This window comes from Aegilops tauschii, chromosome 3 (genome assembly GCF_002575655.3).
Source record: "Aegilops tauschii subsp. strangulata cultivar AL8/78 chromosome 3, Aet v6.0, whole genome shotgun sequence".
In the NCBI taxonomy this organism is placed as follows: Eukaryota; Viridiplantae; Streptophyta; class Magnoliopsida; order Poales; family Poaceae; genus Aegilops; species Aegilops tauschii.
Genome location: NC_053037.3, coordinates 594354333 through 594425183, shown reverse-complemented (window position 1 = coordinate 594425183; position 70851 = coordinate 594354333). Strand labels below are relative to the sequence as shown.

The window sequence follows — 70851 nt, the reverse complement described above, 5'->3', positions numbered from 1 at the left end:
TTTTAGTTCATTTGTTGAACATAATACACCAACACAGACGTGCTCAACTGAATCATATTCGTTTGGTGTTATCTCTCCCTGCAAATGAAGCTTGATGAGCGACAAGCATTAGAACTGGAGCCAAACGTCAACCGAATAATATTATGTCAGTACAATCAAGATAGTAAAGCTAGTGCAATTTTTAATAGCAAATGCTCGCTGAGCGGTTGATCATTTTAGTACTTAATATTCAGTTTTGCTGGTCATGTAATAAAAATAATCATCTCATATTATGTATCCATGACATGCATGTATGTGGCTCAAAGACGACCCAGAAATGGAATACCATGCTGGGTGCGTATAGCCAGATAAGCTTAATGTTAACTTTAATTTTATGCTGCATAATTCGTATGAAACATTAGTTCGATCCAGTTTGACATATACATATTTAGTTGTGCGTCAAGGGGATGGCTTAATTTTCACATATAAGCAAATAGTGACACGCTTGAAAGAGTTGTCATCAACATTCTGCCGATTTGGAAATGAATGAGAGACATGAGGTTGTTACTATAAAAGTGGTGCTTTATATCCACTGGTAGAAAAAAGGCCTTTAGTCCCGGTTCGCAAAGGCCTTTAGTCCCGGCTGTGCAACCGGGACTAAATATGCGCGACTAAAGACCCCCCCCCCCCCCTTAGTCGTGCCTCTTACGAACCGCGACTAAAGGCTTTAGTCCCGGTTCTCGTGGCTAACCGGGACTAAAGGCCCGTCCACGTGGGCGCCAGGGGTCCGTCGGGTTTCCAAGTCTGCACTTGTTGTTTTCCTGACAATAGTAGGATGTCAATTCTATTAACCCTCAGGAATTTAGCTTGAGCACGAAGTGACACATTTCACTGTTTCGAGTAGATGATTTTTCATATAAAAAACTTTTTCATCCGAGTTCGTATGCAAAAGTTATGCCCATTTTAAGAAATTCCAGAGAGATTTTGCAAATAAAGTCGAAATTCATATTTGTTAATTTTCCCAACAACTAGACCACATATCACATGGGAAACTTATTTTATTTTATTTTTTTGACATTTCCATCATTTTCTTTTGTTTTTTCTAAAACTGAAAAGGCGATCCGGGGGGGGGGGGGGGGGGGGGGTTAGAGTTTGAAAATGAGGCCTTTAGTACCGGTTCGTGCCATGAACCGGTACTAATGCCTCAAATCCCATTAGTCGCGGTTGGCCAGACCAACCGGGACTAAAGGTCTAACCTTTAGTCCCGGTTGGTCTGGCCAACCGCGACTAAAGGCCTTCGGGCCAGCCTGAGGACCTTTAGTCCCGGTTGGCCAGGCCAACCGGGACTAAAGCCCCTCCCGTCCGCCAGCTGTCGACCGAGCGCGCTGGGCCCAGATAGTTGGTCGCGGGTCTCCTCCCGAACCGCGACTAAAGACCCCTTGGTCGTGGTTCGATTATTTTGGGGACTAATGGGGGCGTATGGAAGCCTCTTTTTCTACTAGTGATCTATCTATTTCCAGGGGGTCATTCATGAAATGTACACTTAAGTGGGAGCAATCCCCTCCACTATAATTTGTGCCATTCATCTCCCATCCAATGGCTCAGATTTCATTTTTCTATTCTTTCACATGAAGCTCAAATTCTATACTAGTTGCTCCCACATGATACAACGTTACATGATACGTACACATATACGGGGAACTATACAGTCTAACACCTTCCTCAATCTTAGCCACTTTCTAAGAGTCTAGAAGGGTAAGATTGCGCCGACACGCCCCGAACTGTGGTAGAGGCAATGGCTTGGTGAAGATGTCTGCAAGTTGATCCTTGGAAGAGATGAACTTGATCTTTAGTTGCTTCCGAGAGACCCGTTCCCGTACAAAATGATAGTCAACTTCAATGTGTTTTGTTCGGGCATGGAATGCCGGATTTGCAGATAGGTATGTAGCACCTGAAAGAACATGCGGTGCCCCCATGTTTGGTTTTGGTAATTGATGACAATCTCTATGGACTAATGGTTGCCTTGAGTTATATTTGAAGGATTTGTCCATAGGCATTTCTTGAAGTTCATGTGTTGGTTTCAAGGAGTTTATGTGGTGATCAAGGTGTTATTAAGGAATTATCCAAAGATTGGTCATGTGAGAGTTGAGCTTATTGCAAGCATGTCTTGGAGAAGAAGATTGTGTGATCATTCATGTATATCTTCAAGACATCATCCAAAAGAAGAGAGTTGAAAAGATTCAAGGTTGATCAAGACTAAGTCAAGAGTGAATCAACTTGATCAACTCACAAAGCGTAGAAGATGTACCGAGAGGGATCAAGCGATCCCATGGTGTGGTAAGCATTGTCAATTACGCTTTGTGTACTAAACCATGATCTTCGTGAGAGTTCTTTGTGGGGTTAGGTTGCGGTGTGCAAGTTCAAGTGAAGCATCATGAAAGAGATCAAATGCTTGAAGCTTGCCGTCCATTGTGGTGACAATGGACTTGTGAAGATGTTGCGGTGTGCAAGTTCAAGTGAAGCATCATGAAGAGATCAAATGCTTGAAGCTTGCCATCCATTGTGGTGACAATGGACTTGTGAAGATGTGCGGAAGAGTGGCTCACCCATAGTGGAGTATGGGGGAGCAATCAACTAGTCTTCATCGAGCCAACGCAATCAAGAAAGGTGGTCCATCTTGAGGGAGTCAAGATCGTCATCATCTAGCTCAAGTGGACCATGTGCAAGGCAAAGGTTTGCTCTTGATAGGTTTTCTATTTTACCGGTCTCATGATGGTAGTTGGGAGACCGGGTTATAGGATCGATTGCCGTACTATCAAGGGGGGCTCTCGATGAGTAGCTTGATCGTATCGTTCATAGAGAGCTCAAACCATTGCATTCTTGCATCATCTTTATTGGTTCTTGTTTGGTTCTTCTCTTTGTGAGTTTTGGAGCTTATGGTCATCTTGATGACAAGCTCTAGTTCATCGAAAACGGAGTTCACTCACATCTTCTATGATGTTTTCGATGTTGGAGGTTATGCCGGTTCTTCTCGGTTGGAGGTTTCACTCCTCTATTTGTTGGCATACCTCCCCTACCTCTTCTTACTATAACCAGTCGCTGTTTTGATGCTACTCGTCTTCCTCTATCCAACAAGCTTGAGTTTGCTCAAATCGGAGCTCATATGAAGAAGTTTTGGCAGTTCTGTTTTTCTCCCTGCGGTAGTACCGCGGGCCGGAGCGGTAGTACCGCTTGGGTGCTACAAGCGGTAGTACTGCTCTAGAGCGGTAGTACCGCTGGTAGCCCCCAGCTGTAGTACCGCTGCGGTCTCGTGCTAGTACCGCCTCGATTCGAGGGGTCTTTTTCCGTGTCGGGTTTTACGGTACTAGCCGCGGTAGTGGAGGCGGTAGTACCGCTCGTGTGCGGTAGTACCGCCCTGACCACCGCGGTAGTACCACTCTGGGCCCAGCGGCAGTACCACGAGGGGGAGCGGTAGTACCGCTGGCCAAGCGGTAGTACCGCTCTCTGCGGGGCTGAAGTGGAGGGTAACGGTTGGATTGTTCCCCCCACTATATAAGGGGGTCTTCTTCCGCATTCTACCTTATTCTTTGAGCTCGTGTTCTTCCCCATTGTTGACCTTCTTCGAGCTTGCTAACTCTCAATCCCTCCATGGATTCTTGCTAGTTTTTGAGGGAAAAGAGAGAGGAGATCTAGATCCACATTTCCACCAATCACTTTCTCCTCTATGTGAGGGGAACCCATTGGATCTAGATCTTGGAGTTCTTGGTGTTCTCCTTCTTGTTCTTCCTCTCATTTTCCTCCCTAGCATTAGTTGCTTCGGTGGGATTTGAGAGAGAAGGACTTGGGCACTCCGTGTGCCCTTGCCATTGCATTTGGTGCATCGGTTTGAGTTCTCCATGTGATACGTGGAAGTTACAAGTTGAGAAGCTTATTACTCTTGGGTGCTTGGTGCCCTTGAGCTTGTTCCTCTTGGGTGCTTGGGCGCCCTAGACGATTGGTGGCGTTCGGAGCTCAATCATTGTGGTGTAAAGCTCCGGGCAAGCGTCGGGGTCTCTAATTAGGTTGTGGAGATCGCCCCGAGCAATTTGACGGGTACCGGTGACCGCCCCCAAGGGTTGCCAAAGTGTACGGGTTCGGCGACCGCCCCCAAGGGTTGCCATTTGTACGGGTTCGGTGACCGCCCTCAAGGGTCCCTTAGTGGAATCACGGCATCTTGCATTGTGCGAGGGCGTGAGGAGATTACGGTGGCCCTAGTGGCTTCTTGGGGAGCATTGTGCCTCCACACTGCTCCAAACGGAGATTAGCATCCGCAAGGGTGTGAACTTCGGGATACATCGTCGTCTCCGCGTGCCTCGGTTATCTCTTACCCGAGCCCTTTACTTATGCACTTTACTTTGTGATAGTCATATTGTTTCTTGTCATATATCTTGCTATCACTTAGTTGTTTACCTTGCTTAGCATAAGTTGTTGGTGCACATAGGTGAGCCTAGTTGTTTTAGGTTTTGTGCTTGTCAAATTAACCGTTAGGTTTATTCCGCATTTGTTCAAGTCTAAACCGTAATTATTTTAAAGCGCCTATTCACCCCCCCCCCCTCTAGGCGACATCCACGATCTTTCAGCACCGATGTTATCACACCAAAGAATAGGAGACTGTGACTGAGGTATACCCAATTCCTGAAGCAAAGACTGTATCCAGATAATCTCTGCAGTTGCATTAGCCACATCCTTATACTCAGCTTCAGTACTGCTACGCGAAACAGTAGCTTGTTTCCGAGTACTTCAGGCAATCAAGGTAGAACCAAAGAACACATCATAGCCCCCCGTGGATCGCCTGTCATCGGGACTACCTGCCCAGTCCGCAACAGAGTACGCCGAGATAACCCCAGAGGTAGTTGGTCGAATGTGCAGACCATAGGACAATGTGAAACGAATATAGCGCAATATGCGCTTAACAGCAGACCAATGAGTGTCACGAGGTGCCTGTAGATACTGACATACTCTGTTGACGGCAAAGGAAATATCTGGGCGTGTGATCGTCAAGTACTGAAGTCCACCAACAATGCTCCTATACTGTGTCGCATCAGCAGATGTCAGAAGCTCACCATCCACAGCAGTGGTCTTGTCAGTGGGAGACATAGGTGTAGTCGTCGGTTTGCACTTAAGCATCCCAACCCGCTGCAACAAATCCAAGGAGTACTTCTTCTGCATCATAACAAGACCATCAGAACAAGAAGCAACTTCCACGCCAAGGAAGTAGTGAAGCTTCCCAAGGTCTTTGACAACAAAGTCAGCACCAAGAGACTGAACAAGAGTAGTAGCAGCCGACTGAGAAGAACTGACAAGGATAATATCATCCACATAGACCAACAGATAGATAGTAACTTCAAGACTCTGTAGAAGAAATAATGAGGAGTCAGCAGTCGATGATGCAAAACCATGAGCACGAAGAGCTGTCGCAAGACGGGCATGCCAAGCACGAGGAGCCTGCTTCAGACCATAGAGTGCTTTGGTGAGACGATACAGATAATCAGGACGATCAGGATCAGAGAAAGCAGTTGGTTGCCTCATGTAAACCTCCTCCTCCAAGACACCATGAAGGAAAGCATTCTGTACATCAAGCTGACAAAGAAACCAACCCCGAGTGACTGCAAGAGAGAGAAGAAGCCTGATGGTAGTAGGCTTAACCACCGGACTGAAGGTGTCTTCATAGTCAAGACCATAGCGCTGCCGAAAACCTCTGGCAACCAAACATGCCTTGTAGCGCTCAATGGACCCATCAGAATGTTTCTTCACTTCGAAAACCCATTTAGAGTCAATGACGTTAACACGGGGCGGTGGCGGAACAAGAGTCCATGTCTTGTTACCAAGAAGAGCATGATACTCCTGCTCCATAGCCTCTCTCCAATGAGGTATACTCAGAGCAGCTTGATACGTACGAGGCTCAGAGGCCGGATCCACACGAGCAGCAGCCAGACATGCAGCCAACCAAGCAACCGTCCCATCATGACGCTGCTTGGGCTGAAAAATGCCACTGCAACTCCGCATATGTGGTCGTTGAGGAGCCGCAGGAGCCACAAGAGCCGAGGAGCGCTCAGTCGACGGTGGCGACGATGGCGATGAAGGAGACGCCTCAGCCAGCGGGGGAGACGCCCCAGCCAGGACCGACGACAACGAGCCCGGGCCAGTGGCGCCACCGACCCAGGTGAGTCGAGCCCAGGCGAAACTGGCGTCGCAGGCCGAACAGGCGAGGCCGGCGTGGGAGGCCAACGTAACGGCGAGGCCGGTGTGGCGGGCCGTAGCGGCGAGGTCGGCCCAGAGGCCAGGGGCGCCAAGGCGGGTGACCCCGAGGCCAGAGGCGCCAGGCAGGCGGCCCAGAGGCCAGGGGCGCCGAAGCGAGCGGGGTCGCTGGGCGGTCGGGCTCACGTGCATGGGCGCGAGAGTCGAGGCCAATGCAGATCGACGTGAGCCGCTAGAGAGGCTGACGAAGGAGGCGTCGGCGCCTCTAAAATTTTCAAACGAGCTCCACGTCCAGTGCTTGCACCATGGTTAGGCAACAATATAGGAGAGTATGCAACATCATCAAATTGGTCTGAGGCAATGGAGGATGAATGCATGGATGGTGGGTCAGCAGTAGACACAGGAAATTTGGCGAAGGGAAAAACATGCTCATCAAACACAACATCCCGAGATATATAGACTCGATTAGTGGGAACATGAAGACATTTGTAACCTTTATGAAGGGAGCTATAACCAAGAAAGACACACTTTTTGGATCGAAACTCCAGCTTGCGTTTGTTATATGGACGAAGGTGCGGCCAGCAAGCACACCCAAAAACCTTGAGAAGGGTGTAATCAGGTTGTTCATTGAGGAGACATTCAATGGGAGTCTTCATGTTCAAAACACGAGTGGGAGTACGGTTTATAAGAAAACATGTAGTGGTGAAAGCATCACTCCAAAACCGAAAAGGAACCGATGCATGGGCCAAAAGAGTAAGACCAGTTTCGACAATATGACGATGCTTATGCTCCACAGAACCATTCTGCTGATGTGTATGTGGACATGCTAAACGGTGAGCGATCCCAAGCGACTGAAAGAAGGAGTTGAGGTTGCGATACTCCCCCCCCCCCCCAGTCCGACTGAACATGAACAATTTTATGCTTGAGAAGGCATTCAACATGTTTTTGAAACTGAACAAAGATATCGAACATATCAGATTTACGCTTAATAAGATAAAGCCAAGTAAAGCGACTGTAAGCATCAATGATACTGATATAATAATTATGACCACTAACAGAAGTCTGAGGAGGTCCCCATACATCTGAAAACACAAGTTCAAGAGGATGTTTCACTTCACGACTAGACTCTGAAAAAGGAAGTTGATGACTCTTCCCTTGCTAACAAGCATCACACACTGCTACATCTTTATTACTAGACATGCTAGGAAGTTCATGACGACGCAAAACATGACGAACGATAGGTGTGGCTGGATGACCGAGACGAGCATGCCACTATGACGAAGAGACCCGAACTCCACTGAAAACACGAGCAACGCCAGGATGCTCAAAACAATAGAGGCCCTGGCACAGACGCCCGCTAAGAAGAATGTCCCTCGTGCCCCGATCCTTAATAAAAAGATCAAAAGGATGAATTCACAAAGCACATTATTATCACGTGTGAGTTTAGGAACAGAAAGAAGATTACGTGTCATAGATGGAACTCTAAGAACATTGCGAAGCTGAAGACTCCTATTTGCATGCCTAGTGAGAAGAGATGCTTGACTAATATGAGATATATGCATACCTGCTCCATTGGCGGTGTGGATCTTGCCGGAGCCATGATAGGGTTCGCGAGTATGGAGCTTCCCCATCTCACTCGTCAGATGCTCCGTTGCACCAGAGTCCATATACCAGTGCGGGTCAATAGAGTAGGATTGAGTGTGCCCTTGTTGCCCTTGCTGCTTTGTTGACGCCGGGCGGTCGGCCATGGCAACCTGACGCGCGAAGTTGCGCGTGTCCTTGCCATCATTGCCGAGACCAAGGAAGCTCTTCTGGAAGCGTTTGTGACACTTAGAGGCCCAGTGCCCCTCAATGCCACAAAGTTGACACACACGCTTACCACCAGCCCCCGGTAAAGTTGCGGACGAAGGGGGGCCGAGGCGGGCGGCAGTGGCAGCCCCGCGGGAGATTTGGACGACGAGGGGTGGCGGCCACCCTTGGTGGCGGCGTTGGCCGAGAGGGACCCGTGACTGCTCTTGGAGCGGCGCGACTCGACCCGCTGCTCAGTGAGGAGAAGGCGGGAGAAGACCTCATGCGCCATCATGGGGGTCGAGTTGCCCCGCTCGTTAATGATCTCGACCAAGGCATCATACTCCTCGTCAAGGCCATTGACAATGAAGGAGTTGAACTCGGAGTCGGTGAGCGGTTGTCCGATGGAGGCCAACGTGTCGGCAAGGCCCTTGACCTTGTTGTAGAACTCAGTGGCCGTGGAGTCAAGCTTTTCACACTCCCCAAGTTGACGACGGAGCGCAGAGACACGGGCCTGCGACTGCTCCGCAAACGAGCGCTCGAGGATGGTCCATGCCTCTTGAGACATCTTGGCGAAGACAACGAGTCCGGCAACAGCCGGAGTGAGCGACCCCTGGATGGAGGAGAGGTTCGCCTGATCCTGCCCTGTCCAAACACGGTGCGCCGGATTCTAGACCGGGCCGTGCACGCTATCTACCAGCGAGGGGGGACAGGGGAGGGAGCCGTCGACGTAGCCAAGAAGGTAGTGGCTCCCAAGGAGCGGAAGGACCTGCGCACGCCAAAAGATGTAGTTGTCCAACGACAGCTTGATGGTGATGAGGTTGCCGAAGTGAAACGGCGGCGGCGGCAGGGAGCCCGTGGAGTAGGTTGCCCGAGGCGTATACGCCATAGGGGCAGACAACGCGGCTGCAGCCGCGGGAACAGGCGCCGCGGAAGCAGGGCCCGTTGTAGAGAGGCCGGACATCATGGCCGACGCGGACGCCGACGGCGCAAAGGGCTGGATAGCAGCGTCACTCAACGGGGTGACCGCACCCAACGGGGCGACCGATGCGTCGCCGATGGAGGCGGGCGACGAGGCACCCGATGTGGCGCCGGATGTGTGAACCACCAGCGCCTGGCCCGACGACGAGGGGACCGAGAGCTGGTTGGAGAAAAAAGAGCCTACGCTCCTCGTCCCGATCGGGATCGACTGAGCCGCGGCGGAGTCGAGTGGGCGGGAGAGGAGGGCCGCGAGGGAGGCCGGCAGGTAGCTGGCCGTAGAGGAGCCGGAGGCGGCGGCGCACGACATGGCGGCGGCGCGATCGGCAAGGTAGGGTTTTAGGCGGAAGCGATTTGACCTAGGATGATACCATGTGAGACAATAGGTTTTGCGGGAACCGGCACAACCCTTTAGGAATAGCCTATCTCACACACACACACATCATCACCCAGGTTGCAGAATAAGTTATTCTTCGTCCGAGGTAATCTTATGATCGCTTCATAAATAAATTACATTTGAAATACAAATAGTTACATTCATATTGATTCACTACGTAAAATTTGGTATAAGAAAACAAAAAAATAGGTTATAAGACCAGAAATATCGCATTTTATGTATGTTTTTACGTTCGTAACTTTACGTAACATAAAATATTTTTTACGGCAAGTATGTATTTTCTTACGCTCTTTTTTTACGTATGAAATAAGACAAAATTTACGAAACGTAAAAATACGGTGCATTGATGTCAAAATAGAGAGGGGGTGAAGAATAACTATTCCTCATCCAGGGTGACGAATAGCGCGACCCTATATATATATATATATATATATATATATATATATATATATATATATATATATATATATATATATAATTAGTTGATACATGATACAACATTACGTGATACATACACATGTACGGGGAACTATATAGTCTAACACGGCTCATGTGCTTTGGGCTGATCGATGCAGCTGGCAGAATAGTGTGTGGAGTACTGCTGTTCTACAGTGACAGTCTGACAGAGATGCAGATATTCCGTCTTTGCTGCTCAATGACCGCATCAGAGTGCGCAGAGCGCCCATGTTTGACCTCTTGTTTACTAAAGAGCGTGTGCTAGGATTACTGACAGTGATTTTGCTGGCAGCTTGTTTCGAAAAAAAAAGGTTTCGAAATGTTTTTGCTGGCAGCTTCGCAGAAAGCGGGAACGAAAGCGATACCAAGGTTGAGAAATTTTGGCTGCTAAACTGTTTGCAGGGGTTATTAACTAGAGAGGTAGGTAAGACGTCGGCAGAGACGGTGGCGTTGCTCATAATTCAGAAAGGGCATGTTTGGTTGCCTGTATGAGGCTTAATCAGACCCGTACGGGAAGGAAATGAGATGTTTGGTTGGCTGCATATACTGTTGGGCCTGCATAGCACGGAACTTAAAGCATCTCTGGACGTGGCTCGCTGGAAACGCTCAGATCGGCACTTTCTTGCGAGCCAGGCTGAGGCGAGCGCAAGCGAGCGGGCCTTTACTTCGTGCTTGACGCATATATACCCCATGTATAGAAAACACTCTATGAGGGAGAATTGATACATGCATCAGAGCTGTAGGCATGTCCCTTTGAGTTTGTTTATAAATGAGAGTAATGAATACGGTTACACGGTCATCAGAGGACAGAGGGTAGGAATGCAACTATGCAAGTGGCACTGGCACACCGCAAATCCCACAAAAATGTAAATTTGTACTAAATGCATCAATTTATATCGAATCTTGGTTTAGCTGGTCTAATTTATGCACATTCGTTTGTCTGTGTGAGACGTCCTAGAAAATAGTACTACAAGTTAGAGGCCAGGAGGCCAGGACTATACCAGCGCTTCATCATGGTAAAGCAGACACTTTTGTGCAGTCATGGAAATGACGAATATGCAGGAGAAACTGGCGGTGTCGGGGTTGTGCTGGGGCGCATTGGCCGGAAAATGTTGCATCTTTAAAATTGGCGCCTCCCTGGAGCTAAGCTAGCAGAATTTGCATCTTTGAGTGGGTGCAACGTTGGAGCAGCATATATATATATCCACCCCACCCGTCTTGCTCCCTGCACTTCACATAATATAATCTTCTTCTTTTCTCTAATTTAAGATCCTTTCCACTGCCTGTGGGCGCGACAAGCTCATCAATCAAATATTTAGGACATATACACTTTTTAAGCTTCACAGTGGATGAGTTAGCGGCAGTTCCCAAAAGCATGATGGTGGTGGTGCAGTAGGCGATGCTTTTTAAGGATAGAGCAGTCGTGTATATAGTTTTAGTTTGGTTTGATGCCCCGATCGCTTTGCTCCAAATACGACAGGGGAGCGGAGCAGAGGAAGCTACTGCGAAGCTCTCCCGAGGCTTTAATTTGCTTGCTTGATGCCAATTGCCAAGCAACAAAAAGAGCACGCACGCTCGCCTCGGATCCCATTTTCTTGGGCTGTTGCTGTTGGTAAAGAAGCACGTCTGCGTCTGCGTCTGCGTCTGCATCTGCATGTGCAATTGTGCATGCGCGGGAAGAAGATTCAGCTAAAGACGGCACGGCGCCACTTGCCGCTGCCTCAACTGCAAAGGGAAAGTGCATGTACATGTGCATCTCTACTCCTAATAGACGAGTTGGTGAATCGTTTTCGCTGTTTGTTTTCGCTGGTTTTTTTTCGTCTCTTCTCCCACCACCCCCTCCCACCCTGGTCCGCGGTTTATTTTCGCTGATTTTTTTCGTCTCTCCTCCCACCACCCCCGCCCACTCTGGTTCATCGGTTTATTTTTCTCTCAACTCTTAATTTCAACCAGAACTTTCCTAACGTATAACAAATCACGGATCTAACTTCCTTAAATTATACAAATCAATCGATTCCTTTTATTGGTTCAATTTGTCTTAAGAAACAAATAACAGATTTTCAGGAAACAAATAATACATTTTAATCTAACTTCCTTAAATTATGCAAATCAATCGATTCCTTTTATTGGTTCAATTTGTCTTAGTAAACAAATAACATATTTTCGGGAAACAAATAATACATTTTAATCTAACTTTCCTAACATATCTAAATCAACCGATTTCTCTTATTAGTGAAATTTGTTTTAGGAAACAAATAACAGACACGTCACAACTTTCCTCCCAATAAATAGTTTCTTAACATTTGCAAACTTTTCTAATCAGACACGTCACAAACGGGCAGGTACTGATATCACGTTACCAAACAATAAAACCCCATTTACATAGAAATCAGTTCAAAAATCCTAACTTTCCTAAATTTTTACCTTTGCTTGATAACAACCAATATTTTCTATGTTTTCCACCTATTGAAGGAAATCACCCCTCCATCGATATTACCATTTTTTTTTGAACTGAGATCTCCGGGTTATGATTTTTTTTGCGATTCTTTCCAATTGTGACATCTCCTTCCACTCCGGCTCCTTCTCGCATAAACACCTCCACCACAATCAGGTGACACCGCCCCAGACCTCCTGCCTCTCCACACATTCTCCGCCACCTCCTTCTCGTACTCCATTAACAATCCCTCTGCCACATTTGTCCACGGCGGTGTCGAGGGCATGGCGCAGCAGCGTGTTGGAAATATGCCCTAGAGGCAATAATAAATGGTTATTATTATATTTCCTTGTTCATGATAATTGTCTATTGTTCATGCTATAATTGTGTTATCCGGAAATCGTAATACATGTGTGAATACATAGACCACAACGTGTCCCTAGTAAGCCTCTAGTTGACTAGCTCGTTGATCAACAGATAGTCATGGTTTCCTGACTATGGACATTGGATGTCATTGATAACGGGATCACATCATTAGGAGAATGATGTGATGGACAAGACCCAATCCTAAGCATAGCACAAAAGATCGTGTAGTTCGTTTGCTAGAGCTTTTCCAATGTCAAGTATCATTTCCTTAGACCATGAGATCGTGCAACTCCCGGATACCGTAGGAGTGCTTTGGGTGTACCAAACGTCACAACGTAACTGGGTGACTATAAAGGTACACTACGGGTATCTCCGAAAGTGTCTGTTGAGTTGGCACGGATCGAGACTGGGATTTGTCACTCCGTATGACGGAGAGGTATCTCTGGGCCCACTCGGTAATGCATCATCATAATGAGCTCAATGTGACTAAGGAGTTAGCCACGGGATCATGCATTACGGTACGAGTAAAGTGACTTGCCGGTAACGAGATTGAACAAGGTATTGGGATACCGACGATCGAATCTCGGGCAAGTAACGTACCGATTGACAAAGGGAATTGTATACGGGATTGATTGAATCCTCGACATCGTGGTTCATCCGATGAGATCATCGTGGAACATGTGGGAGCCAACATGGGTATCCAGATCCCGCTGTTGGTTATTGACCGGAGAGGCGTCTCGGTCATGTATGCATGTCTCCCGAACCCGTAGGGTCTACACACTTAAGGTTCGGTGACGCTAGGGTTGTAGAGATATTAGTATGCGGAAACCCGAAAGTTGTTCGGAGTCCCGGATGAGATCCCGGACGTCACAAGGAGTTCCAGAATGGTCCGGAGGTGAAGAATTATATATAGGAAGTCCAGTTTCGGCTACCGGGAAAGTTTCGAGGGTTATCGGTATTGGACCGGGACCACCGGAAGGGTCCCGGGGGTCCACCGGGTGGGGCCACCTATCCCGGAGGGCCCCATGAAGGAAATATGCCCTAGAGGCAATAATAAAGTTATTATTTATTTCCTTATATCATGATAAATGTTTATTATTCATGCCAGAATTGTATTAACCGGAAACATAATACATGTGTGAATACATAGACAAACAGAGTGTCACTAGTATGCCTCTACTTGACTAGCTCGTTAATCAAAGATGGTTATGTTTCCTAGCCATAGACATAAGTTGTCATTTGATTAACGAGATCACCTCATTAGGAGAATGACGTGATTGACTTGACCCATTCAGTTAGCTTAGCACCCGATCGTTTAGTATGTTGCTATTGCTTTCTTCATGACTTATACATGTTCCTCTAACTATGAGATTATGCAACTCCCGTTTACCGGAGGAACACTTTGTGTGCTACCAAACGTCACAACGTAAATGGGTGATTATAAAGGTGCTCTATAGGTGTCTCCAAAGGTACTTGTTGGGTTGGCGTATTTCGAGATTAGGATTTGTCACTCCGATTGTCGGAGAGGTATCTCTGGGCCCACTCGGTAATGCACATCACTATAAGCCTTGCAAGCATTGCGACTAATAAGTTAGTTGCGGGATGATGTGTTACGGAACGAGTAAAGAGACTTGCCGGTAACGAGATTGAACTAGGTATCGAGATACCGACGATCGAATCTCGGGCAAGTAACATACTGATGACAAAGGGAACAACGTATGTTGTTATGCGGTCTGACCGATAAAGATCTTCGTAGAATATGTGGGAGCCAATATGGGCATCCAGGTCCCGCTATTGGTTATTGACCGGAGACGTGTCTCGGTCATGTCTACATAGTTCTCGAACCCGTAGGGTCCGCACGCTTAAAGTTACGATGACAGTTTTATTATGACTTTATGTATGTTGATGTACCGAAGGAGTTCGGAGTCCCGGATTAGATCGGGGACATGACGAGGAGTCTCGAAATGGTCGAGACGTAAAGATCGATATATTGGACGACTATATTCGGACTTCGGAAAGGTTCCGAGTGATTCAGGTATTTTTCGGAGTACTGGAGAGTTACGGGAATACGTATTGCGCCTTATTGGGCCATACGGGAAAGAAGAAAAAGGGCCTCAAGGGTGGCCGCACCCCTCCCCTTGGTCTGGTCCGAATTGGACTAGGGAAGGGGGGCGCCCCCTTCCTTCCTTCTCTTTTTCCCTTCCTCTTTTCCTATTCCATATGGGAGGTGGAATCCTACTAGGACTAGGGAGTCCTAGTAGGACTCCACACTTGGTGCGCCCCCTCCTAGGGCCGGCCTCCTCCTCCCTTGCTCCTTTATATACGGGGGCAGGGGGCCACCCCAGAGACACAACAATTGATCCTTGAGATCTCTTAGCCGTGTGCGGTGCCCCCTCCACCATATTACACCTCGATAAACACCGTTGCGGAGCTTAGGCGAAGCCCTGCGTCGGTGGAACATCATCATCGTCACCACGCCGTCGTGCTGACGAAACGCTCCCTCAACACTCGGCTGGATCGGAGTTCGAGGGACGTCATCGAGCTGAACGTGTGTAGAACTCGGAGGTGCCGTGCGTTCGGTACTTGATCGGTCGGATCGTGAAGACGTACGACTACATCAACCGCGTTGTGATAACGCTTACGCTGTCGGTCTACGAGGGTACGTGGACAACACTCTCCCCTCTCGTTGCTATGCATCACCATGATCTTGCATGTGCGTAGGAAATATTTTGAAATTACTACGTTCCCCAACACCCCATGGGCTGAAGTGGGAGGGGAACCAGCCCCTAGTGGGCTGGTGCGCCCCCCATGGGCCTCCCCCTGCGCCTAGGGTTGGGAACCCTGGGGGTGGGGGCGCCCCACCTAACTTGGGGGGGAAGTTACCCCCCCCTTGGCCGCCCCCCCCCCATAGATGGGATCCCAGGGCCGGCGCCCCCCCAGGGGGCCTATATAACGGGGGGGAGGGAGGGCTGCTGTACCCTAGCCCCTGGCGCCTCCCTCTCCCTCCCGTGACACCTCTCTCTCCCGCTTGCGCTTGGCGAAGCCCTGCCGGGATCCCCGCTACTTCCACCACCACGCCGTCGTGCTGCTGGATCTCCATCAACCTCTCCTTCCCCCTTGCTGGATCAAGAAGGAGGAGACGTCGCTGCTCCGTACGTGTGTTGAACGCGGAGGTGCCGTCCGTTCGGCACTCGGTCATCGGTGATTTGGATCACGACGAGTACGACTCCATCAACCCCGTTCACTTGAACGCTTCCGCTCGCGATCTACAAGGGTATGTAGATGCACTCCTTTCCCTCGTTGCTAGTAAACTCCATAGATGGATCTTGGTGATGCGTAGAAAATTTTAAAATTCTACAACGATCCCCATCAGTGGCATCATGAGCCAGGCCTATGCGTAGTTACTATGCACGAGTAGAACACAAAGCAGTTGTGGGCGTAGATGTTGTCAATTTTTCTTGCCACTACTAGTCTTATCTTGTTTCGGCGGTATTGTGGGATGAAGCGGCCCGGACCGACCTTACACGTACGCTTACGTGAGACAGGTTCCACCGACTGACATGCACTAGTTGCATAAGGTGGCTAGCGGGTGTCTGTCTCTCCCACTTTAGTCGAAACGGATTCGATGAAAAGGGTCCTTATGAAGGGTAAATAGAAATTGGCATATCACGTTGTGGTTTTATGTAGGTAAGAAACGTACTTGCTAGAAACCTATAGAAGTCACGTAAAAACTTGCAACAACAATTAGAGGACGTCTAACTTATTTTTGCAGCATGTGCCTTGTGATGTGATATGGCCAGAAGATATGATGAATGATATATGTGATGTATGAGATTGATCATATTCTTGTAATAGGAATCACGACTTGCATGTCGATGAGTACGACAACCGGCAGGAGCCATAGGAGTTGTCTTTATTTTTTGTATGACCTGCGTGCCATCTAATAACGCCATGTAAATTACTTTACTTTATTGCTAAACGCGTTAGCCATAGAAGTAGAAGTAATCGTTGGCGTGACAACTTCATGAAGACACAATGATGGAGATCATGATGATGGAGATCATGGTGTCATGCCGGTGACGAAGATGATCATGGCGCCCCGAAGATGGAGATCAAAGGAGCAGAATGATATTGGCCATATCATGTCACTATTTGATTGCATGTGATGTTTATCATGTTTTGCATCTTATTTGCTTAGAACGACGGTAGTAAGTAAGATGATCCCTTATAATAATTTCAAGAAAGTGTTCCCCCTAACTGTGCATCGTTGCGAAGGTTCGTTGTTTCGAAGCACCATGTGATGATCGGGTGTGATAGATTCTAACGTTCGCATACAACGGGTGTTGACGAGCCTAGCATGTACAGACATGGCCTCGGAACACGGAAGACCGAAAGGTCGAGCATGAGTCGTATAAAAGATACGATCAACATGGAGATGTTCACCAATCTTGACTAGTCCGTCTCACGTGATGATCGGACACGGCCTAGTTAACTCGGATCATGTTTCACTTAGATGACTAGAGGGATGTCTATCTGAGTGGGAGTTCATTGAATAATTTGATTAGATGAACTTAATTATCATGAACTTAGTCTAAAATCTTTACAATATGTCTTGTAGATCAAATGGCCCACGTTGCCCTCAACTTCAACGCGTTCCTAGAGAAAACCAAGCTGAAAGATGATGGCAGCAACTATACGGACTGGGTCCGGAACCTGAGGATCATCCTCATAGCTGCCAAGAAAGATTATGTCCTAGAAGCACCGCTAGGTGAAGCACCCATCCCAGAGAACCAAGACGTTATGAACGCCTGGCAATCACGTGCTGATGATTACTCCCTTGTTCAGTTCGGCATGCTTTACAGCTTAGAACCGGGGCTCCAAAAGCGTTTTGAGCAACACGGAGCATATGAGATGTTCGAAGAGCTGAAAATGGTTTTCCAAGCTCATGCCCGGGTCGAGAGATATGAAGTCTCCGACAAGTTCTTTAGTTGTAAGATGGAGGAAAACAGTTCTGTCAGTGAGCACATACTCAAAATGTCTGGGTTGCACAACCGCTTGACTCAGCTAGGAGTTAATCTCCCGGATGACGCGGTCATTGACAGAATCCTTCAGTCGCTTCCACCAAGCTACAAGAGCTTTGTGATGAACTTCAATATGCAGGGGATGGAAAAGACCATCCCTGAGGTATATTCAATGCTGAAATCAGCGGAGGTGGAGATCAAAAAGGAACATCAAGTGTTGATGGTGAATAAAACCACTAAGTTCAAGAAAGGCAAGGGCAAGAAGAACTTCAAGAAGGACGGCAAGGGAGTTGCCGCGCCCGGTAAACCAGTTGCTGGGAAGAAGCCAAGGAATGAACCCAAGCCTGAGACTGAGTGCTTTTATTGCAAGGGAAGTGGTCACTGGAAGCGGAACTGCCCCAAATACTTAGCGGACAAGAAGGCCGGCAACACCAAAGGTATATGTGATATACATGTAATTGATGTGTACCTTACCAGTACTCGTAGTAGCTCCTGGGTATTTGATACCGGTGCGGTTGCTCATATTCGTAACTCAAAACAGGAGCTGCGGAATAAGCGGAGACTGGCGAAGGACGAGGTGACGATGCGCGTCGGGAATGGTTCCAAGGTCGATGTGATCGCCGTCGGCACGCTACCTCTGCATTTACCTACGGGATTAGTTTTAAACCTCAATAATTGTTATTTAGTGCCAGCTTTGAGCATGAACATTGTATCTGGATCTCGTTTAATTCGAGATGGCTACTCATTTAAATCCGAGAATAATGGTTGTTCTATGAGAGATATGTTTTATGGTCATGCCCCGCTGGTCAATGGTTTATTCTTGATGAATCTCGAACGTGATGTTACACATATTCATAGTGTGAATACCAAAAGATGTAAAGTTGACAACGATAGTCCCACATACTTGTGGCACTGCCGCCTTGGTCACATTGGTGTCAAACGCATGAAGAAGCTCCATGCAGATGGACTTTTGGAGTCTCTTGATTACGAATCATTTGACACGTGCGAACCATGCCTCATGGGTAAGATGACCAAGACTCCGTTCTCCGGAACAATAGAGCGAGCAACCAACTTATTGGAAATCATACATACTGATGTGTGCGGTCCAATGAGTGTTGAGGCTCGCGGTGGCTATCGTTATGTTCTCACTCTCACTGATGATTTAAGTAGATATGGGTATGTCTACCTAATGAAACACAAGTCTGAAACCTTTGAAAAGTTCAAGGAATTTCAGAGTGAGGTTGAGAATCAACGTGACAGGAAAATAAAGTTCCTGCGATCAGATCATGGAGGAGAATATTTAAGTCACGAATTTGGCACACACTTAAGGAAATGTGGAATCGTTTCACAGCTCACGCCGCCTGGAACACCTCAGCGAAATGGTGTGTCCGAACGTCATAATCGCACTCTATTGGGTATGGTGCGATGTATGATGTCTCTTACCGATCTACCGCTCTCATTTTGGGGCTATGCTTTAGAGACTGCCGCATTCACTTTAAATAGGGCTCCGTCGAAATCCGTTGAGACGACACCGTATGAATTATGGTTTGCGAAGAAACCTAAGCTGTCATTTCTAAAAGTTTGGGGATGCGATGCTTATGTCAAGAAACTTCAACCTGAAAAGCTCGAACCCAAGTCGGAAAAATGCGTCTTCATAGGATACCCTAAGGAAACCATTGGGTATACCTTCTACCTCAGATCTGAAGGCAAGATCTTTGTTGCCAAGAACGGGTCCTTTCTGGAGAAAGAGTTTCTCTCGAAAGAATTAAGTGGGAGGAAAGTGGAACTTGATGAGGTGATAGTCACCCCTTCAGAACCGGAAAGTAGCGCAGCGCGGGAAGATGTTCCTGTGGTGCCTACACCGGCTGGGGAGGAAGTTAATGATGATGATCATGAAGCTACGGATCAAGTTACTGCTGAACTTCGAAGGTCCACAAGGACACGTTCCCCACCAGAGTGGTACGGCAACCCTGTCCTGGAAATCATGTTGTTAGACAACGGTGAACCTTCGAACTATGAAGAAGCGATGGCGGGCCCGGATTCCGATAAATGGCTAGAAGCCATGAAATCCGAGATAGGATCCATGTATGAAAACGAAGTATGGACTTTGACTGACTTGCCCGATGATCGGCGAGCCATAGAAGATAAATGGATCTTTAAGAAGAAGACAGACGCGGATGGTAATGTGACCATCTATAAGGCTCGACTTGTCGCTAAGGGTTATCGACAAGTTCAAGGGGTTGACTACGATGAGACTTTCTCACCCGTAGCGAAGCTGAAGTCCGTCCGAATCATGTTAGCAATTGCCGCATTCTATGATTATGAGATATGGCAAATGGACGTCAAAACGGCATTCCTTAACGGCTTTCTTAAGGAAGAATTGTATATGATGTAGCCGGAAGGTTTTGTCGATCCTAAGAATGCTAACAAGGTATGCAAGCTCCAGCGCTCCATCTATGGGCTGGTGCAAGCATCTCGGAGTTGGAACATTCGATTTGATGAGATGATCAAAGCGTTTGGGTTTACACAGACTTATGGAGAAGCCTGTGTTTACAAGAAACCGAGTGGGAGCTCTGTAGCATTTCTCTTATTATATGTGGATGACATACTATTGATGGGAAATGATATAGAATTCTTGGAAAGTATAAAGGCCTATTTGAATAAGTGTTTTTCAATGAAGGACCTTGGAGAAGCTGCTTATATATTAGGCATCAAGATCTATAGAGATAGATCAAGACGACTCATTGGTCTTTCACAAACGTACCTTGACAAGATATTGAAGAAGTTCAATATGGATCAGTCCAAGAAGGGGTTCTTGCCTGTATTGCAAGGTGTGCAATTGAGCACGGCTCAATGCCCGACCACGGCAGAAGATAGAGAAAAGATGAGTGTCATCCCCTATGCCTCGGCCATAGGGTCCATTATGTATGCCATGTTGTGTACCAGACCTGATGTAAACCTTGCCGTAAGTTTGGTAGGAAGGTACCAAAGTAATCCCGGCATGGAACACTGGACAGCGGTCAAGAATATCCTAAAGTACCTGAAGAGGACTAAGGATATGTTTCTCGTTTATGGAGGTGACGAAGAGCTCGTCGTAAAGGGTTACGTCGACGCTAGCTTCGACACAGATCTGGATGACTCGAAGTCACAAACCGGATACGTGTATATTTTGAATGGAGGGGCAGTAAGCTGGTGCAGTTGCAAGCAAAGCGTCGTGGCGGGATCTACATGTGAAGCGGAGTACATGGCAGCCTCAGAGGCAGCGCAAGAAGCAATCTGGATGAAGGAGTTCATTACCGACCTAGGGGTGATTCCCAATGCGTCGGGCCCGATGACTCTCTTCTGTGACAACACTGGAGCTACTGCCCTTGCCAAGGAGCCCAGGTTTCACAGGAAGACCAGGCATATCAAGCGTCGCTTCAACTCCATTCGTGAAAGTGTTCAAAATGGAGACATAGATATTTGTAAAGTACATACGGACCTGAATGTAGCAGATCCGTTGACTAAACCTCTCCCTAGAGCAAAACATGATCAACACCAGAACTCTATGGGTGTTCGATTCATCACAATGTAACTAGATTATTGACTGTAGTGCAAGTGGGAGACTGTTGGAAATATGCCCTAGAGGCAATAATAAATGGTTATTATTATATTTCCTTGTTCATGATAATTGTCTATTGTTCATGCTATAATTGTGTTATCCGGAAATCGTAATACATGTGTGAATACATAGACCACAACGTGTCCCTAGTAAGCCTCTAGTTGACTAGCTCGTTGATCAACAGATAGTCATGGTTTCCTGACTATGGACATTGGATGTCATTGATAACGGGATCACATCATTAGGAGAATGATGTGATGGACAAGACCCAATCCTAAGCATAGCACAAAAGATCGTGTAGTTCGTTTGCTAGAGCTTTTCCAATGTCAAGTATCATTTCCTTAGACCATGAGATCGTGCAACTCCCGGATACCGTAGGAGTGCTTTGGGTGTACCAAACGTCACAACGTAACTGGGTGACTATAAAGGTACACTACGGGTATCTCCGAAAGTGCCTGTTGAGTTGGCACGGATCGAGACTGGGATTTGTCACTCCGTATGACGGAGAGGTATCTCTGGGCCCACTCGGTAATGCATCATCATAATGAGCTCAATGTGACTAAGGAGTTAGCCACGGGATCATGCATTACGGTACGAGTAAAGTGACTTGCCGGTAACGAGATTGAACAAGGTATTGGGATACCGACGATCGAATCTCGGGCAAGTAACGTACCGATTGACAAAGGGAATTGTATACGGGATTGATTGAATCCTCGACATCGTGGTTCATCCGATGAGATCATCGTGGAACATGTGGGAGCCAACATGGGTATCCAGATCCCGCTGTTGGTTATTGACCGGAGAGGCGTCTCGGTCATGTATGCATGTCTCCCGAACCCGTAGGGTCTACACACTTAAGGTTCGGTGACGCTAGGGTTGTAGAGATATTAGTATGCGGAAACCCGAAAGTTGTTCGGAGTCCCGGATGAGATCCCAGACGTCACAAGGAGTTCCGGAATGGTCCGGAGGTGAAGAATTATATATAGGAAGTCCAGTTTCGGCTACCGGGAAAGTTTCGAGGGTTATCGGTATTGTACCGGGACCACCGGAAGGGTCCCGGGGGTCCACCGGGTGGGGCCACCTATCCCGGAGGGCCCCATGGGCTGAAGTGGGAGGGGAACTAGCCCCTAGTGGGCTGGTGCGCCCCCCATGGGCCTCCCCCTGCGCCTAGGGTTGGGAACCCTGGGGGTGGGGGGCGGCCCACCTGACTTGGGGGGGAAGTTTCCCCCCCCCCTTGGCCGGCGCCCCCCCCCATAGATGGGATCCCAGGGCCGGCGCCCCCCCAGGGGGCCTATATAAAGGGGGGAGGGAGGGCTGCTGTACCCTAGCCCCTGGCGCCTCCCTCTCCCTCCTGTGACACCTCTCTCTCCCGCTTGCGCTTGGCGAAGCCCTGCCGGGATCCCCGCTACTTCCACCACCACGCCGTCGTGCTGCTGGATCTCCATCAACCTCTCCTTCCCCCTTGCTGGATCAATAAGGAGGAGACGTCGCTGCTCCGTACGTGTGTTGAACGCGGAGGTGCCGTCCGTTCGGCACTCGGTCATCGGTGATTTGGATCACGACGAGTACGACTCCATCAACCCCGTTCACTTGAACGCTTCCGCTCGCGATCTACAAGGGTATGTAGATGCACTCCTTTTCCTCGTTGCTAGTAAACTCCATAGATGGATCTTGGTGATGCGTAGAAAATTTTAAAATTCTGCAACGATCCCCAACACGGCGTACCAGCGGTAGAGCAGCGCATAGCAGCAGGAAGCAAAACGCAGCAGGCAAGGCGAGCGGCCGACGGTGGAGGGCAGAGATGCGGCCGGCGTGGCTGAGGGGGCGGCCGGCAGAAGATGGCCACGACTGGAGGCGGCGCGAGGCAGGGGCGCGACAGCGGGGCGAGCGAAGGGATAGGCGATAGCAGACGGGGCGAGCGCAGCCAGCGAGATTGTGGCGCGCGGCCAGGGTTTGTGTCACGCGGGGCACAGTGGTGCGGTGGCTGCGGCGAGCGCGACGGCAGCGGCGGGCGCGACCGACGCGGTGTAGCACGGGCGTGGGCATGGAGAGGGAGTGGCCCCGCGAGCGCGGAAGAAGAGCGGCGGGCTCGGGCATGGGCGTGCATAGGAGCGGGCATGTGCCGCGGGGTCAATCCGAGGAGCTCGGTGGCTACTCCTGCAATGGCCATGGCGGACGGCGGTTCTCGGCCACGGCGAAATACCTAACGAGAGCAAACGAGAGGGGAAACAGGGGAAAGGCAAGAGGAGATCATGGCGGTGTCAATGGCGCCCTAGGGGAACACATGGGAGCTCGGGGCGGCGCGGATCGAATGGCAATGTCGCGGTGGCCCAAGGTTGAGGAAGACGGCAGCGATGTCGATGCAGGGGTGCTGGACTTGATCTCGTTGGTGCAGACGAAGTAGCGAAGGCGTTCGGAGCTCCTCGACAAGCTCCTAGCCTGCAGGGAGGACAGTGGCCATGTGGACGGGGTCGGTCATGGTGGCCGTGGCGTCTGACTTCGTCTAGATCGACGGGATCGAGCGAGCGAGGAGGAGAAGTGGATTTGGGAGGGGGCGTCGAGGAGGAGTGAGGCCATGTGGGCAGGGAAGGAAGGGCGTCACCCTTATCCATTCCCCTCCGATGCCAGCGAGGTGGTCTGGCGGGAGCCCGGCTCTGTAGTGACACGGCTCGGGGAACAGGAGAAGACGACCGCGCGGGGACTGGACCGCTGAGCTGGTTCGGTGGCAAGGCCCGGGGGCAGGGTGAATCCCCTTTTACATCGTCCTTTTGGTTTTTCAATGTATTCTAATCTGTTTCTCCTTTTTAACACCGTTTTTTATTTATTATTATCAACTAAATGATCCCTACTCCTAATGTCTCAGTTGGTAGTCTCCGTCCCGGGTTTATTTTCGTCCCACCTCCTGAGTGAGGGAGAGGGGGAGAGAGAGTGAGGAAGAGGTAGGGAGAGGGTGTGTGTGAGAATTTGATGGTAAAAAAGGTCGTCAATGTCACTTAATATGTATGAGAATATTAAATGTAATATTAACATAATTGATATTGAAGTTTTAAAGTTAATGTGGTCCCGTTGCAACGCACGGGTGTTCTTCTATTGTACGTAGGGGAGCGAGACAAACTTGACTACGTGCGACCTACTTTCACCGATGTGGCAATGCAACGCAATAATATGGAGTAGTTTCTTTGCTTGAGCTTTGTGGGAGGGAAGGTCGAACCCACGGATCGGACGCGGAAAAGTCGAGGAGAAAAGGCAGCACGCAGCAGACGTACTGTATAGCTTTGCTGCTGCCTTGTGATTGTGAAGCTTTGCGGCAGCACCCAATGGGACCATTCGTTGGGGTTTGGCGGCGCGGCGTTGCACTGGATGGGATGGATCACATGCGAGTGCGACGCGAGCGAGAGAGCGAGGCGCTGCACTTGACTTGTCTCCATGGAAACCGGCCAGAAAGATGAGTAGTTAACTACACGAACACGATCGAGGGGGAGCCGAGCCGAGCCGAGCCGAATGGAATATGCAAGCTCGCTGGGGAAGTTGCTGCAGGGCAAAGATGCCGACGCGTCTGCTGCGGGCTGATCGATGCACCTAGCAGAATAGTATTACTGCTGTTCTACAGTGACAGAGGTACAGATATTCCATCTTTTCCGGTCAAGGACCGCGTCAGAGAGCGCGGAGCGCCCTTATTTGACCTCTTGTTTTCTACTCTAGTAGGAGTAATAGCGTGTGCTTGGAATGGATTAGTGGAGGACGGGGGCGTCGACCCGTTGGCTGGGCAGCTAAGGTTGCCGCCAGCCCACCCGAGTTCAAGTCCCGGTTTGAACGTGTGGTGCTCGCCGAGTTTCTTTTATAAAAAAATGCTGACTTGGGTTGGTCTCAATTTTTTTGAATGATTAGTGACAGTGATTTTGCTGGCAGCTCACCGGAAAGCGGGAACGAAGGCGAACGCAAGGTTGAGAAATTTGGACTGCTAATCTGTTTGCAGGGGTGATTAACTAGCGAGAAAGGTCAGACGTCGGCTGAGAACCTGCATCTGCATGCAAGATACTACAAGCAATTTCCTCCGGTAAAAGTAAAACTCGCAAACAAAAAGTAGTAGTAATTATGTCCTCATCTCTGTAGGGAGGGCCTAGCTAGCACAGTGACGCCTGCTCAAAACAACCGACGCTGCTGCGCCCCCTCGACCCTCGAGTCGCTGCAAGAAACTCCAAGGAAATTTACCGAGGTGTGTGTAGCATCTGCAAGACAAGGACAACATTTGCTTGGCAATTTACCTAGCGCCACATGCATGGAAAAGATCCCGGCTTAGTTAAGCTAGCTAGGGCCCATGGCTACACATGACCACAATAATCAACTCGCCTAGCTGCAACTCCTAGCCACGTTTGCCAGCGCCGTACGATCCATCTACTACTCCTACTAGTTTGAGAGACACTGTGGGTACAAGATGCATCATTGTGTTTCACTTTTCCCGTTTCTCTGGGATTAATGTATGATTAGTAGTAGCTTCAGCCACCAGGCAATAGCTGATGATGATTAACGGGCCGGGGTTCTTCATCAGGTTTTGCGCGCCAAAAGTGCTTCTTCAAGCTTTAAGAAACAGATAGGAAACAGAAAGGCGGCACTGATCACAGGTTTGCAGACGAAAACCAACCAGACTGTTCTGAACAGCAGCAGTAGTGGAATTAGTACGCAGGTTTCTGAAAAGAGAAAAGAAAGACAATACGATGGAGCCGGTGGCAAAACTATCCATTTGTCCTCGCATAAGAAAATGGCAAGTGGAATGGATGAAACAATGGGCTTTTTTTCTTCTTCCGAAAATGACCAAATGTATTGTAAAAAATTACATTGAGAACATGTTTAGCACACAGGTTTCCCAAGGAAAAAAGAAATGCAATACGATGAAGCCGGTGACGAAATTATCCATTTGTCCCCGCATAAGAAAATGGCAAGTGGGTGGGATGGATGAAACAATGGTTTTCTTTTTCGGAAGAGACCAGATGTATAATAAAAGGTTCATGAGAAGCACAAAACACCATAAACATTATAAAAACAACAGCATAAAAATCCAAACCACGGCGAACTCCATCAATCTCATCCTCCATAATCATTTTGTACATAAGCACATAATCTGTCATCGCCTCCCACAGTGTCTGTGGAGACCGTAGTTTAGCACATCAACGGACAATTGTAAAGCGAGTTTGGAGCGCTCCAAATGCCCTCTCAGCTAGCAACTTCTTGTCTATGGGCAAAGTGACATTTTTTGTTACCCTTTGTTCAGACAAAAATCACACACGGAGGATAGATACCATCACAAAGATAGTACCCAATGTTGTACTCATGACCATCGATGATGTAGTTGCACTCAAGAGCGTCGCTCGCACACCATCTTACAAACAATGGAGACCACAATGTTGATGCCATTGTGAGAGCGAGCCAAACCAAAGAAAAAATGTCAAATTCAGAGGTCATGTGATGCAACTGTTTCAAAAATGATGGTGGGCTCATTGTAGTGGCCTTGGTAATGCCTCTGTTGAGCATATGGGGCATTTTTTCCATTTACAATGCATGCAAGCATAGGATCAAATTATACATGGGGAGCCTCTTGCTTCACCAATTGCTATGAACCTTGATGTGTCTGCGGGATTTAATTCTCTCAAGTACTCCGGTCCGAACACCTTCATCATTGTAGTAGCAAATTTGATCATCGGTTTCAGGCATGTGCTTTTGGACATCTAGAAGTACTTGTCCCACAAATCTTCGACTGTGCCATAGAAGAGCATCCTCATTGTTGTCGTGCACTTCTAATACTTGAAGACCCCAATGGTTCCAGTGGCATCCTTCTTTTGGCAAATTGGCCCGAGTATTTCATCTTTTCTTGTCAAGGACCGCATCAGAGAGAGCAGAGCGCTATTTATTGTTTTGCTTTTGTTTTTGAATTTTCTTAGAGAGCGCAGAGCACTCTCTCTTGTTTGACCTCTTATTTTCTATGAACGTGTGCTTGCTTGCTTGGATCAGTGACAATGACAGTGCTTTTGCTGGCAGTTTCGCATAGCTCCCCAGAAAGCGGGAGCGAAAGGGACAACAAGGTTGAGAAATTTGGATTGCTATAATCTGTTTGTAAGGGTGATTAAGCAAAGATAAAGGTCAGACGTCGGCAGAGACCCTGCATCTGCATGCAATTTCCTCTAGTAAAAACTCTCATTCTGGCATCTTTGTCTTTGTAGGGCCTAGCTAGCACGTACAGTGGCGTTGGTCAAGCCTACCGACGCTGCTGCGCCTCGAGTCGCTGCGGAGAAACTCCAAGCCAGCTTACCGAGGTTGAGCAGTAGTATATCCGCAGGACAACGACAAGGACAACATTTGCTTGGCAATTTACCTAGCGCCACATGCATTGCAAAGATCCCGACTTTAATTATAGTTTTTCTTTTTTTGGCGAAAAGACTTTAAGTATAGTTAGCTAGGGTCCATGAACCTTTCCACGCTCCATCGCCTTTCGCCTCATCTCAGCAGACAGTAAGGAGAGGAGACAGTGTGAGTAGTGAGTAGTACAAGAAGATGGATCATTGTGTTTCCCTTTCTCCTTCTCTGGGATCAATGTATGATTAGTAGCCTCAACCACCAGGCGACAGCTGATGATGGTGGATTCGTGGTGAGCAGGCCGGGGGTTCATCAGGTTTCGCGCGCCAAAAGTGGTTCGTGAAGCTTAAAAAATAGGAAGAGCAAACAAAAAGGCAGCACTGGCACGTACGCTTGGCGGCAATGAATTTTCAGGGAAATATCAAGAGACTGTTTACTACACAGACTTGTGAATGAGAGAGATAAAAATGGAAATATGAAGAAGCCGGCGGCAAAATCATCCATTTGTCCTCACATGATAAAACGAGAGAAAAAAAATGTCAAGTGGAAGGGACATGAAACAATGGGCTGCCGCCACCTGATCAACGGGTGCAAGCTTATCTTGGAACTTGATGAAGCAGAGCAACTCAGATCGAAATAAAATAAGCAAAACCATGTGCAACATCTCAAAGATCCAGTAAAGTAAGGAGCGTTAATGTACGCAAGCGTTAGGAGACTGACTGCATGTGTGAATCAGTATCATTAGTTCATTACCATAACTCGAACTCGACAGTTTTTTTTTTTTTGGGTTCTTGGCTTACATAATTCATCTGCAATTACACTGAGAAGACTTGTCGGAATTTCCATGAGAATGAAGCATTGGCAAGTGAAGGCCCTGGCAGCGTAGCATCGCGTGCACCGCCCTCCCCATTTGTGCAACTCCATTAACTGGTGCGATGCGATGTGCTTCCCCGAAATAGCCAGTGATGATGGTGGAATCCAAACATAAACGGGAACCTGTCTAAAAATAAGCGAGAATAAATCAGCCACCGTTATAGTATTTGGAGCTCTGTTGGCAGCTGTTGGGTGCCGGGTTTCCTTTCCTAGGATAATATCGCTCGCGCATCTAATCTAATCTAATCGGCGGTCTCAATGAATAAAGCATCTAATCGTTCTTCTGGTGATGTTTGTGCTAATGTTGCCACGTCGTGAGTGGTTATTAGCAATGCCGCTCCTACTAGATTAGAGAAAGCAAGCAGAAGACAAGACAAGCATGAGTGCATGCAGCATCGGAGCGTCGCCAGTCGCCACGTCGCCTGCCTATCATTCATTCATTCATTCATGGCGTCACCGGTCCTCCGGTCGGGCTCTCGCCGGAATCATCAATCATTCCACGTGCAACGCCAACAGGTTTCCCCTCCGGACCTCAATACGTATTCCAAAGCCAGACAATTATACTGAGCATTTATATTAGCAGTAGCTGGACCAACTTGTTGTAAAAAAACCAAGCAACAAAGCATTTCGTTCTCATTGCCAACACAACACACGCACACACTCTCCATCGATCCACCCAGCTCTCGGACAAATTTTACATGTCGTGATTTAACCAGCGGATGCTCGCCTTTTTCTTGGGAGTACGTAGTAGACTAGTACTAGTAGTAGAGTGATCCTGATTATACTTGAGCTAGCTGCCGCATGGCATTCCTCATCACGGTGCGCGCCAAAAGGAAGAAGAAACTGGAATGAACGAGCATCACACATCTGAGCGCCATGCGTCGCGGCCGATCGAAATTTCGCGGGAACGTGGGGGCGGGGGCGAGCAGAACAGAGCGGGAACAGAGGAGGAGGAGCCTGGCGTAGCGGATCCATCGACGGGCTAGTTCAGAGGAATCTCGGGCCGGCCGAGGTGGTGGCCGCCGCCGCCGTGGTGGACACCATCATCATGCGCGCGAAGTCCTGGAAGCCGACGAAGCCGTCGCCGTCGGCGTCGACGCCGCCGATCATGCGGCGGCAGTCGTCGAGGCTGCACCCGTCCGCCTCGCCGCCGAGGATGGCGAGCAGCACGCCGCGGAGCTCCTCGGCGGTGATGCGGCCGTCGCCGTCGGCGTCGAACACGTTGAACGCCTCCATCAGCTCGTCCTCGGGGCCGGCCTCCCCGGCGGCGGCGATGGCCGCCACGGCGTCGAGCTCGTCGTCGGAGGGCTCCTCGTGGCCCAGCCGCCGGAGCACGGCCTCCAGCTCCCGCCGCGAGATCTCCGCGGGCAGCACCGACCGCGGCGTCGACGCCCGCGGCAGCGCGTCCTCGGAGGAGGACGAGGTGGTGGAGGAGGAGGACGCCGACGCGAACGACGGCGCCTCGCTCCGGGAGATGCCGCGCTTGCCGCCGTCCTGCTGCTGCTGCTTCTTGCCCCGCTTGGGCGACGGGATGGAGAGCTTCCGGGCCAGCGACTGCATGGAGAGCTTCATCTTCGAGCAGAGAAACAATGGAGAGGAGAGGAGCTGCTCAAAGGAGATGAATGCGGATGGAAAGATGGATTGATGGGGATGTGTGAGGTGGGTGGAGACGGAGGAGGGAGGCGGCGATAAATAGGCGAGGAAGGAGGACGGGGAGCGGGGAGGGGAGTGAGCTTCGCGGAAGCTTCCTCCTTTTTCAGTCGTCGAGCTCGCGTCCGGTACGCTTGGTTGGTTGCTTCTGCATGGGTATTTTAGCCCAGCCTTTTCTTTTCCTGGGGTTGGGGTGTGCTGCGCTGCGGATTTTTCTTGGCTTGCGACGGATGGAGGGGGCCGTCTCAGGCCGGAGGGGGGGCCTCCGGGATTTGCTGCGGCGGCAGGCTGGAGCTGGCTCCTTGTGCCTTCTCTTCTCTGTTCTGGGGTGCCTATCCAGCCGTCCAATTTGGATGGAAATGGAAATTACTTTCTTCAAGATGTGCAAAGAGCCTCATAATCTGAAATAATAAAATTTACATCCAGATCCGTGTACCACCTAACAACGATTACAAGCACGGAAGCGAGTCGAAGGCGCACCGCTGTCATCGCCGGAGCCGGACAAAACTTGTTGTAGTAGACAATCGGAGAGTCGTCGTCGTGCTAAGGCGCATAAGACCAGCGCAATGCATAAAATACAGAGTAAAGTAGACTGATTTTGTTTGCTTATAATGGAACCAGCTCCAAAACAGAATCGAAACAATTAAAACACATGTCTATGTTACCAATAACTTAAAAATGTCGGAGCACACCTCGACATATTGGGCTGCCTCTGCCCCGGAACATGGTGGCGCCAATGTGAAACGCACCAGCCGATTTTGTGGGGCCTATATGGCAATGTTTGGTTGTCTGCATACTCCTCGACCATGCCTTGAGAATGTGATTTTGGCCTGTTTTAGTTACCTGCTCCGGAGACTGGCTCAAAGCAATCCAGAGTTTTGTCTCTGGAGGAACGACCGAATCGACAGTTTCCAGTGAGCCAGGCCCAAGCTAGGCCTTTTCCAGCGAACCAGGCCTGAGCGAGCACAACGAGGGCACATGCCTGCAACGGCTGCACGCGCGAGGACGATCGAGAGGGAGGCGGTACATTGTTTCCTAAACCAATGCCATAAATCCCCTCACCACACTCACACTCACCTCTCTCCACTGACACACTCTCTCATAGATGGTGACGAGCATTGGCGGCGACAAGATTTGGATGACGAGCATCGGCCTCATTCAACGCTTCATCACCCATTCGTCAATGGCAATTTGGGGATCAATGTAGGCATTGATTTATACTTTAATCATTTGATTTAGGGTTCAATTTATTTTTTGATACAGCTAGATTTAGGTATGGTTTAGGGTCTGATTTAGCCTGCGGTTTAGGGTCCGATTTAGGGATTCATATGGCTCAAATTGGGTGTGGACTAAGGTTCGATTTGGGGTCGATTAAGGGTTTAACACGGCTCGATTTGGGTGTCTAAGTCTAGTTAGATTAGGGGGGTAGATTTGGGTGTAGATATAGGGGGTTAGATTTGTGGTTAAGGGTTTGACAGGCCTTGAATTGGGCATGAAAACTCCTGATCTTGTTGTGCGGTTTACTAATGGCAAGATCAAGATTTTGCTTCTGCGGTAGCACGGTAGTTTCAATGTTTTCCATGTCCATGGTACTTGGCTATATATGTTAGTGTGTTGATCTTCATGATCAGGCCATGCTACATGTACATCCATTGATCTTGTTTAGTTCATCACTCTAGTGCTCTATCGGGAAGCTTGTGCTAGGAATGCTGCTAAGGGTAATTGGTCGAAGGGCAAGGAGGTGGCAGAGGGCAGCGCATCGAAGAGGTGTCAGTTCAGGGCGATGAATTTTGGCCATTTCCACCAGCTCCCTGTAATTTGAGAATCCACAGAGTACCTGTTCACTCGCTCCTCGGTATTTAACTGAAACTCCGCCTGCTCCGGGAGCGGCATAGTGGAGCGCAGGGACTTATTTTGTGATATGAAAAATGTGGTACACAGTACCACAATGATATCATGCCACAGAGGATCTTCCTTATAAATTCTGGAATGAAGAGAGCCTGGTCTTCGTAGGAGCATGTTGGCCTGCCTGATCTCCGTATTTTGGTTAGCCAGTTGCATGTTTGTTTATTTTCGCCACGAAAAAGTCTCTGGCTTTATGTTAGCCTGTTCCTGGGCTGGCTGGCTATTCGTTGGGTTTTAGCTGCCGCCGAGATGCTTGATAAAAAATTTCCCCCTATTCTATGACCTCAACCCCGTCAAACAAACAGAGCAAACACCACAGCACAAGACAAAACAATAGTTGTATAGTAAATCAAATATGAGCACTTTGTTCATGTCTTCTTCCCATGGCACACTGTTCTTTGCCCTTGTATTGTATAGTTCCCTTTTTTGTGTAAACACTAAGCAGGTTTTTTACGATGCATGCATCTTCTTTGGCTGCAGAAATGAAGGATACCAAGCATTGCTCAACTGAAAATGACTCTTAACCGCATCGGTTGCACCCTATAATCCTACCGGTTCGTTTGTAGGGTGGTGGTAGGTTTAGGTTATTATGTCTGAAGATCTGTGTGTGTGTGTTTCTTTCTTTGGTTGTTGGCCCAACGAGAAGCCTGTGATTAGGGTGTTTTATACTAGTATGTTGATTCGTTTTTCTTGGGAGAGCAAATTCATCGGCACCTCGATGATTAGGCATGGTCGGATTCGCGGCCACCGCCGACCAGCCTTCGCCGCGAGAACGACGTCGGGTACCAAGTTTGCTACGTTGAGAAAAGAAAGGAAATCGCCAGTCGCCGATCGACGTCGGCGAGCGCACGTTGGGGAAGCAGGAAGCTCAGACCAACGTGCAGGAACAGTGCGCCCTACTGTACGTCGATCGATACGCCACCCCAATAATAATTTTTTGCGTGTTTCTCTGCGTAGCATGCGTGTAGGGAACGCGTACGTAATATATGGGCGGGCAAACCCAGATCGGCGGAGCATGTAGTACATATTGGTTCTTGGTGCTCGGTCAGAGCATAAAGAACTTGGCAACTTGTGGCGCCAAGCCGAATGAGTGGCCCAACCAACGGTCAAATCTTTGATTGGAAGCTAATTCTCTTGCAAACCACGTCTTGATCATGATTAGGGTACGGGCCGCTGTTCCTGATTGGCTAGATCGTGGAGTGATTGCGTTGGAAGTAGCTGTCTCAGGTAGGTGGAGCATTAGCACTCATGAGCATGACGTGCTAGTTGGGTCGATCGACAGCGCTCATCATGGCGGAAGGAAGCCGTCTATGATTAGCTCTTCCGGTCCGAATGGGAGACGCCTGTGGTTTGGGCGTAATATTATGCTAGTATAATCCTGAAATGAGCTGTGTTTCTCATCTTCTTCTTCTTCTTTTCTTTTGGGTTTTGCAAGTGCGTGCCGTCTCGAATCTCACTCGCGCGAATCCTGCTACGATCGTTTTCAGATGCTGCTGCGTCATGCATGTACAGCTTTCTTCAGTTCAGTTGAGTTCATTTCTCCTCACGCGACGAAGCTTCCGCGAAGCTTCCCGGCCAGCCATCATCCCGCCTGTCTCCACCGGTCGAGTCGACGTACGGGCGCCGCTCGTGGCCGACTTGCTCACCGCCACCACCGGCACTGCCCACCCAACTGCGCACAGCACGGCACGAAAGCGTATCAAAATATTTTTGAGCCTGACTTTGGAGTCGACACGACACGCACCGGCCGGCCCCCAAACCGCGTTGAAACTCGAGAACAGGCACATCCATACATACACAAGCGCTGTTACCGTACCTGTACTGTGTGCATCCATTAGCTTAGCTTAGATTGCGACGGGTTAACCTACCAATTAAGTTACCAGCGGCCTGGCAATGGGTTAGTATTTGTTTGGCTCGTTCCCACTCCCATGCATGCATCTCTACGTCACGTCTGATAATAAGGAAGAAACAAGCAGGTATTGATTGGTGGAGCGTACGCGCATCGCGCTCGTAATCCACGGCCTATCTGATGTGTTTTCGGTCGATTGATGCGCTGACCGTCGCTGTTGGTCAGTAAAATCAGTCGATCCCTCTCAGCCACTGAAACAAGTTACCACTACAAACTTTGTGCGTGTCGAGCGAGGTTGTAGCGAGCGTACGTGAGCGATCCAAATCGATCTCGACTTGTTTCAGAAGAAACCGAGACGTTTTGTTTCCTCTGAACTCTGTGGGATTGCAGACGGAAGAGCTTCGCTGCTGTCCTTGCCATACTTTAGTTTTGCCCGGCTCGTGTACGAATGCGGTGCATCAATGCAGAAAAATGGACCGGTCGATGCACGCATGCTACTTACAGTTATTATAGCCCTAACAAATGTGCGTGCACTGGACCATGCCATGGCATGGATGCATGTACCGATCATGGACGAAAGACAGCAAAGAACTGCTTGATAAAGAGCGGCCGCAAATTATGCAGCAGCGGTCGTACATACACGGACAAAGACGCGGACACAGGGAGGGAACATGGGTCGCTGCGTAGCCTAGTCAGATAGCCTGAGTGATAATTTGACATGTCACCTACTACCTTCCGCTCGGCCTGTTTTTCACGGCCGCAACCATTGTTAACTAGAGTGCCACAGGTCCGTCACCGCCGGATTTGCCGTAATCTGTTCAGACCAAAGAAGTCGTCGTCTCCGTCCAAGTTTTTGGAAGCTCGTACCACATACCATTACGTGCTCCAATCCAAAGAATCATCCTGGCGTAGCTTGGAAGCCTTATCTGCAGCCAACTTGCGCAACGGCATACGCGTTCTGCCACTGCCACTGCCACCGCCACCGGAATGAATGGATCAGCTCGGAATGTTGATGGTAACCGTGTGCCAGCGCAAACAAGTGTCATAGACATTAGACAGTTTTGTCGTTTGGATCGAGCATGAGAACAAGCAAGCAGGCCTTCACTGTCTGCGTCGATGCGCTTTCAAGTAAGTTTCTTGGGCGGACCCGGTCGTCGTCGAGCGAGCGCCAGACCGGCGGCCGGCCACGTCGTCACGAGACGAGATCGGTCCGGCGGGTCTAGTGGCGGGGCCTGGTCCACGGTTCGCCAGCACGTGTAAATCGCGCTGAAAGGCTCGTCACTGATGCCGACTTGGCAAAATCAGCAATGCTTTCAGGCACCGTGTCCATGGCATGGGCTTGTAACATGTGCGTGCTGTAGCCGGCTGGCGACCCGCACGCGCTAGCTGCTTGCCGGCCGATGCACGGCGGCAGAGCCGACGACTTCCTCCGCTCTATATATGTGCAGTCGTCGCCTTCGGCGTCAACCGGCGGCGGCGCCCTCCCGGCTTCTTGGAACTGCGTTTGCGTCCACTACAACACTGGAAGCTGATTTCATTTTACTAGTTCAAAATCCCAACTCTTTGTGTGCACAGGTCCTAGCTACAAAATACTTCCCGGATGGCAACATCTTCAAAGCAAAACATGGAGGAGTGTTCTGAAAGTAGTAAAATTACCAAAGGATGGAATGATTTGGCGTGTAGGAAACGGTGAAAAGATTAATATATGGGTGGATCCCTGGATTTCATCAAACAGTTTGCCTAATTCACATCTAGATATTTTCTAAGGATGTCACACCTAAGTTCCCACAAATATATAATGCATCAACAAGAAACAAAAAAAACTAGGACAAAAAAATATACCACAAACAGAGTGGACATCATCAGCTTAGATGTGACATAACTATGTCACATCTAGATGTGTCCTAGACAGACCCTTCATCAAATATGCCTAGAAAACCGATCACGCCAAGAGGGGGAAATCTGCTCTGTAAAGTGTTAGAACTCATTGATCCTTGCACAGGAGATTGGGGATAATCAAACCTTTTGCAGAGAGGACACATCCAATATTTTAAAAATCCATTTATCAGAGGATATGGAGGATCAGGCTGCATTTTTTTCGAATATGCACGAGTGTGCGTATCATCTTGTATAGAAGAAGGAGGGGGAGGGGGGGGGAGAATCCCAGCCACCGTTGATGTTACATAGATTTCAACGCTACAATAACATCAACACACATCAGTCCACCTACGCAACACCTAACCCGACTACTCGCTGCCTGCCCACCCTACTAGAAGCTGAAGCGTGCTGTCTACTTCACCTTTCAACAGGCTCGCCTGCTGCCAAGCTCTACCCTCCGCCACGACACGCCTAACGATCTCCTCAAGTGATGGAGAAACGCCGTCGAAGACAATCGCAATCCTGTGTTTCCAAAGCTCCCAAAGCCCGAGGGTAAGAAGCGCCCTCAACTCCTTTGGCTTGTGCACGCCTGACGATCTTGCAACACACCACTCCTTGAGGGTGTCTTGTGCAGTTGGTGCCCACTGCGGTTTCCCAAGGGCTGAGCACAGGGTTCTCCAGACAGTCCTAGCGAACACACGCGTCAGAAGAATGTGGTCGATGGTTTCCTCCTCTTGGTCACAAAATGGGCATGCATCCTGGTGCGGGAGGCCGCGTCTGGCCAGTAGATCCGAAGTCCAACATCTGTTCCTCATGGCCAGCCAGGTGAAGAAGCGACACTTGAGAGGTGCCCTAGATCTCCAGCAAAAGTCTGCCATAGGCGCCACCTCCCTGCCAGCGAACTGCGCCGCATAAGCGGAACGAACCGAGAACTGGCCGTTCGGTTCCCAAGCCCAAGCTATGGAGTCGGGGGTTTGTTCCTGGAGCTGGATCCCTTGCAATCTCTGCCAAACCTCGAGGTATTCCATGAGAGTTTCGTATGGAGTATTTGACAAAAAACTACCACATTAGGGGTTACCGTCCCACAGAACTACCACATTCAAAAAAGTGACTGATAACTACCAAAAAAATTCTAATTTTGTGACTAAAAACTACCACATTTGAAAAATGACCGGTTTAGACGATTTAAACACGTTTATGACATGCGGGACCCACCCGTCAGGGGTGACGTGGCGGCACGGTCAACCTTGTTTATTTTGACCGTTAAGTTGAGCGTTATGACAAGTGGGGCCCACACGGTATTCTTCTTCCTCCTCTCTGTATCCTAGAGGCCACGCGGCCCGACGGCTCTGCGGATGCGCTCCCCGAACATGCACCGCTCCAGCGTCGCCCTGTCCTCGGAGTCCCGCTTGGTTGCCTCCGTCCCCTCCGACCAAACCCCAATGCCTCGCCGCGGCCGGCCATGGCCGACGCCCTGCCGCCCGCGCCCGTGACCGGGTCGCGCGGATCTCGGGCACCGCCGCCGACGCCGGTTGGTGGCTGGACGAGATCGAGCGCCAGCGGGTACGCCTCGTCCGGGACTGGGTCCAGGTCCAGATGGAGGCCGCGCGCAACCACGACCAGGGCGGCGCCGATGTCGCGGATCCAAGACCCTAGCGTGATGGCCTCATAAACTGTCTGTGTGGCCTTTACTCGCTTCGCTACTCTGTTGTATATGCCGGGTGCAAACTCCTGAATCCTCGTTCCATGTAGCCAGCGGTCCTCCCAAAAGAGAGGATCAGGCTGCATGTCACTTTGATAAGAAGGGACGATTTTCAACATTTTCTATGGCGTCTCACTCATCATAGTTTTCCCCTTTAGACCAAAACAGGCAAGAAGAGGATTTGATATCAGTACTGTGTGCCCTGTTTGCTTGAAAACAGAAGAAGATGGAGGCCATTGCTTCTTCAAGTGCACACAAGTCAAATTAGTTATGTAGGATGACAATGTTGGAAGAGGTCAGGCTTGATCTGATGAAATGTGTAGACCCTATGGAAATTGTGTCTGCTTTATGACGAATGGCGAATGAAAACTGCATAAAAGTCTGCACCTTGTTATGGCTATGGTGGCATGAAAAGAACAAAGCAAATGCTGGAGATCAAAGAAGAAATATTGCAGCAGTAGCACATTCAGTGGAAGTGCAAAGCCAGGAATTCCAAAATTATTATAAAAAGGAGAAAGCTCAATACTTGGTGCAAGCTAAACTTTTGAAATTGTGCCCACCTCAACCGTTGACTCTCAAAATTAATGTTGACGGAGGAAGGCACCACAAAAGGAGGGTGGGGCTTCATCATAAGAAATGAGGATGTAGGAGTAGAAGCAGCTGGAGCTGGCAATCTGAACATGGTCACAGGTGCACTTCAATCTGAAACTTGGGCACTAATGAAGGCAATTTGCAGAGCCACCAAGCTTGGCATGGGGCGCATGCATTATCATTGAAACATATTGTTTGGTTCTAAAACAGGCTATAACTTATGATCTAGCGGGTCACGGGGTTTTATTTCAAGAAGTTAAGCAGATGCTCAGGTTAGATTTTAGCTCGTGGAACATTGTGTGGTGTCCAAGGACATGTAACAATGTGGCTCATGTATTAGCATCCCATGGTTCTTGTATGGGTGATGGAGAATCAGTGCAATGATTCTCTCAAGTGCCAGACTTTGTATCTGAACTTTTCACCAGCGATAATGCTGGGCAGGTTGTATAATGGAATGAACTAGTGGTCATTCCGTCTTAAAAAAAAAACGGGTTTGGCAAAGCAATATCATTGTCGGAACGAAATCTACCTGGTAGTAAGAGTTGAGGGAGGGAGATTGCACCCAAAAAACCATGCTATACTGTAAGTAGAGGGACTAAAAATGTACTTTACACAACGAACCCTACCAATATATAACAATCAGAAGAAAAAACTGTTGCTGGCCTCGTTTGCCTGAAAGCCATGCAACTTGTTTACATCATTGACGACCACTTTCAGGCAGCCTCCAAGGCTTTTGCTAATCAATTCAAGTCAAGCTTTGTAACGTCTCAAAAAAAGTAAGATACATAAAAAAAAAATTGATGTGTGCTAGCACTTCAGAACATGTATTGAATGCATAGGCTTCACAACTAAAAATTATGTAACCTGAAGAAATTGAGACACGGAAATAAAGGTTTTGCAGACTGCCTTAAAACAGTACGTGTCCAGCTCTCATTCAATGGCTTAGTGAATTGTTTTGAAAAAAAATCAACTGCTAATTTCTTTTCATTTTTGAGGGGGGATCAACTAGTGATTCCTCCATGTGCCTATTGCATTACATTTCGCACGAGCGTGTTTAGTTGCATCTTCTCAGTAAACGAAAATTCATCTGCACACCTGGAGCATACATAATGTTTCTTGCTACTTAAATATTGAATATCCTTTCACCCGAGATATGCCCTCTCTAACAAGTTTAGTACAGCTCCTTATTTGTCGAAAATTATCCGTGGTGAGAATATGCCATCTCGAATTCGTCTAACCACCATTTCTTGCTCACCCTTCTTAGGAAATTTCACAGCACGAGGTGTATCAAGAGCATCGCAGTACTCACATCGCTCATCTCCTTTCAGAATTATCATCTGCAAATTCGGAGCTCGCTCCAGCATGGATCTTATAAATGTAAATTGTTGTTCTAGTGACCTAAAGCCAGAAAATTCTAGTTCTTTCAAAAACCTGTTCTTAGGGCCGTCAAATTGCATTTCCCACTGAGGGCTCCTTCTTTCGGTGTGCAGCTGTCTGGACTTATCATCCACATCACATATATGTTCCCAAACCTGTGTTTGTGTGACCAATTCATTACATATGTAAGTTTTAAACATCTTTCTGCCAAAATATATAAAGAACTACAATAAGCTCTAATTGTTGAGTACGAAAGAAAAGGCATCACAATTATTAAGGAGAACAATATTGACAAAGACATCACCTCAATATGCAATATTTCAATGCATGGTGCCGCCAAAAGAAATGCTGTCGTCCATAAAAGGTCGAATTCAACAAATATACCACGCACGGATAGCTTCCTTAGCTTACAAAAAGCGGGGAGGAGTTGCCTCATTTCAGGTTGCATCCAAAGCTGATCACAGGATAAATAAATTAAAAGAAAAAAGAATGTATAGTTCGCAATCACATTGATGAGAATATCAAATAAATATATGTGGATTCTTTATCATGCATAAACATATGTACAATGTATTTCTGAAAGTTGTCACAACATAGTGAATACAAAAAGGGAACAAAAAAGGGAAAAAGAATGTGAATACTTGGTGGAAATGAACCACAACTTACGTTTTCTCCTTTGAAACCCAATGTGAGAGTATGTATACAAGTCGTTCCTTGTAGAAGCTCACTTAATTTAAATTCACTTTGACCATGTATTGCATCGCATGAGAGTTCTAGTTCCCCAAGAGACGGGACCAAAATAAAGGCCAAAGGAGCATGGCGAGACACCCAAGTGTTACATCTGAGCTTCTCCAATTTTGGAAGGCAGACCAACTCAAGTATCTCAAAACGACAATAGGTGAGTTCTAGAACAAGGAGTTTTGAATTGGGTGCATCAATCTTAAATAGAGAGTGAGCGCCAACATCACAATGAGAAAGGGCTAGATGCTTCAGTTGCTTGCAGCAGTCAAACAAGACATGGTGCATGTCCAATTTCTCAAAGCGTACAGTGTATAGAGAAAGCCTTGTGAGGCAATGGAGCACAACAGGATAGTCACTGAAAAAACCATCTATTGGTTGGCCTCGCTGTAGCATACCCTCCTCACTGCAAGCCCAGATATCTCTCTTGTAAAGAATGGCAAGGTCCAAATCTTTCAGCAAACCACTCTCCACTGCGTCACCTATTAGTGGGCCAGCTTCGCACAAGGAATCGTTGACCAGGTAGATCTTAAGGTGCAGAGTTGAGATGCTGCTGGATTCGCCATGTCGGTTAACCAAGAAACTCCTAGTTGCCTTGGTTAGAGATGCCATTGCTTTGTCCATATCCATCGCCTCAATAGGGTTGGGGCGTGGAATTGGTAAGAAATCTTTGACATCAATATTGAGCTCGGGCAGCAACCAAGGAAGGCGCCTCCACCATGTGGACAAAACGCTCATCCTTGCAGCTGTTCTTAGATCGAGTCTCCCCAAGATGGAGATTAAAATGTCATCCATCAGCATGCTGAATCTATCTTCCTCTTCTGGCTGCTGCGAAATTGTGGATCTATTTAGTTACTGAATGAATGTCTATATTCATCAATTCGGAACTAGTTCAAAACACCAATTGCGAAAACCAGAACAGGTTGTCCACGTGACAAGAATTGTTTGTATCTTTGTCGTGTGTTCCTAAGAAATTCTACAGAGGATAAATCTAGTACGGGAGTTGGACAACAAATTTTGAACAAAGAGGCTCGGCAAACAAGTGATGATAGCCGGAAAGAAGAAGGGTCCATGATTATATTCTTACCTTGGAGAATCCAGTGCCCCCGTTGCACCTCATAATCTTAGGAGTGACTCCCCAGGAAGCCATCTTCCAGAACCAAGTTGAACAGTAGAACGATCCAAGCACGATGGATCAGGGGAAGCAGAGAAATCTCATCCAAAGCAGTCGTGATTCCAGTCGTGATGGTGTGGAGAAGGTCGAGCGCGGCTCTAAGGTTTAGGGTTTGGGCGAGGAGGGGAGTAATCGCTGGAGGAGGGGGCGGCGCCGGCGCGTGGGTGGAGGAGTACGCCTTGAGCGCTGAAGCAGAGTTGGAGAAGAGAAGGGGAACGAGAAGCGAGGTGGGCCCAACTATCTTCCCTTTTTTATCTTGCGAGGAGTGTAATAAATATGAAAAGCTTGTTTTTTTTTAACATCAGTACAGATACAAGCGCTCATATACATGCGCATACACTCACCCCTATTAACGCATAAACGCACACCCTACCCCTATCAGCACCTCTGAAAGACTGAGCCAGCATATCATCTTGAAATTTACGAAGTCACCATAGGCACCTCGTCGTCGACGGGAACGTCTCCTTGTTGGGGATCGTAGCAGAAATTTAAAATTTTCTACGCATCACCAAGATCCATCTATGAAGTTTACTAGCAACGAGAGGGAAGGAGTACATCTACATACCCTTGTAGATCGCGAGCGGAAGCGTTCAAGTGAACGGGGTTGATGGAGTCGTACTCGTCGTGATCCAAAACACCGATGACCGAGCGCCGAACGGACGGCACCTCCGCGTTCAACACACGTACGGAGCAGCGACGTCTCCTCCTTCTTGATCCAGCAAGGGGGAAGGAGAGGTTGATGGAGATCCAGCAGCACGACGGCGTGGTGGTGGAAGTAGCGGGGATCTCGGCAGGGCTTCGCCAAGCTCAGCGAGAGGGAGAGGTGTCACGGGAGGGAGAGGGAGGCGCCAGGGGCTGTGGTGCGGCTGCCCTCCCTCCCCTCCACTATATATAGGGGCCCTAGGGGGGCGCCGGCCCCTGGGAGATCCAATCTCCAGGGGGGCGGCGGCCAAGGGGTGGCTTCCCCCCCCCAAGCCAAGTGGGGGCGCCCCCACCCCTAGGGTTTCCAACCCTAGGCGCAGGGGAGGCCCAAAGGGGGGGGCGCACCAGCCCACCAGGGGCTGGTTCCCCTCCCACTTCAGCCCATGGGGCCCTTCGGGATAGGTGGCCCCACCCGGTGGACCCCCGGGACCCTTCCGGTGGTCCCGGTACAATACCGGTAACCCCCGAAACTTTTTCGGTGGCCGAAACTGGACTTCCTATATATAATTCTTCACCTCCGGACCATTCCGGAACTCCTCGTGACGTCCGGGATCTCATCCGGGACTCCGAACAACTTTCGGGTTTCCGCATACTAATATCTCTACAACCCTAGCGTCACCGAACCTTAAGTGTGTAGACCCTACGGGTTCGGGAGACATGCAGACATGACTGAGACGACTCTCCGGTCAATAACCAACAGCGGGATCTGGATACCCATGTTGGCTCCCACATGTTCCTTGATGATCTCATCGGATGAACCACGATGTCGAGGATTCAATCAATCCCGTATACAATTCCCTTTGTCAATCGGTACGTTACTTGCCCGAGATTCGATCGTTGATATCCCAATACCTCGTTCAATCTCGTTACCGGCAAGTCACTTTACTCGTACCGTAATGCATGATCCGTGACCAAACACTTGGTCACATTGAGCTCATTATGATGATGCATTACCGAGTGGGCCCAGAGATACCTCTCCATCAAACGGAGTGACAAATCCCAGTCTCGATTCGTGCCAACCCAACAGACACTTTCGGAGATACCCGTAGTGCACCTTTATAGCCACCCAGTTACGTTGTGACGTTTGGCACACCCAAAGCACTCCTACGGTATCCGGGAGTTGCACAATCTCATGGTCTAAGGAAATGATACTTGACAATTGGAAAAGCTCTAGCAAACGAACTACACGATCTTTGTGCTATGATTAGGATTGGGTCTTGTCCATCACATCATTCTCCTAATGATGTGATCCCGTTATCAATGACATCCAATGTCCATAGTCAGGAAACCATGACTATCTGTTGATCAATGAGCTAGTCAACTAGAGGCTTACTAGGGACACGTTGTGGTCTATGTATTCACACATGTATTACGATTTCCGGATAACACAATTATAGCATGAACAATAGACAATTATTATGAACAAGGAAATATAATAATAACCATTTTATTATTGCCTCTAGGGCATATTTCCAACACTCCTCCCACTGAATGCGCATCGCCGAAAATCCCGAAATAAGTCCAGGAATAGATGCGGGCACCAGGATTTGAACCCTGGTGGGCTGGGGATACCACAGTCTAAACATCCAACCACAGGTTGGTTCGCTAGAAAAGCTCGTTTGTGCTTGTAGTTCCATATATACATGATTGATTTGGATATCCGACCTTGTATGGTTATGTAATTCAAAAGCAAACGTTTTTCCTGAACTTATAGATTTCAATTCAAATAGCCTAGGTACTTTTCAACTGCATAACCTACATAATCTAGATTTTGGCATCATCTACGCCTATTCGGGGATGCGTCCTGTCTGGATCGCGGCGGCGGCGGCCCCTTGGCGGCAGTGTTATTTCCAGTGAGATTGTTGTCGGTGATGTACTTCGTCATCGGTGTTTGACCACTCCAGCCCGCAGCGGCGACCTCGTTGCGGATTGTAGTGCCACCGAAAGGTCTTCCATGAGGGTTCATCTCTCTAGATACGGTGGTTGTCTCGGTGGTGTGATGCAATCTATGAGTGATGGCTTGACATAGAGGATATGGTTGTGCAACAACGGCGGTTGGTTTTCTAACCCACCGCATGCAACTGCTGGGATCGCGAAAAAGTGGTGGCCACAACACATGATTGACTTCGATGACGGTGCTTCTCCATTACCCTATCTCGAGCTCTGGTGAAAAGCTTGGTCTAATCCGAGTTGGTTATACCTGGCAATGACGATGTTTTTGCCTCGTTACCTTGAAGGCATTGCTCGGATTAGTTTTCCAGGGTGAAAAACTTAGAGTCTGCCCTTTGATGTTGGATGCGGTGATGGCGACGCTTGAGCATCACTCTCTTCCTGAAGGCGTTGTTGTTGAAGGACCTCGTTGTCCTTTTGGTGTCATGAGATGGTTGATACGGTCACTGATGTAGTTTGTCGATCACAAATTTGAACGCTTCGGGGGTTTTCTTTTTCCTCGCTTAGGCATAGCTTTGGTCTATATGGCTTTTCTATTTGCCGGCGTTTTTGTGTGTGTGTCGGCGTTTGTTGTGTGCATCCTAACTATGCAGAGACCGGGTGTGTGCTCATTTGTGTTTGTCTTCAATTGATGCTTCACTTTGAGTTAATAAAATTCACCCTTGTCGAAAACACAACCTAGATTTCGGTATTGTTTGGGAAAAATGCGAACACCATGTAATAGTATATACTAGTAGAACGTCCGTGCGTTGCCACAGGCCTTTGATTTATTTTTTCTGATTACACATATGAATACAATGCATATCAAATTTCATATGCATAGTTTTTTTCCTGGTTGTGCATATAATGTGTATCATATTTCACATGTATGGAAAAGATAGCCTGCAACAATTAGAAAAATAATTGACTTCGCCTGCAATGTAACTCCATGATGTATATATAGAGAGCAACGTTCCAAATAATTATATGCTACAAATTGACAGATACCTTAGGATCCTCATGCACATCACATGGGTTTGTCATGCTCATCCTCTCCCGTGGCGGTAATCATCTTTTCTCCTCCCATGGTGGTGTCCTTCTCATCCTTGTTGAATAGCTCGGTCAGCAGCACATTCTTCTTTAGAGTGAACCCTCGCCCCGGTGCTCCATCAGATGCCTTGCGAGAGGGTCCATGTTGTTAATCAACACCTTCTCATCTTCCTCCCAAGCACATGGTAAATAAATTAATCTCAATCTGGTATCTGATTTCTTACTAATTTATGTTCCCTAAAAATAAAGATAAATTAAATTATATGAAATTATCTACTCCCTCCGTTCCTAAATATAAGTCCTTTTAGAGATTTTAATATGGACTACATACAAAGCAAAATGAGTACTCTACACTTTAAAATACGTCTATATTCATCCGTATATAGTCCATATCCAAATCACTAAAAAGACTTAATTTTAGGAACGGAGGGAGTAGCAATTTACTCGGGGACCATTTTTAAAATAATAATAAACAGTCAAGGTTACACCAAAGTAAATTACGAAACAGGTGCTCAAGTGTATTCATTTGGCTAATTTAACTGGTCCCAGCTAGGAGATTATTGTAAAATTGCACCGGACGCAAAAATGGAAATAAATTATAGAAGATTAATAGAAAACATTATATAGCTTGTACACATAAACGTGACATGTACATACAAGCAGATTTAATTTTGGGATCCCAAAACCCCTTCACTGCCATATACTCTACAATTTGCTTCAATAGGGTACATCATGCGTGGCATTAAGCCTTCCCCAGTGTAAAGATACTTGCATAGATGCTTATACCGTAAAAATAAAGCGCTTCCCAAAGAAACCTAGATTCTAGCACAAACTATCAGTAAACTTGCACGTGCAACACAATTCACAACTAATGCATGTGGAATTCGTGTGAGTATAAATGAATTTGTATTCTGAATTTTTTGAAAATAAAAAAAACTATATTTTCTAATGATCCCTCTCCCCCACCCCACCCCCTAGGAAAGGACAAAAACTCGCAATGAATTATCTTTTACGGGACAAAATATACAAGGGTTTCCACCGTCTCGTTTAACGCGAGACATAGGGGTGCCCGTAGGTTGGTGTTGGCGAGCGAATAGAAGGCCACACTAAGGGGATGTTCCGGTGAATGTTTTTGTTCGCTGACTTTCTACCTCCTTGGGAACGTTTCGGTTGCCAGGACCACCCTCCCGGGTGTTCGTCACAAGTTATTGGCATACAAAACTAAACTCATGGCCTATCCAAACAACCACTTAATACTCTGGCCATCTGGGTACCTTTGCATGATCGGTACACATAAAACAACCTTTAATATAATTAATATAAAACACAACATACTTGAAGGGAAAAAAAAGAGCATTGCACTGGATGCGGACTAGGAGCACTCGGCGGCGCACACCTTCGAAATCTCGGCCACCCCATTGCTTTATTGGGATCCGTGCCACTTTGGTGTAAATGATTGTTGGGTCTGAATACATGGCCGGTGGCGTATGAGGCAACAGTTGGTATCTGTTCTGAGTCATTTATTATATCTTCGTGTGAACTAAACTACGTCCACGAGCACCCATCAAGGAGACATCTCCTAGTCCCCACCCACCCCCGAGATGTTTGCTACTGCCAGCGTCCTGGTTTATTGGTCCTCATTGTAATTTGTGATAAATTTTGACAATAAATTTAACTAACAAAATGTTCATGCATGTCACTAAAAATTATATCATCAGAAACTACATTCAAATACGAATCAAACGATATAATTTTGGTTGACATGCATTAATATTTTGTTAGTTAAATATTTGATCAAATCTTGACACAAATTACAAAGAAGACCAATAAATCAGAATGGAAGTACTAGAGTAGAACAACTCGCCATTGTTGTGCTATGAGAACAAAAAAAAACCCAAATCAATGCATAAAAGCCAAAACAAACTAAGCAGTCGAACCAAACATTAACAACTGCCAAATAGTTTGGATTAAATTATTCCGGCTAACCTTCTTGCCCCGTCGTTGGAATGTTTGTACTGGATCTGATCTTCTCAAGCATATGAGCTCAACCTCTTGAGCAAAGAGCTACAACCCCGGAAACACCTCTGCTCTACATAGGTAGCTTTACTAGCAGGCCGGTGTCCATTGAAGTGAAGGAAACTTCTTGCGAATTTCAATTTGCAATGAATTAAAAAAAATCGAATGCACTGTTTAAACCTACCTTGCCAGTCTATTAAAAGCTGCATTTACTACTGTCTAGCTCTGTATTAATCAACTTCACTATTCACCTACACTTTTTTACGTTGCCTCGACCATGCATCGTGTTATTGTTTTTAATTTATAGTATGTTTTAAAAACGAGCTGTCAAAAAAACCATAGGCTGGACAATTACTCCTAGTCACTGTTTCTTTGTACGACAACAGACTTTTGTGGCACCATGCATCCGGCTGCTGTCCACGCGCCTACTTTGTAAGCGCATCTTTAGCAGACCCCATATAATGCCGACCAGGCGTTTATAGTATGACGAAGATATGTTTTGCGGATCGAAATCGTGCGCGGCAGAGCAAACCCCGTATATGAAACTGCATTATTTGAAAAAGAAAACTTTTGCGGCAGAAATTGCAATCACACTAGTTCATCACATCTACATGATCACACACTAGTTCATCACATACTACATGATCTACACACTACATTCTACTACTACTAGAGGGGGGTGGGGGATCTCATGGCGGCGAGCTCGCGGCCGAGGACGACGCGGTGGAGGAGCTCAGTCCTCCTCGTCGGAGTTGACGAGATCGATGAACTTCTGCCTCTGCTCCTTGCGGATGCGCCACCACTCGTCGTCCTTGTCCTTCGCGACAAGGTTCGCCGCGACCGCCTGCTTGAGCATGAGGTCTTCGAGCTCCTCGTCGTGGCGCCGGCGCTCCGCCTCCTCGCGCGAGCTCCGTTCGGCATGCTATATACTTGTGGAACCATTCTTCATCAAATTGCCATGCTATATACTTGTCTCTTCCTATTTCTTTGAAGTTCCCGCTATTGGGCCGGGCCTTTTTCTCTTCCTATTTCTTTGAAGTGCCCGCTATTTGGGCCGGGCCTTTACTGTAGCATTCGACGCGATGAATCCTTTTTGTCTTGCTTAATGCGAGATATAGCAACAAACTACCACCAGGTTGAAAAACACAGCATCGGCCCAAAAAGACACCTCACATCAAAACAAGACCAGGCCATACAATAAAAATGCCATGGTGAATACAATGAATTTGCCATGGAACCAGTCTTCATCAAATAGCCATGTTCTATATGAAATATTTTTAGTAAACACAAATTTTTTGCAAATTGCCAAGTCATTTTGATCACCCGGTCGATCCAGTGCGGGGCGTTCGCCGCCTCTAGCATTTGACGTGTGTCCCTTGTGGACACCCCGCACCGCTCCATCCTTCTCATCCCTATCTCGAGCAGCAGAGACAACAACGACATGCTATTTCTTTCCCAATTTATTCTGGCCCTTCTTCCCCAACTCCCCATGACCTCCTATTGCGATTCGTGGCGTCGTTTCCGGTTACCTCCCGCCCTTCTCTTCTAGCACGGTGGTTGTAACTCTGGCAAACCAGTGATGCGACCGAAACACGAGATACATAGCTGGTTGCTGCCATCTGACGGCAATGTCATCCTCGCCCGTGGCATGGCCGCCGCCACCACCTCAACCTGCTGCAGCCGCCGACACCATCTCCTTCGCACCACGTGGCTCTATTGCAGGAAAGAAAAACTTACCAACAGAGCCTCCGTTGCAAACATTTCGGCAACACGGCCTTTGTTTCAAAAGGGTTCTGCAACGTGACCTTCTGATGGAGAAGAACACGGTTTGAATTGTGTTGCAGAGATCGAAAAAAGAAGGAAAGATTGAACAAGGCTGCCGTTGCAGAGAATCGAGCGCAACACTGAATTTGTTGCAAGATCCGATTGAGTTTCCCTTGTACAAGCGAGAATGAGCCGGCCCTACGAGCCTCTGGACCACACCGGCCGGCCCGACGGGTCCGGTCCACTCCACTCCACGCACCGGCCCACTTCCACAAGCGAGCCCCCCACCGCAAGACGCCAGTCCAAACCTCGGAGGTTTGACCTTCCCCTTCTTCCTCCGCCTCCGGTCCAACTCCAAACCCCCGCCCCCGCCCCCTCTCCTCCCATCTCATTCTAGGGTTTAGGGTTTAACCGCCGACGCGCCACCATGCGCCACCTCGCCCGCCTCCTCAACCACCGCCTCCTCCTCCCCTCCACCGCCACCGCCACCTCCTCCGCCGCCGCGGCCTTCTCCACCTCCAAGCGCGCCTACCCCAGCCGCGCCAAGCCGCGCCCGCCGCCGCCCAGCGAGAGCCCCGCGGAGGACGCGGCCGGAGACGACGGGGACGCGCCCGCCCCGGCGGACCCCGCGGCGTGGCAGCGGGAGAAGGTCCCCAGCGAGCTGCCCCGCCCGCCCACCATCCCCTTCCAGTCCAGCGTCGCCAACGCCGTCCGCCTCGTCGGCACCGTCGGCGCGCCCGTGCAGCTCCAGCGCCTCCCCGACGGCCGCTTCTCTGCCGTCTCCGTGCTCGTGCAGGACCGCCGCGCCGACTTCCCCAAGTTCTGGTGCGATCATGTTTCGCTCCTCTTCTGTACCATACTGTGCGATTGCTTGCTAGTGTTTGGGTTCCAAGAGGGTGGATTAACAGTGCTACATTGTATTGCTCTGAAATGAAATGAATTACGGGTAGAATGGAGAAACGGCGTTAGAACCAGTATGGGCAGGGTTAGATACGAAAGGAACACATGACTTAAGTGAGATACCCCTGCTCTGTTTCAGATGTCTCTGTTCTGTTTTAAGTTGAAGTTACCCTGCTATTGGATCAAATTAAGTGTCCAGTGGAAGGATTTGTGATTGGACACTGTAAACTCTGACCACTAAATTTAATCCAAAATTGGTAGGGATCACTACATGTTCCAAAATTGGTAGGGATCACTGCATTAGTACCGTTTTATAGTTCCAGTAATTAAAGTCTTTGATAGACAATTTAATTTTGTCTAGTTTTATGTTGTCGTGTCCTAGAGAACTTATGTGTCTGAGTATCCATCCGTATTTCCAGTGCATCGCTCCATTTTCTCATTGTGGAGTTTGCCACTTTTTTACCTGCAGGATCCCTGTAATATTTCAAGACGACCTGGCACAAATAGCTGCTTCTCACTTGCAAGAAAATGACCTTGTCTATGTGTCTGGGCAATTAACTGGAGATGTTCCGCCATTCAAACATACTGATGGCCAAGCAAACATTCAGGTATACATCTATTCTATGTACTTTACTGCTGTGTTCTGCTTTCCCCTGTTATATGTAGAAGGTTAAGCATAAAGAAAGGGTAATCTTATTATCCTGCACGCCGAGTGTGTGTGGAGACCAGCAGCCCCCTACCTTGTGCATACCTTATTTATTACTGATAAAATGACAAAGTCCTGGGTAATTGTACTACAATCACTTGTGAGAATGAATCACATGATGCTATCAAACGCACCCGGCTGAATATGCAATTTGAGCTATGTAAGATTCGGCATTTGATGAACTGATGCTTATGTTTACTTCATGACATGACTTAGTAGGCCTTTGTTGATCTGATATTCTCTTCCTTCTTGTGACTTTTGAAGATGTCTGCTAACGAAGTAAAAGAAATGTTGCTCATTCTGCTGTACTAGTGAAACTTTCTTACTTTTGATTCAAAATTTGGTTCCTCTTTCCTAAAGAAAATTGGTTGCTTGTTTCTCTTGCATCACATTATAGTTTAGTTCTGAAACTAACTGAATTTTCTATATTTATATTCCAGGTTGTAGCACATTTGCTGTCATTTGTTGATAGTAAAGCTGTGGAAACGGATCTCATGGTGGATGAAGAGGAAGGGTTTATGGAGATTGCTGAGGCCGAAAAGAAAGTTGAACAAACCAAACCTGTCTCTAAATATCCAGCACACACATTTTCAGGTGCTGGTTTGCTGCTCAGCTGTATCCAACCAAGCCCCAGCCTTATAGGCGATACTATTACATTGTTTGTGCTATGCCTGTGAGAAATTTACATTCCATTAGAAAAGAAAAGAAAGTTGCACCCAATGTTTTTTTCCTTAGCTTATCTTTTTAAATTTAAGATATAGTTTAGTTGCAGTAAAATAGTAATCTTTCATGGAGTTCCATGCCTATCAGCAATGGACATACACGATCTAACAAGGACACCTTTCTGACAGCTTTATTGGCATGTCCATCATTTCATAACTGTTTGATAGTTCGGATGTTTTCCTGATGATGAAACCTTACCTTTTTTCTGCATTAAGTTACAACTTCACTTAATCCATGCTGTCTACCGAATTAATAAGTAAAATTAAACTGGAAACCTCTTTATCTATACGCCTATACCTTGGTGTCAAAGTACTGCAGTAAGATATTTCTATGCAAAAGTATTAAAAGCTGATATACCAGAATGAACTATTAACATGTGCCTTTTTGGGCAGTCATATATGCTGCTTTCAATGGACAACACGGGAGGCTTAGTGCTTACTTAACTACAGTAAACACTTTTTTTTTCTATATTCAGTATTCCAATCCCAGTTATGTATGACAATATCCTTGTATTTTTTTCTTGATGGTGTTATGTTTTATTCTCAGATTATAAAGCCAAACAGGACAAGTACAGAACGCTCTGGAATGATGTTCTTGCCAATCCACTTAATTGGACTGATAACCGAGCTGAGAAGGCGAATGGATCTGTGAGCATGTTGTTTATACATATGTGTTACTGCCTTAAAAGTAAGAAGCAAAACTTGTGAGCCATTAACACTTGCAGCCATTTTTATTGGAATTAAGCAGAAAAATCCGAAGTATCCTGATTTTAAGAACAAGACAGCAGATGAGGCACTCTGGCTTGACTCAGCACCACATTATGTGCTAGAGAAGTTGGATGGTCTGACCTTTAATAGTGGCTACAATGCGGCTAAAACGTATAAGCCTTTTAATTCTAGCATGGGGAAAGGTAAAACTTTAAGCATAAGATTCTCCCCTTTTGTCTTAAATTTTTATACTAATATTCAGTATAAACAACAGGTACGAATACAGGTTGGAGTAAATTCAAGACAAGCCAAGCTGCCTCTCCTGAGAAACAAAAAAAGGAAGGTAGGTATAAATTTGTTTTTATTTCCTGTGTGTTCATTTTACTTTACCATCAATAGTCAAGTGGCTTGTGGAATACATCTTCTTTATCTTTACTCGTCATCTAAGCTTCTGTACCTGGTAGTTGCACAAGTGGCTTAAATAACATCTTTGTCTGGCTTGTGGATTACATCCCATTATCTCTACTTGCTTAAATATCATCTTTGCCTGTTTGCCTTCCTCTTTTTGCAATGGGATTATTTGTGTCTGAGGATCTACTATCTTTTCTTCTATAAATCATTTTTTGTGTTCTGTCATCTTTAAGTTGTAAATACCCTCATGCATCTCTTGGTTCTTTAACCACACATAGGTTTTCCAAAGTTTTTTTTGGACGATTCTAATCTGTACAAACTTTTCCTACAAGGCCTGTTCGATTCATAGAATTGCAAGTAATAGGGATTTTCCTTGGCATTTATTTGCATTGGATTCATAGGAAATCTTCATCCACTCCAATCTGTTGGAACGTTTTTCCTATGCACAATCAAATATCTTTCGACCATGTAGTGTTCAAGATGACATGACACTGTAATCATGCGTTTTGGAAATCATGTGAGTCAAGGAGGTTATATGACTTACAATGTCCATGTTTCTTGATGTGTCTTGGTCAATCTTTCTACCGAAACCTACATATTCTTCTAGTCGGTAGTTTGCGCTTCACAGCCCATGAGCATCTCTTAGCTGATGACTCCCATATTATTGCTTTCAGCGGAATTGTGGCGGAATCTGGTGGACAGTCCTCAAAGCTGGTGGGACAACCGAGCAGACAAGGTGAGTCTCGGAACATTTCGTCATGATTTATCTTTCTTTGTCTCCTCAGCTGGTCCTAAGGATTATTATTCGGTCATGTTTGAAATTCAGAGGTCACCTAAAGCCCCCGACTTCAAGCACAAGGACACCGGCGAGGCTCTGTGGTTGAGCCCCAAGACACCAAGTTGGGTTACAGATGCGCTGCCGCCGGTGAAAGGAGGTAGCAAAGGAGCTAGAAGGCCGGAGACCCTGCTCTCTTGACCTATCTGAGGTGGCCTTGGCTGTGACGTGCGTTGCCTCGGCTCTATTCTTTTGCTAAATATTCAGGCTGTCTCGGTTCTGCTAACTTATGCGAGTCAGGTAGAGACCACTCTCAATATTGAAAAAAAAAATCTGCCTTAACGTCCAGCGCTGTCTCTGATAGCCATGTGGGTTGGGTTGGGCCGTCATAATTCTATGCCAGGATGTAAATAGCATTTCCATGTTGATGATTGGAATTCCAATGCATATTTATTCCGCTTCATACTTCTATCACCCGTGTAGTGCTACTGCTTTCAGTTTCAGGGCCGTGCTTGCAGCAAAATTACCTATAGAGGTAAAGTGGGCCTTGGGCGTCGCCCAGGAAACTGAAGCGGGCTTAGGCCTCCGATTTTTTGGAGTAGAAGTATCTCCCGTTTACAACGGAATAGCAGAAAGGAGCAGCAAAAGCCCAAACAAAGAAACAAACGTGCTAGCTTTCAGATGGGTGTCTCAAACAAAAGAAAGAAAAACTTGAGCTATGCTTCAGATACTGGTCTGGTGGAATATTGTACTATCCGCGGATAGACCTGGTCAGATAGATGGCACATAGTTTTTCTCACCTATATACAGGAGATTGCGCAGAAAGGTTGTCATTTGGCTTATTAACAACCCCTTCTGTTTGACGGACATTGCTAGGGGATCATCGAGATTTGAAGTTATATATGGTGAGCTTGTTGACGAGCTTCTAAACAACACGACTGCAGCAAATGGCCGCTGCCATGAGGTTTTTCCACCGAATACACATCGTCATGCTCCTCTGCTACTCGATATCGTCTCTGCATCTGCCTCGTGCTACTGCGATTTCTTTTAACTCCAACTTCTCCGACCCCGACTACGACGCACAAGATTTCAGTTTCCAGGGTGATGCATACTACGACACCCAGTCTCACATGATCCAACTGACAAGAAACGGCGAGGGTGCAAGCATCAAGAACAGCGTAGGCCGAGCGTTCCTTGCGACGCCCATGCCGCTGTGGGATACCGTCACGGGCGAGCTCGCCCGCTTCACCACCTCCTTCACCTTCCAAATCAAGGTAAACAATGCAACCACTGGCGATGGCTTGACATTCTTCCTCGGGCATTATCCTCCGGCGAGCATTCCCAATGTTAAACGTGAGATGGGCGGCGGGAACCTCGGCCTCTTCAACACAACCCCCGGCACGGTCGCGACCGGCGATGACCGAGCCGTGGCGGTTGAGTTCGACACATACTTGAACGATGGCTTCGACACCAGCAGCAGTCACATGGGCATTGATGTCAACTCCATTGTCTCACGGGCGTACACCAACGCGACCGTGCCTCGTAGGAACCTAACGTCTGGTCTCCCAATGACTTGCCACATCAGCTATGGTAACGACACGAAAGTCCTAGCGGCTGTTCTCCAGATCGGCGACACGACATACCGTGTCAACACTAGTCTTGACCTGAGGCAGTTCTTGCCTAGTGTGGTGGCCATCGGCTTCTCGGGTGCCACCGGTGTGGCTGTGGAGCTACACCAAATAATGTCATGGTCATTTGACTCAACCTTGGACCCGCGGCCTGCACCGAAGAGCCCCCCTCCTACACCAAAGATCCTGCTAGTGGAGGTAATAACTGGACCAGTTATTGGAGTTATAACAATTGTGTGCATCTTTGTTGGCGTCCGTCGATGGCAGCTATGCACGAGAAAGAAGCGTTATAGAGCTCTCGCCGGGGGCCTTGGACATATTGGTTATCGTAAGTTGGCGCATGCGTCCAACAAATTTGCAGAGGAAAACAAGCTCGGGGAAGGAGGCTCTGCCTCTGTTTATCGGGGCCAACTGGCAAGTCCAAGTAGACCGGTGGCGATAAAGAGATTCAAGCTGGCAGAATCGGGTGAGGAGAGGAAAGCGTTTGAGGACGAACTCAGGATTGCCAGTCGGCTGAGGTACCGGAACCTTGTCGAATTGATAGGCTGGTGCTATGACGGCCAAAGGAACTTGGTTGAGTTTATATGTTGGTGGCGGGATGACAGGTACACACGTCTCTTCCTTGTGTATGAGCTTTTGCCACAAGGCAGCCTTGATCAACACCTACACAAGGGAAACAGTTGGTTAGCATGGTCCAAGAGGTACGCATTATAATTGCATCTCGAGAGCATTCACATCCTTGTATGCAACTTCATATTTTCTAGATACGTAATGGATGTACATGCTTTGACAAACAGGTACGAGATCATCCTCGACCTAGGGTCTGCGCTGCAATACCTCCATGTAGACTGCGAGCAAGGCCAACAATGTATCGTACACGGTGATATCAAGTCCAGCAACGTGCTTCTTGGGTCTTCATACAATGCCAAGTTAGGTGACTTCGGATTGGCAAGATTTGTTCACCACGAAACTGGGTCGCAGACCACTGATGTCGTGCAAGGCACTTACGGATATATTGACCCTGTGTTCGTGGACACGAGCCAACGGAACAGGCAGTCAGACATCTACAGCTTCGGTATTGTTCTACTAGAGATGGTCTCTGGAAGGGACCCAACAACGCGCCTCCATGATATGCCTCCATTGTCGTCGTGGGTAAGAAGTTTGTACTACAACAATGCGGTCCTTGAGGCCGCAGATGACAGGCTGATAGGCGGCGAGTCCAGTACCGGGCGACAACAGATGGAGCGTGTGCTACTTGTCGGGCTCTTGTGCGTGCACCAGGACCCGAGCAGCCGGCCGTCCATCACCCACACCATGGATGCCCTGCGATCGGAGGAGCTGACATTGGACATGACTCCCTTGGTGCCGGTGACACTCTCGCTGCCATAGCCTTTGTAGTTTAGACACCACAAAAGTAGCTAGCATGCTGACGATACTTGATCCTCAGAATAACATATGCTTCAGACTTGGTCAGGCAGCACGTAGTACCTTATTTTCTCACCTAGGAGATAGCTTCAGACTTGTCGTTTGGCTTATATCTTTCTGCTTAACGGACACTACCAGAGGTCCTCTTTGCGACATGTACACAGGATTTGCGTACGGCATGACGTTGAGGTCCGAGTAAGATGCTCCGGGCAGCTGGCTGTTGGTTTGCATCGCCAAATATTCATCGAGATCATGAGTCAATATATAGGTGAGCTTCTCCCACCGAATACAGATTTTCATCCTCCTCTGCTACTCGACATGGTCTAATATAAAGCGGGGGGAAACCCTTTTTCTTAGCATCTGCCTCATGCTACGGCGCTTTCTTTTAGCTCCAACTTCTCCGATCCCGACTACGACGCCCAAGACTTCAATTTCCAGGGTGACGCATACTACGACACCTAGTCTCACATGATCCAACTGACAAGAAACGGCGAGGGTGCAAGCATCCAGAACAGCGTAGGCCGAGCGTTCCTCGTGACACCCATGCCGCTGTGGGATACCGTCACCGGCGAGCTTTCCCGCTTCACCACCTCCTTCACCTTCCAAATCAAGGTAAACAATGCAACCATTGGCGATGGCTTGACATTCTTCCTCGGGCATTATCTTCCGGCGAGCATTCCCAATGTCAAACGCGAGATGGGTGGCGGGAACCTCGGCCTCATCAACACAACCGCCGGCACGGTCGCGACCGGCGACGACCGAGCCGTGGCGGTTGAGTTTGACACGTTCTTCAACAATAATTTCGACCCCAGTGGCAGCCACATGGGCATCGATGTCAATTCCATTGTCTCGCAGGTGTACACCAACGCGACTGTGCCTGGCAAGAACCTAACGTCTGGCTTTCTGATGAGTTGCCAGATTAGCTACGGCAACGACACGAAAATGCTAGCGGCCGTTCTCCAGATCGGCGACGTGACTTACCGTGTCAACACGAGTGTTGACTTGAGGCAAGTCTTGCCCAGTGTGGTGGCCATCGGCTTCTCAGGTGCCACTGGCTTGGCCATCGAGTCACACCAAATAATGTCACGGTCATTTAACTCCACCTTGGATCCGCGGCCTGCGCCTGCACAGGGGAGCTCCGAGATTCCACCGCCTATGCCGAAGAGCCCCGAGATCCCGGCGCCTACGCCCAAGAGCTCTAAGGTTCCGCCGCCAGCGCGGAAGAACATGTGGAAACTGCTAGTAAAGGTAACTGCACCAGTTATTGGAGTTATTGCAATCATGTGCATCTTTGTTGGCGTCCATCGATGGCAGCTATGCATGAGGAAGAAGCGATGCAGAGCTCTCGCCAGGGGCCTTGAACATATTGAGTATCATAGGCTGGCACTTGCGGCCAACAATTTCGCCAAGGAAACCAGGCTCGGGCAAGGAGGTTCCGCCTTTGTTTATAGGGGACAACTGACAAGCTCAAGCAGACCGGTGGCGATAAAGAGATTCAAACCGGCGGCATCCGGGCAGGGGAGGCAGGCGTTCGAGGACGAACTCACTATTGAAAGTCGCCTGAGGCACTGAAACCTGGTCGAATTGATAGGCTGGTGCTACGACGACAAGTGGAATCCTGTTGAGTTTGTATGCTGGTGGCGGGACGATAGGCACACACGTCTCTTTCTTGTGTATGAGCTCTTGCCACAAGGTAGCCTTGATCAACACCTACACGGGGGGCAACAGTTGGTTACCATGGGAAAAGAGGTATGTAGTTCCATCTCCAGAGCATTTACATTGATGCAACTTAATTTTTGTTTGATGTAATGGTAACATGATTTGACAAACAGGTACGAGATCATCCTCAACCTAGGTTCTGCATTGCAATACCTCCATGTTGATTGCGAGCAACACCAACAATGTATCGTACATGGTGATATCAAGTTGAGCAACGTGCTGCTTGATACTTCGTACGGTGCGAAGTTAGGTGACTTCGGATTGGCAAGATTTGTTCACCACGAAACCGGATCACAGACCACAGATGTTGTGCAAGGCACTTATGGGTACATAGACCCTGTTTTCATCGACACGAGCCAGCGGAATATGCAGTCAGACATCTACAGTTTCGGCATTGTCCTATTAGAGATGATCTCTGGAAGGGACCCAACGGTGTGTCTCCCTGATAAGCCTCCACCTCGTCATGGGTAAGGAGTTTGTACCACGGGAATGCAATTCTGGAGGCCGCAGATGGCAGGCTGATAGGCAGCGAGTCCACTGCTGGGCGACAACAGATGGAGCGTGCACTACTTGTCGGGCTCTTGTGCGTGCACCGAGACCCGAGCAGCCATCCGTCCATCACCGACGCCATGGATGCCCTGCGATCAGATGAGATGAAATTGGACATCACTCCCCTAGGAAAGAGGGCTTTGGTTCAGGCCGGGTCAGCCCATTAGTCCCGGTTCAGTCCAGAACCCGGACCCATGGGGCACTGGTCCCGGTTCGTGAGGCCAGGGGCCTGCCGGGCCTCGTGGGGGCATTGGTCCCGGTTCGTCTGGCTCCTTTGGTCCCGGTTGGTGGGACGAACCGGGACCAATGGGCCTCGCTCCTGGCCCACCACCATTGGTCCCGGTTGGTGGCTTGAACCGGGACCATATGCTGCCCTTTAGTCCCGGTTCATGCCACGAACCGGAACCAATGAGGTGCCTATATATACCCCTCGCCCGCGAGCAGAGCACTCCAGTGCTCTGTTTTTCTCTGGCCGGCGAGGGGAGGGCTTTGTGGTGCTCTACCTCACCTCCTATGCACATGAGGTGTTCGATGAAATGCCCGAGCCACACTAGTTAAGCTTTCTCGTCTCGAAGCTCGACCTCAAAGCTCAATTTTCCTCGAGATTTGTCTAGGTTTAGCGGCCCGTCACGTCCCATTCCCATCTTCATCGCCGTCGATCGCGCGCGCCGACCTCGTCGCCGGCACCACCGTGGTGAGCCTCTTGTTCTTATCTTCTTTCTGAAAGAAAAAATTCTTACTTTAGATAGATACTTGTCTAATTTTCTTACTATTTTATTGCTTGTTATTATATAGTGCGATGGTTTTGGTATCCGCCCCCGTCGACCCTCGTCCTGTCTATGATTCGGATGTGGCATATATTATCTTTATAACTATTGGTTCATTTATTGTTTATGAAAATTATGCCGACCAACGTGACATAGATTTTATTTATCTAGGAGGTATGTGAACCGGAAATTCCAACCGACCCTATTGTCGAGAGGTTAAATTTAGTTGAAGAAGAAAACAATTTCTTGAAGGAAAAATAAAAAAAATTGAGGAGGAGAAGATGATATTGGAGTTGCATGTTGCGGATGTCGTCGATGATCACAAGAACAAGATGGATGCAATGCGCTTGAAGATTAGAAAGATTAGAAAATATGCCATTCATACCGAGGCTTGGTATCATTATGCCGTTGGAGCAATTGTTACCTTGGTTGCGATTATGATCGCATTTGTTTTCGCATTGAAATGTTTTACATAGTTTTAATGTATGGTTTAATTAATTAGATGCTCTGGAGAGCTATATGTTGTTAGATGAGAACTATGTATGTACTTTGGTTTTAATGTGATGATGAACTTCTATTAATTTGGTCACTTAATTATCTATTCATGATGTTCTGTAATGGTTTTTGACACACTTAATTATATATAATGCACGCAGATGAACCGGCAATGGATGTACAGTGACAGACACACCTCCGAGTACATTAAGGGCGTGCATGATTTTCTCGAAGTGGCTGAGGCAAACAAGCAGAATGGTTTTATGTGTTGTCCATGCCCTAAATGTGGGAATACGAAGTCTTACTCTGACCGGAAAATCCTTCACACCCACTTGCTTTATAAGGGTTTCATGCCACACTATAATGTTTGGACGAGGCACGGAGAAATAGGGGTTATGATGGAAGACGGCGAAGAAGAAGAGGACAATGACAACTATGTGCCCCCTGAATACGGTGATGCTGCAACGGGGGAAGCTACTGAAGATCAAGAGGAACCAGACGATGTGCCCAATGATGCTGCAACGGGGGAAGCTGCTGAAGATCAAGAGGAACCAGACGATGTGCCCGATGATGATGATCTCCGCCGGGTCATTGTCGATGCAAGGACGCAATGCGAAAGTCAAAAGGAGAAGCTGAAGTTCGATCGCATGTTAGAGGATCACAAAAAAGGGTTGTACCCCAATTGCGAAGATGGCAACACAAAGCTCGGTACCGTACTGGAATTGCTGCAGTGGAAGGCAGAGAATGCTGTGCCTGGCAAATGATTTGAGAAGCTATTGAAAATATTGAAGAAGAAGCTTCCAAAGGATAACGAATTGCCCGACAGTACATACGCAGTAAAGTAGGTCGTATGCCCTCTAGGATTGGAGGTGCAGAAGATACATGCATGCCCTAATGACTGCATCCTCTACCGCGGTGCGTACAAGGATCTGAACGCATGCCCGGTATGCGGTGCATTGCGGTATAAGATCAGACGAGATGACCCTGGTGATGTTGACGGCGAGCCTCCCAGGAAGAGGGTTCCTGCGAAGGTGATGTGGTATGCTCCTATAATACCATGGTTGAAACGTCTGTTCAGAAACGAAGAGCATGCAAAATTGATGCGATGGCACAGTGAGGACCGTAAGAAAGACGGGAAGTTGAGAGCACCCGCTGACGGGTCGCAGTGGAGAAAAATCAAGAGAAAGTACTGGGCTGAATTTGCAGGTGACCCAAGGAACGTATGGTTTGGTTTAAGCGCGGATGGAATTAATCCTTTCGTGGAGCAGAGCAGCAATCACATCACCTGGCCCGTGACTCTATGTATGTATAACCTTCCTCCTTGGATGTGCATGAAGCGGAAGTTCATTATGATGCCAGTTCTCATCCAAGGCCCTAAGCAACCCGGCAACGACATTGATGTGTACCTAAGGCCATTAGTTGAAGAACTTTTATAGCTGTGGAATGGAAACGGTGTACGTATGTAACACCCCGGATGTAACTTTCCACATTTGTAACTCCAACTCTTGCCATTTTCGGCTATGTGTTATGATATTCCCTCCGTGGTTGGGTTTTTGTATTTTGTTTTGCATTTTGTTCATGTCATGCATCTCATATCATGTCTTCATGTGCATCGCATTTGCATACGTGTTCGTCTCATGCATCCGAGCATTTTCCCCGTTGTCCGTTTTGAATTCGACACTCCCACGTGCACCGGCGCACCCCTCTTGTCTCTTTTCGTGAGCGGGTGTTAAACGTTCTCGGAATGGACCGAGGTTTGCCAATTGGCCTTGGTATACCACCGGTAGACCACCTGTCAAGTTTCATTTCATTTGGAGGTCGTTTGATGCTCCAACGGTTAACCGGGTAACCGCAAAGGCCTTTTGTGTGTTGTAGCAAAACACCCCTCCAAACAGCCCAATAACCCATCTAAGCCCTCTCCATGCTCTTGGTCGTTCAATCACGATCGTGTGGGCGAAAACCGCACTCCATTTGGAGTCTCCTAACTCCCTCTACCTATAAATAGGTGACCTCCCGGAATTCTCGCGCATATCAAACCCTAACCCCTTCCCCTCTCCGCAGCCGGATGTGTCCGCCCGGCCGGACAAATCGCCGCCGCCGACCAGAGCCAACCTTAAGCCGCCACGTGGCCCCAGCCACCGCGCGCCGCCGCCGGCCCGCCAGGCCCGCGCGGGGCCCGCCCGGCCCGATCCGGCCGCGCCGCCGCCCCTCGTCCTCCCGCTCGCCCGCGCCCCGAGGCGCCCCGCGCCATCGCCGTTCCCGTCTCCGCGCCCGTTCGCGACCGCCGCCGCCTCCTCCGACCGCCGCCGCCCGTGCCCGCGACCGCCGCCGCTCGCGTCCACCTCGACCTCGGCGACCGCGCCTCCACGCCCGCGCCCCGTCTCCGCGCCCGTCCCCGACCGCCGGCGCCTTCCCCGAGCGCTCCTCCGGCCTCCTCCTCTCCATCTCCGGCGAGGACCCGGCGAACCTCGGCATCCGTGCCAGCGAAACCCCAGATCGAGGTTGTCCCCGTATTTTCCTCTAAGTCCCAAAGTTATCACATTATGTTGCTATGTTCATCACATCATATCTTATTGCATATTGCTCCGTTTTGCGTGCATGATATATCGAAATGTTCATCACGAGATGCTCTTCATTGTGTTCCATTGTGCCATGCTCGTTTGAGTCCATCTTGATGCCCAAATCTCTGGTGCAAGTGTGCTATATGCTGTTAACTGCTGTCTGTTTACAGAACTTAGTGATTTGTCGTTTTCATTGCATTTTGTGTGTGCATCTTATGGGCATGAGCTCTACAGGTGTTTTGATCTATGCCATGCCATCTTTACAGGGGTTTATGCCATGTATTTTTGTGATATATGTGGTGACTAGCACAAGCATGCAAACTAGGCTTCGTGATGTCTCTGTTTTCAGGGACTTAGGATTTTGCCAAGTCTGTTACTGCTGTTATTTTGATGCCATGTATCCATGTGTCTACAGTGTGATCCATGCTTCTTTTAGGCATGTTCAGTAACGATGTTTTGTAGATATAATTGTGCTATATCAATCCATGCCCCTGTTTGAAATTATGGAGTGCCATAGCATGTCTCAATCATGCTCTACGTTTGCTATAAAGTATTCCTGACAGATTGTTAACATGATATTCAATTTTGCCAAGGTTGTTGTAGTTGATCCATACATGCTATGAACTTGCTCTTGCCATGTTTAGCTTCATGGACATGCCATCTTGCCGTAGGTATGCTTGTTTTATCATGCATTCATCACAAAGCAATGCATGACAAAGCAATGCATGACAAAACAAGCATACCTACAGCAAGATGGCATGTTCATGAAGCTAACCATGGCAAGAGCAAGTTCATAGCATGTTTGGATTAACTAAAACAACCTTGGCAAAATTGAATATCATGTTAACAATCTGCCAGGAATATTTTATAGAAAAGTAGAGCAAGATTGAGACATGCTATGGCACTCCATAATTGCAAACAGGCCCATGGATGGATAGAACACAATTATATCTACAAAACATCCTTACTGAACATGCCAAAAAGAAGCATGGATCTCACTGTAGACACATGGATATATGGCATCAAAATAACAGCAGTAACAGACTTGGCAAAATCCTAAGTCCCTGAAAACACAAACATCACGAAGCCTAGTTTGCATGCTTGTGCTAGTCAGCACATATATCACAAAAATACATGGCATACACCCCTATAAAGATGGCATGGCATAGATCAAAACATCTGTAAAGCTCATGCCCATAAGATGCACACACAAAATGCAATAAAAAAGACAAATCACCAAGTTCTGTAAACAGACAGCAGTTAACAGCATATAGCACGCTTGCACCAGAGATTTGGGCATCAAGATGGACTCAAACGAGCATGGCACAATGGAACAAAATGAAGAGCATCTCGTGATGAACATTTCAATATATCATGCACGCAAAACGGAGCAGTGTGCAATGAGATATGATGTGATGAACATAGCAACATAATGTGATAACTTCGGGACTTGGAGGAAAATACGGGGACAACCTCGATCTAGGGTTTCGCTGGCACGGATGCCGAGGTTCGCCGGGTCCTCGCCGGAGATGGAGAGGAGGAGGCCGGAGGAGCGCTCGGGGAAGGCGCCGGCGGTCGGGGACGGGGGCGGAGACGGGGCGCGGGCGTGGAGGCGCGGTCGCCGAGGTCGAGGTGGACGCGGGCGGCGGCGGTCGGAGGAGGCGGCGGCGGTCGCGGACGGGCGCGGAGACGGGAACGGCGACGGCGCTGGGCGCCTCGGGGCGCGGGCGAGCGGGAGGACGAGGGGCGGCGGCGCGGCCGAATCGGGCCGGGCGGGCCCCGCGCGGGCCTGGCGGGCCGGGGGCGGCGCGCGGTGGCTGGGGCCACGTGGCGGCGTACGGTTGGCTCTGGGCGGCGGCGGCGATTTGTCTGGCCGGGCGGACACGTCCGGCTGCGGAGAGGGGAAGGGGTTAGGGTTTGATCCGCGCGAGAATTCCGGGAGGATCACCTATTTATAGGTAGAGGGAGCTAGGAGACTCCAAATGGAGTGCGGTTTTCGCCCACACGATCGTGATCGAACGACCAAGAGCATGGAGGGGGCTTAGATGGGTTATTGGGCTGTTTGGAGGGGTGTTTTTCTGCAACACACAAAAGGCCTTTGCGGTTACCCGGTTAACCGTTGGAGCATCAAACGACCTCCAAATGGAACGAAACTTGACAGGTGGTCTACCGGTGGTATACCAAGGCCACTTGGCAAACCTCGGTCCATTCCGAGAACATTTAACACCCGCTCACGAAAAGAGACAAGAGGGGTGCGCCGGTGCACGTGGGAGTGTCGGATTGCAAAACGGACAACGGGGAAAATGCTCGGATGCATGAGACGAACACGTATGCAAATGCGATGCATATGAAGACATGATATGAGATGCATGACATGAACAAAATGCAAAACGAAAGACAAAAACCCAACCACGGAGGGAATATCATAACACATAGCCGAAAATGGCAAGAGTTGGAGTTACAAATATGGAAAGTTACATCCGGGGTGTTACAACGTACATGGGATGAGCACAAACCGGAGGAATTAACCTGCACGCGTTGCTGTTTGTAATCATCAACGATTGGCCCGCTCTTAGTAACCTTTCAGGACAGACAAGCAAGGGATACCACGCATGCACGCACTGTTTAGATGACACTGAAAGTATATACCTGGACAAATGCAGGAAGAATGTGTACCTGGGCCATCGTCGATTTCTTCCGACCAACCATCAATGTCGGAAGAAAGGCAAGCATTGCAAAGGCGAGGCAGATCACCGAAAGAAGCCCGCCATGCGTACCGGTGATCACGTACTTACTATGGTCAATGATTTACACGTAATCTTTGGAAAGGGTCCCGGCGGACTAGCTGTTCCGAATGACGCTGAGGGACACGCACCCATATGGAAGAAGAAATCTATATTTTGGGACCTACCCTACTGGAAAGACCTAGAGGTCCGCTCTTCAATCGACGTGATGCACGTGACGAAGAACCTTTGCGTGAACCTGCTAGGCTTCTTGGGCGTGTATGGAAAGACAAAAGATACATCTGAGGCACGGGAGGACCTGCAACGTTTGCACGAAAAAGACGGCATGCCTCCGAAGCAGTATGAAGGTCCTGCCAGCTACGCTCTTACGAAAGAAGAGAAAGAAATCTTCTTTGAATGCCTGCTCAGTATGAAGGTCCCGACTGGCTTCTCGTCGAATATAAATGGAATAATAAATATGCGAGAGAAAAAGTTCCAGAACCTAAAATCTCATGACTACCACGTGATTATGACGCAACTGCTTCCGGTTGCATTGAGGGGGCTTCTACCGGAAACGTCCGATTAGCCATTGTGAAGCTATGTGCATTCCTCAATGCAATCTCTCAGAAGGTGATCGATCCAGAAATCATACCAAGGCTAAGGAGTGATGTGGCGCAATGTCTTGTCAGTTTCGAGCTGGTGTTCCCACCATCCTTCTTCAATATCATGACACACGTCCTAGTTCATCTAGTCGACGAGATTGTCATTCTAGGGCCCGTATTTCTACACAATATGTTCCCCTTTGAGAGGTTCATGGGAGTCCTAAAGAAATATGTCCGTAACCGTGCTAGGCCAGAAGGAAGCATCTCCATGGGCCATCAAACAGAGGATGTCATTGGGTTTTGTGTTGACTTCATTCCTGGCCTTAAGAAGATAGGTCTCCCTAAATCGCGGTATGAGGGGAGACTGACTGGAAAAGGCACGCTAGGAGCGGACTCAATAATATGCAGGGACGGGCATTCTTGGTCTCAAGCACACTACACAGTTCTACATAACTCTACCTTGGTGACCCCGTATGTCGATGAACACAAGAACAGTCTGCGCTCCAAACACCCGGAGCAGTGCGACGACTGGATTACATGTGAACACATCAGGACTTTCAGCAGTTGGTTGGAAACACGTCTCAGAGGTGACAACACTGTTTGTGATGAGCTGTACTCGTTGTCCAGGGGACCATCTTTGACTGTATTGACTTACAAAGGATACGAGATAAATGGGAATACATTTTACACGATCGCCCAAGATCAAAAGAGTACCAACCAAAACAGCGGTGTCAACTTTGATGCAGCAACCGAGAGGGGAAAGGACACATATTATGGTTACATAGTGGACATATGGGAACTTGACTACGGACATGATTTTAAGGTCCCTTTGTTTAAGTGCAAATGGGTCAATCTGTCAGGAGGCGGGGTACAGGTAGACCCACAGTATGGAATGACAACAGTGGATCTGAAAAATCTTGGGTATACTGACGAACCGTTCGTCCTAGCCAATGATGTGGCACAGGTTATCTATGTGAAGGACATGTCTACCAAACCGAGAAAAAGAAAAGATAAGTTAGTGAATACATCATATGATGAGCCAAAGCGCCACATAGTTCTTTCAGGAAAAAGGGACATTGTGGGAATGGAGGGCAAGACAGACATGTCTGAAGATTATGAAAAGTTTCATGAAATTCCTCCCTTCAAAGTCAAGGCTGACCCAAGCATCCTGATAAACGATGAAGATTATCCATGGTTACGGCGCAATAAGCAAATGACACAAGCGAAGAAAAAGTGAAGACTTTCTCCCGCAACTATTATGATGATACCATGCCAACTTTGTAACAGACGAGTATGATACCATTGTTCGTTCTGTACACGAAGTGCATCCAGTTTTTGCCGTAACCCTCTCAACTTTCTTGCACATGCTATTTGGATGAAATGATGATACCATGGCAACTTTCAACCTTTTCAGAGTTCATTTGAAATGCTTTTCAATTTCAGGGTCTTATAGCTCAAAATAATCAATAAATGCATGAAAAATAACAAATGAAGTCAGAAAGGGTTGAAAATTGATGATGTGGCTTTGAATGGTGCATTTTGAACACACAAAAAGTCAGGAGTTCAAATAAGTTTAAAAAAATGAAATTCCTTTGTAACAGACGAGTTTCCATATGAAATCCTGATACTTCGAAAGAGATTGTCCGTTTTGTACACGAAGTGCATCCAGTTTTTGCCGTAACCCTCTCAACTTTCTTGTGATGTCTTGTCGTATCTTAACGACAATGATGGTCTGGAAGAACAGGATGAAGAAGCAGGCTACGGTGATCGAAGAGTGGAGGAGGAAAGACATGATTATGATGGCTCCGGTGACCCAATGCTGGTGCAAGAAGGAGCCCGTGGTGACGGCTCCGGTGACCGAACAGAGTCTGGCCAGGTAAATATATTAGTTAAGCCTGTGCTGACTAGCTAATTGATGCATTCATTGTTTTGGTATGTACACATATTAATTAACTCTCGTCTTTCTTCTTTTTTCTAGTCCTCCAGATCGAGCACAACTTCGGTAAAGAGACGAGGCCCGAAGAGAAAGTTGCGCTCGGATGAAAGGTTTGAGATCACATCAATCGCGCGCGACGGCCAACCGATTGAACCCATCCGAACAAAGGAAGCATTTGCTGCTCAGTGCGGGGTTCTTGTTAGGGACAAGATCCCGATCAACATCCACCAATGGTATAAGCCTAAGAAGTCAGACCCTGAGGTGTCTTATGTCAATGATATGCAGAAAGATGATCTTTGGACTGAGCTGAAGGCAAATTTCACCCTACCGCCAGAGGAGGATCCGGAGAAGCCAGTTAAAGAGCAATTAATCAAGTCTCATGCTCTTAAGAAGATGGCAGACCTATTCAGGAGGTGGAAGAATGAGCTGAAAACGTTTGTCGACAAAGAAGAGACACCAGAATTCATCGGCAAATATGAGAAGATCAGAGATCACTGGCCCGCATTTGTGGCCGACAAGACATCGGAAAAGAGTAAGAAGTTGTCAGCGACAAACAAGAAAAATGCTGCGAAGAAGAAGCTTCACCATCGCACGGGGTCAGGTGGCTACCTCAAAGCCCGACCTAAGTGGGCCAAGGCTGAGAATGATCTGCTTGATAAAGGGATCGAACCAGAGACAATGAACTGGCCAGACCGTTGCCGGACTTGGTTCTTCGGGGCTGGCGGAACCTTGGACCCTGTATCAGGGAAGTGCGTTTGAACGGACGAGCAAATGAGAATACCAGTCAAGAGGCTTCAGCACTATATCGATGCAGCGCAGCAAGGGACGTTCGTTCCAAACGGAGAGAACGACGAGCTCACAATGGCCCTCGGGAATCCTGAGCACCCTGGACGGACACGAGGCACGCCAGGCTCCGTTCCGTGGAAGGCTGGTTTTCCGAACGCAGGCGGTTACAAATGCTAGGAGAGGAGGAAAAAAGTGGAGCAGACCCAAATTCAGAAGCTGCACGAAAGGGTTCAAGCGCTAGAGGAACGAGACGTAGCTCGCAGCAATCGACCTGTCGAAACTACCCCCGAAGCTACCCCGCCATCTCAGCGGAGAAGCAGCGTGGCTTCCACCGAGGTGCTTCAGCCGGAGCATGTCTTGACGGCTCCTGCTAGCTACCCCGTGGATGCTATCACGGAGTCTCAACATTGCCACCTTATGACGCAATGGGAGAACTTCAAAGTCAAGGCGGCTGTCGGCTCTGTTCGACCTCCTGAACCTGGCGTAACTTTTCACTGTCCTCCGATTCCAGAAGGATATGCTAGGGTGACGGTGGACGAAATAACGGAGGGATTTGAGGACCTCCAGCTTGACCACCCTACCGGTGAAGGGGAGACTCGGCTGGGTTCTGCTCTGAAGACTCCATGCCTATGGCGGAAGGAGCTCATCAACCTTCCGAACTGGACGCCTCCGGCGAGTAAGGGCACTCCGCCTCCTCCTCCGGCGAGTGATCAGGGCACTCAGCCTCCTTCTCCGGTGCGTGGTGGCACTCCGCCTCCTCCTCCGGCGAGTGATCAGGGCACTCAGCCTCCTTCTCCGGCGCATGGCGGCACTCCGCCTCCTTCTCCGCCTGCGCCGGCGCGCCCGAGCAGCCAGCCTCCTCCTTCTCCGCCTCGTCAGCAAGGGCGGAAGAGACCCGCCGCCGCTCCGGCTGCTCCGGCGCGTCGTAGTCCTTCTCCTCCGCCTCGTAAGCAAGGAAAGAAGGCAGAGCAGCCGCTCCGTCTGCTCTGCCGGCGTCTAGCAGTACAGCCAGAGGCGGGAGGCAATACAGATTCGATCCTTCTCTGAAGACTCCAGAGAAGTTACCATACGAGAGGACCGAGGAGGAAACCACGAAGATCGTGCGAGCCGAAGTGACGAACTTCTTTGAAGGGGTGAAAGCAAAGAAACATCCACCTCCGGAGGAGAAGGTAGATCCGGTGAAAGCGAAGCGCACTTTGGCTGCCCTGACAAAACCACCAAAGTCTCCGCCGAAAGGCAACTATGAGCGCATTATTGCAAAGACATTTGTCGAAGCGGAGAGGTTGGGAAGTACAGTCAGTGATCAAAGGTTAAAAGAACGACGAGCTGGGAAAAAAATTGCCCAGCTCGGCGAACAAGCGAACCAATCGTGCCCCCCGCTCAAGGTGTCTAGCGACATCGTCACTAATGATCAGAGGATGGTGTCCGGTTATAGCAATCTTGGAGATTACCTGCCCGACGATGTACATTATGATTTCTTGGAGGTGGACGAACACAAATACCATTACGGGAATCCTCTCGTCAAAGATGAAAGATCTCTAACAACGATGATGCGAAGATTACATGATTGGTACATGAAAACCTGCAGAGAGTATGGGGGGAGGCATACTTGGAGGTGGAATTGAACTGTTGAATGTTCCATTTGAGGAGTTCTTCCAGTTTTTCAATCAAAAGGCCCTCGATAAATCAACGGTCACTTGCTACTGTCTGTAAGTAGTACTACTTCTGTCATTAAGTCTCTCTATATAGGTCAGCTCTTTCATTGCATGTATTTATAATTATCCTCACTATATTATGCAGATTGAAGATCGCCGAATTGAAGAAAAGACAAATCGGTGATATTGGATTCATTAACACAAATCTCATACATGCAACTGAGGTTAAATATCATGCCAAAAATACCGTGGCCAACTTTCTACGATCGTTGGTAATAAATGAAAACAAAGATATAATACTCTTTCCTTACAACTTCAAGTGAGTGTTACTGTCTTGTGCATATTCGGTTTCCCTTATTAGTCCAGGTTATAGTAATGTAATTGATGACTTATGCATGCGTGTGCAGCTTCCACTATATTCTCCTAGAGATTAAGCTTGAGCAGGGAGTAGTAACCGTCTTAGACTCGAGACGAAAAGATCCCCAGGACTATGCGGACATGACTCAAATGCTCGAGAAGTAAGTTAAATCGATCATTATCCACCATATCAGCAACTTTGTTCATTTCCTGATATCAAGTAATTCGTTTCTTTGTCTGGCAGGGTTTGGAGAAAATTCACCAAAAAAGCTCCGGGACTGCCGAAGAAGCTGCAATTTAGACACCCGAAAGTAAGTACTATAGTAGCATGTTCCGTGCATCTCCTAGTGATTCAAGCGCTAGTTTCATCAATACCATTTAGCATGCTTGCTTATCAGTTTGATTGACCTCTATTTCTTGTAAAGTGGTTGTGGCAGGAACAAGGGAATGATTTCTGTGGATACTACGTTTGCGAGTCCATCCGCCACACGACCTGTAAGCGGGGCTACTCTGATGAACAATATGGAGTGCGTAAGCAATAATATTCACAATTTTATTTTATTACCATCATTTGTGTTGAGTTTCATTTATTCATATATATATGTATTGACCCCCTTCTTCAA

At 48.2% G+C, this 70851-nt stretch overlaps 5 protein-coding genes and 1 pseudogene across 6 annotated transcripts; 3 read left to right on the top strand and 3 right to left on the bottom strand.

The window, feature by feature from the left end:
• Positions 1–7150: 7150 nt before the first annotated feature.
• On the bottom strand, positions 7151–8572 carry LOC141020767 (uncharacterized). Its single transcript, XM_073495711.1, has 3 exons — positions 8096–8572; positions 7781–8027; positions 7151–7167 (listed from the first exon to the last, which is right to left on the bottom strand). The coding sequence occupies exons 1-3, from the start codon at positions 8570–8572 to the stop codon at positions 7151–7153; spliced, it is 741 nt and encodes a 246-aa protein (XP_073351812.1).
• Positions 8573–29036: 20464 nt separating this feature from the next.
• LOC109774458 (probable calcium-binding protein CML35) lies at positions 29037–30255 on the bottom strand. Its single transcript, XM_020333177.4, has one exon. The coding sequence runs from the start codon at positions 30048–30050 to the stop codon at positions 29466–29468; it is 585 nt and encodes a 194-aa protein (XP_020188766.1). The 5' UTR covers positions 30051–30255; the 3' UTR covers positions 29037–29465.
• Positions 30256–38956: 8701 nt separating this feature from the next.
• Positions 38957–41563, bottom strand: LOC109774459 (uncharacterized). Of its 2 annotated transcripts, XM_020333182.4 has the most exons (5): positions 41256–41563; positions 40097–40996; positions 39735–39884; positions 39485–39585; positions 38957–39390 (listed from the first exon to the last, which is right to left on the bottom strand). In XM_020333182.4, exons 1-5 carry the CDS (start codon positions 41316–41318, stop codon positions 39387–39389), a joined length of 1218 nt encoding a protein of 405 aa, XP_020188771.1. In that variant the 5' UTR covers positions 41319–41563; the 3' UTR covers positions 38957–39386. The 2 variants fall into 2 exon arrangements, with proteins under 2 accessions (XP_020188771.1, XP_020188767.1); XM_020333178.4 differs by having other exon boundaries at positions 38957–39585.
• A 7584-nt stretch (positions 41564–49147) lies between these two features.
• LOC109774460 (protein OSB2, chloroplastic) lies at positions 49148–53488 on the top strand. The gene is made up of 8 exons (XM_020333184.4): positions 49148–49628; positions 50173–50311; positions 50850–51003; positions 51679–51779; positions 51880–52042; positions 52114–52182; positions 52925–52986; positions 53077–53488. The coding sequence occupies exons 1-8, from the start codon at positions 49231–49233 to the stop codon at positions 53224–53226; spliced, it is 1236 nt and encodes a 411-aa protein (XP_020188773.1). The 5' UTR covers positions 49148–49230; the 3' UTR covers positions 53227–53488.
• A 484-nt stretch (positions 53489–53972) lies between these two features.
• Positions 53973–56042, top strand: LOC109774461 (L-type lectin-domain containing receptor kinase IX.1-like). Its single transcript, XM_040402897.1, has 2 exons — positions 53973–55354; positions 55451–56042. The coding sequence occupies exons 1-2, from the start codon at positions 53973–53975 to the stop codon at positions 56040–56042; spliced, it is 1974 nt and encodes a 657-aa protein (XP_040258831.1).
• A 579-nt stretch (positions 56043–56621) lies between these two features.
• LOC109774462 (L-type lectin-domain containing receptor kinase IX.1-like) lies at positions 56622–58513 on the top strand (annotated as a pseudogene).
• The last annotated feature ends 12338 nt before the right edge of the window (positions 58514–70851 follow it).

Excerpts from the sequence above, each read along its gene's own strand:
- LOC141020767 (XM_073495711.1), bottom strand. The coding sequence starts at position 8,572 with ATGTCTCAAGAGGCATGGACCATCCTCGAGCGCTCGTTTGCGGAGCAG. Across the intron at positions 8,028-8,095 it reads AACTTTACCGGGGGCTGGTG|AAGAGCTTCCTTGGTCTCGG; the intron begins GTAAGCGTGTGT and ends AAACGCTTCCAG.
- LOC109774458 (XM_020333177.4), bottom strand. The coding sequence starts at position 30,050 with ATGAAGCTCTCCATGCAGTCGCTGGCCCGGAAGCTCTCCATCCCGTCG.
- LOC109774459 (XM_020333178.4), bottom strand. The coding sequence starts at position 41,318 with ATGGCTTCCTGGGGAGTCACTCCTAAGATTATGAGGTGCAACGGGGGC. Across the intron at positions 40,997-41,255 it reads GGGGCACTGGATTCTCCAAG|CAGCCAGAAGAGGAAGATAG; the intron begins GTAAGAATATAA and ends ACAATTTCGCAG. Across the intron at positions 39,885-40,096 it reads TGGGTTTCAAAGGAGAAAAC|CTTTGGATGCAACCTGAAAT; the intron begins GTAAGTTGTGGT and ends TCCTGTGATCAG.
- LOC109774460 (XM_020333184.4), top strand. The coding sequence starts at position 49,231 with ATGCGCCACCTCGCCCGCCTCCTCAACCACCGCCTCCTCCTCCCCTCC. Across the intron at positions 52,043-52,113 it reads TAATTCTAGCATGGGGAAAG|GTACGAATACAGGTTGGAGT; the intron begins GTAAAACTTTAA and ends TATAAACAACAG. Across the intron at positions 52,183-52,924 it reads TGAGAAACAAAAAAAGGAAG|CGGAATTGTGGCGGAATCTG; the intron begins GTAGGTATAAAT and ends TATTGCTTTCAG.
- LOC109774461 (XM_040402897.1), top strand. The coding sequence starts at position 53,973 with ATGGCCGCTGCCATGAGGTTTTTCCACCGAATACACATCGTCATGCTC. Across the intron at positions 55,355-55,450 it reads TGGTTAGCATGGTCCAAGAG|GTACGAGATCATCCTCGACC; the intron begins GTACGCATTATA and ends TTTGACAAACAG.